The following is a 53,191-nucleotide window of genomic DNA, read 5'->3' as shown; positions in this document are numbered from 1 at the left end:
CAACAGGGAATTGGGACTATGTTACTGACTTCTGACTAATACCCGTCTAAAATTCCTTTACCCTTTCCACTTAGACTCAGCCCTCGAGTTATGCGGCCCCCATTTCCCACCACAATAAAGATCCACCTCTCTATCCCAGGTTTTATTCCATCATATTTAAGGCTTGGATGTAATTTTTGGAACAATTGACTGCTTTATTTAGTTGGTGGGGAGAGGAGTAGGAGAGAGAAGCAAATTACAGTCAATGACAGGACCAGGGATTCTGAGCATACCTGCATGTATGCATACTAGACACTGATGTTCCAGCCAGTGAAAGGAGATATAACTTCTAAAAAACAGTATCAACTTTATTATGCTTGGAAGTAATGAGAAGAGAGGCAAGAAGCAGGCAATTGTAAGAGAAAGCGGGTGGGACGTAGTGGCTTGCACATTTAATCCCAGCACTTTGGGAGGTCGAGGTGGGAGGATCGCTTAAACCCAGGAGTTTGAGACCAGCCTGGGCAACATAGTAAGTCTCCATCTCTTCAAAAAAAAAAAAAAAGAAAAAAGGAGCTGGGGGAGGTGGGCGTAGTGGTGTGTGCCTGTAGTCCCAGCTACTCTGGGGGCTGAAGCGGCAGAATTACTTGAGCCCAGGAGATCCAGCCTGCAGTGAGCTGTGATCATGCCCCTGCACTGCAGCCTGGGTGACAGAGTGAGAACCTCTCTCAAAAAATACACACCCACAAAAAGAGAGGGAAAGTATAGTGTATGGCAGAACAGGAAGGAGAACTTGGGTTCACTAAGCACCTACTCTGTGTTAGGCGTACAGGAGTGCCATCTCATTTAATTCTCATGAGAAGATTATGAGACAGATCTACAGTCCCAAAGCAACACCCACCAGTGCCTCTCCCCCACGGAGCGGTTCATCTAACTCACCAACCAAAAAAAGTTTGGATCTGGATTTCTGGCTCTTTTGAGAAATAAGAGATCAGGTAACAATAGGCTGGCACTGGGTGGTCGCTGCTCCACTAGATCCTCCACCTGCTCTTTAGTGCACCAGCGCCTCCCTCCTTTCTCCATGACCACAACCTCTGCCTCCCTCCTGTATGTTTCCTGCCAAGCTCCTGTGCACATCTGAGTTTTTGACTCCCAAGGTGTGTATTATTCTCCCCTTCTATTGACGAGGACGGTAACTGAAACTCAGAGCAGTTAAGTACTTTTCCCACGGTGGCCTAACTGAAAGTAAAGGATCTAGATAGAATTGGAATTTTGGTCCATTTCATTTATATAGAATGTATTGCCCTTGGAGAGAATATATTGTAAGAAAGAGCCCGTATCTAAGAGTGCGCAGGCCAAGCGCGGTGGCTCACGCCTGTTGGGAGGGCAAGGCAGGCGGATCACAAGGTCAAGAGATGAGACCAGCCTGACCAACATGGTGAAACCCCGTCTCTACCAAAAGTACAAAAATTAGCCCGGCGTGGTGGCACATGCTTGTAATCCCAGCTACTCGGGAGGCTGAGGCAGGAGAATTGCTTGAACCTGGGAGGCCAGGGTTGCAGTGAGCCGAGATCGCGTCACCGCACTCCAGCCTGGCGTGAGAGCGAGACTCCGTCTCAAAAAATAAAATAAAATAAAAAATACGTATAGAGAGAGGGAGAGAGACAGGCAGACAGCAGACCTGGATTCAAGTTCCAGCTGCAGAGCTTGCTGAGCGTGTCTAACCTTGGGTACGTCACTCCACGTTGCTGCTCTGGCCCTCAGACAGCTCATCTGTAAAATGGGGATGACCAGGCCTACTTCACCAGCTTGTTTTGAGGACCACAGGAGATGTTTGGGAAGCCAACCGGGGAGCTCTACAACTCTCAGAGATTGCTGGTGTTAGGCCAACAGCAAGAGGAGGGCTGGCAAATTTGTGCTACCCTGAAGGAAAGTCCGGGAAGGACTGATTTGAACCAGATCGCAAGCAAGGCCTTGAGCAAATGGGTCAACAAAGGAGAGGACGGGCTGAGCCTTGTTGTGCCTGACGGAAGAGCAAGACGGCCACAATTCAAACGCACGTGAGGGAAATCAGATGACTGGACTTGTAGATACTAACGGTTCTGAAGCGGGTAGGTTAGCTTTCCAACCGCCTGGATGACGGTCTCAGCCTCCTCCCGACCCCTTCCTGCGCGTCCGCTCTTCCCCTGCGCCCGCCCGCGCCCCTCCGCCCGCGCCCCGGCCCCGCCCCAGGCCTCGCCTCCGCTTCGCCGCCGCCGCCGGCCGCCGGCCGCAGCCAGGAGCAGCAGCCGCGCCTGCAGACCGGCCTCGCGGAGCCCGCGCGCCGAGCCCCACGTGAGTCCGGCGGGTCGCCGCCCTGGGCACCCTCGCGAAGGAAGGGCCGGGGTGGGGACACCGACGAGCGCTTTTCATCTCGTCCCAGTTACTTTGAAACCGAAAGCGCCTGCTGGCGTCCGGCCGGTCCCCGACCGGCGGGGAGGGCGCGAGGCGGCGGCTGGGCCGGGGGAGGCGGAGGGGCCCGGGCTTGCGGGAGACCGGCGGGGCAGGTGACCGCCGACGGCCCGGGGACAGCGGGAGCGGTGCGGAGCGGGTTTCTTAGCCGGGGAGAGGTGTGGCGAGGGCGGAGACTGGGGGTCCCGAGCTGGGGAGCTGATCCAGAGGGCGGCTGTGGACCGGAGGGGCCAGGTTCCGTCGGGGTGCACTGGCGGGGAGGACCTTCAGGCACGTCCCGCACACCCGCACTGCAGACCAGGCCCTGGCCCCCTTCCGCACCCGAAGGCACCCTCTCCACCTTTGCAGGGCTTTCCAATCAAAGCAACTCCAGAATGAAACTTCAGGATTGCAAGGAATGGAAGCCTCTACCAGCTGTTCGTTTGCGCGTCTTCCTTTAGAAAGCAGCTACCCCCCCTCCCCCAGAAGGCGAGCTCTAAGGAACCTTGACGCAAACCAAAGCTCCGAGAGGTGGAAGGAGTTGCCCGGAGGCACCCAGAGAATTCGCAGATTCTGAGTTCTCCGTACCAGATGGTCTCCACTTTGTTCCTGTTCTGCAGGGTCTTGGTGGTTCTGAGAATTTTCGGGGCCACGCTCTTGCTGCGGGTCCCACTGGGCCACTCTGGCTGGCCGACTTTCTCTGCTCATTCGGCCTCCTTCTGCTAAGTTTCCATATTTGGGTATTTCAGATTTACTTTCATGAGAACTCAGTTATCTCGCTGTGGCAGGCAGAGCTGCCTCAGGCGAGCATTGAGGTTGGTGAAACCAGGCGAGGCTCCCTGCCAGGGCTGCCCCTGCAGCCCCCACCCTCCATAGCCTTGGGCTCTGACCCACCTCCTGTGAGGATAGGCATCTGGTAACCAGTTTAATTCTGTAAATATTTATTGGGCAGGTGCTGTGTGAGAACTGGGCTGGGGCCAGTGGAATATGGTTATTTCCTCCAGAGATACTTGCATTTTAAAAGGGCTCTGGAAGACCTGAGATGCAAAGAAATTAGTTGAACCATTTCTGGAAATAGAACAGTTTTGGGTGTGTGCGAGATAATTTTAGGCAGCAAAAGGCTGGGCTAGGACCTCTCAAATCCCAGTGCAGCTGCTCTGCCTTATGTACTCACAAAGCTGAAAACAGGGGTGTTAATGTAATTGATGGTTTGGGTGGAAACACTTCCATCCCTAACTCTAATTTGAACTAGAAAGACAGAAATTGCTGCAGGAACGATGGATGTAAGATGGAAGTGGAAAACGCCTAGCTTCTGTAAAGGTTTTTGATTTTGTTACAGTTACTGTTTTTGTTGTAACTCTATGGAATGGATCACCTCTCAGATCCCTGGCTCCTGGACAGAGGCAGGAGAAAGTGTCTGAGCCAGCATCTGGAACAGGGGAAGTGATGGAGAAGGCGACTTCTCCCACGGCCTCTGGGCTGAGAGGCCTGTTGTGATGGGCAGGGTAGGATGGTGGTATTTCCCTCTGTCAGCAGCAAGCCCGCTGGACTTGGGTAGTAGGGCGATGGAAAAAGTGTGGAAAAGAGCTGCCGTCCACTGAACGTCCTGACGATAGGGACTGGGATGTTTCAGTGGGGATGATTTGCACAGTCGGGGAGCTAGATGCCTCAGAGTCAGTCTTGTTAGGCTTGCAGTGGGAAAGGCACCTCAGTACTTAGACAAACCTCCTCTGATTAGCTCAGCTTTACTGGGGAGGACCTTGAAGGAAAAATAATTATTTGTTTGTAAAGCTCGTTCCTTTGCAAAGCATTTTCTCTTTGTTCTTGTCGTTTTGTTCTCATTTTGTCCTCCATGACGCCCTCATGAGTTAGAGCAGGCTTATTCTCTACATCTCTCAGATTGTGAGGGTGAAGCACTGAGGGGGTAAATAGCTCCCTGAGCTCCACTGCTGGACCAGGATCAGAGCATTGAGGTGTCTTGTTCCCCTGCTCCAGGCCCCTCACCCTGGCTTCTCAGAGAGCCATATCTGCCCACCTCTTCCTCCGTCTGAGGGGTCAGCAAGGGGACCCAGATTCTGATAATGCCTCTGTGGTCTGTCCCCAGCAACATGGAGCAAGTTCTGCTGGAGACTCTGGCCTAACCACCACAAGAACAGACATCCACTCTGTTAGCTCTGCCTAGCCAGGCAAACTCCGGGCAAGACCCGTGTCTGTTTTCATGTGTGTCTTGGAACCTAGCATAGAGTAGGCCTAAACAGATGTTTGCTGAATCGAATTGAATTCATTCAGGGTACGTCTCCCTTGGGGTCTGAGCTGCCAGGAACAAGTGCTGGGTAGGCTTGGCAGAGAGAGGTTGAGCTCCCAGCAGGACTTGCTTAAATCCAGAAATTAGAATAACACTGTACAGCTTACGAGAAGCCCATCTCATCTGATTAACTTCTCACTACCTCCTCAGGAGAAGGGAGAGGCACATGCTATTCCTTCCACTTTACCTGGTTGCAAGCTGAGGCTCAGAAGTGATTTAAAAGACCTCACAGCATGTAGGGATGGGGCAGGACCTAATCCCAAGTCTTCTTTCTCCAATTCCTGTGCTTTTCCCATAGTATCTTAATTAAAGGAAGCCAGGATTCTGGGCAGGAGGAGGATGAGAGAACCAGTGAGACAGTCATCAAAAGCTGCCTGACACCTTTGTCACTGATCAGGGGTCAGTGTCTGACTCAGTCTCTGAAGAGCTTTTTTCTGCCCAGGTTGTGGCTTTTTCTGGGATTCTGGATAGGAGTTCTAGCTCCAGCAGAGGTGTAGCAAGTGAGTATCTGTGTGTGTTGGGGCAGAGGTGAACACGCTGCAGGGCAGAGGGAGTCCTCAGAGCTGGCAGGCCTCTGCTGCTGCTGCCGCTGCCGCCGCTGCTGCTGCCGCTGCTGCCACCACCCAGGAGTGGGCCGGCATGAATTTGTTGCCTTGCCCAGAGGAAAGCTTTATTTGAAGGATCACTCAGCAGCCTTGACCCATATGGCCTCCAGCAAGTCCTATCTTGTGAGAAAGTGGCATGGAGGACCAGGCAGGAGATAAAAGTGAAAGTACTCATTAGTCCTGACAGAGGAACTCAGTCTGTTTACAGTGACAGTGGTGAGCACATTTTGCATATTTGTACCTGGAGGCAGGTGGTGGTGCATGCTTGGATCGTGCTGTAGCAAAAGCAGTATACATGCAAATGGTCTGTACACTGTGCAGTATCCGTGTGATGTGCAGGTCTTAGAAACCCAGTATTAAGTGACAGAGCCCAGTGAGTGCCCTCCCAGGATATCTGTGTGGAGCAAAGGCTGCCATCTCACTTACTTTCAGCAGAGCCCCACGTCTCATTTCTTGACACCACAGGCTCCATCAACTTCCCTCCTTACCAATTCAGAACATTCCTGAATTTTTTTCCATGGCTTTTTTTTTTTTTCTCTCAAGGAGAAAGTGCTCTCCTCCAGAACAAGGCGAGAGCACCTTTTCCACCTACACTCCCAAGTCAGCTCTCTCCTCCTCCCTCTGAGGCAGGTTCCCTCCCTGCCTCCCTCCCACAGACTTCTTCCCTCCTCCACAAGCTGAGTTTTCTGTTAGTAAGAAGACTCCATGTTTCCCCAGTCCCTCTTCTCTTTCTTTCACTGACAAGCTTCTGTAAAGAGTGGACAGCTCTTGCACTCGCTCCTCACTCGGCACCGTGCACCTGCTGCGCTGCTCTGATTGTCCTGTGTAGGTTTCCAGGACCTGGTACTCCTCAGTCACCAGCCCATACCAGCCCATGCTGCAGCTATTACTTATCTCCTTGGAGGTTGCTACACCGTCCCCACCAGCATTCCCTTCCTTGACCTCCAGCTTCTTATCCTCCTCTGTCCTGCAAGTGCAGGTATGGGGCCAAGGCTGGGTCCTCAGGTTGGATTTCAATTCTCTGTGCTTCTCTCCTTGAGCCCTTGGCCATTCCCAAGACTTAAACCAACACTTTTAAGGAAAGGCTGATCAAATTTCCATCCCTCACCCAGTTATCTTCTTGGCCACTATGATTTGCAATATTCAAAATCTTCGCCATGATGTTTCAGAAGCACCTTAGACATTTGTCCGAGGCCGCCTCTTTCTCTGTGTTCTCTCTGTTGCAGAAATTGCTGCTGTTCCTCAGTCACCTTTATCCTGTCCCCCTCAGCCAGTCCTGATCTGTCTATTCCCAGTTCAGGGCCACAGGGACTCTTTCCTGGGCAACCTTAATTAAGCATTGACTCATTTTCCTGCCCCAGGTCCATCTGTATTCAATTTTCCTTTTCATGCTGCTGCAGAGGGGCCTCTTTAATACATAGCCTAGTCAAAACCTTCTACTTTCAATGATGGTGTAGTAGAAACAGTGTGGACTTCAGAATCTGGTGGGCCTGGGTTCATATCTGGGTTTGTGATTTGCTGGTTGTAGTTATATAATCTGAGCAAGTTGCCCAACTTCCATAGTGTGTGTATTCCCACTGGTAAATAGAAATAGTAATGTGTGCCACTTGGGGTTGCTGGAAAGATTAAATGAGTCAATATATACACAGAGCCTGGAGTCTGGCAGATATTCAGTAAAACTGGTTTTCTCCTTCCATGTGGTTAATAGCCATAGAGCATTGTGGGGTTTCTGGGGAGCTGGAAACTGCATGCCTAGCCTAAAGGCATTCAAATTTAAATTAAAAACCAGCAGAAGAATTGCTGTGTGTCAGAGCAGGCCATCTTTTTTTTTTTTGAGATGGAGTTTCACTCTTGTTGCCCAGGCTGTAGTGCAGTGGCACAGTCTCAGCTCACTGCAACCTCTGCCTCGCGGGTTCAAGTAGTTCTCCTGCCTCAGCCTCCCAAGTAGCTGGGATTACAGGCATCCGCCACCACGGCCGGCTAATTTTTTGTATTTTTAGTAGAGATGGGGTTTCACCATGTTGGGCAGGCTGGTCTCAAACTCCTGACCTCAGGTGATCCGCCTGCCTTGGCCTCCCAAAGTGCTGGGATTACAGGTGTGAGCCACTGCACCTGGGCGAGTAGACCATCATTGAAACTAGCCTATTGCTGCCACTTTGCCATCTCTGGACCAGGTAGACCTCAGGGGCCAGGGTAGGGAAGCTGGGCTGGGACAGGGTATGGTGGGATAAGCTGGGATGAGTTCTTGGCAGGCAGAGGGGGCAGGCAGCCTCAGAGGCTGGGGCCCCATGGACCAGGTTTCAAGGGCAGGAGTCTAGTTTTCAGGACTTGTGGGCAGAGCAGGCGGCAGCTTTGGAGGAAGAATAGTGCTTGGCAGAGAGCCAACACAGGAAAAAATAAAACAGATTTGGGAAACAAAAATACAAGCTCTGGCTTGATCGCCAGGAGCAGACCAGTTACTTTAGCCGGATCCAATGTGAAGGCACAGCAGGATAAGGTTGACCTGATGCAAAGCCACCACCCAGAGCCCTTTCTGTTCTCCTGTACTAAGGCGGATGGCTTAGAACAGCCAGGCTGTGTTCTAAGGCTTCTGTTAGGGAGACCCTTGACCCTGGAGGATGGAGGGAGGTGGGTGGGGCTAAGCTAAGCAGCAGCCATGAAGGTGCCTCTTCTGTCTTCATGATTTTAGGATTTCTGAGGTAGAGGCTGGGTTGATATCTATGATGCAACCTAGGAAAACTTACCATGCCTCCCTGGGTTAAAGGCAGAATAATTTAATATAAAGCAAAGGCTTACATGCTCAGCAGATGCAGAATGAAAGAAGTGATTAAAACATTGGGTGGAGTTATTCCAGGAATAACCCACTAGGGAGTGAGGGGGTAGATAGGAGAAATGGAGGGGGAGTATTGGACTTGAGCAAAGATGTTTTAAAAAGATGAAGAACATTTTAGTCACCCTTAATGAATGGGAAGTAGATTATTTGGGAGCAGACTGATTTCCTTATGTTAAGGTGTTTTATTTCAAAAGTCAGTACTTTGGGATGTTGCCTCAAATTATCTGTATCATTCCCACAGATCTCCCTTAGAGATATTTATTGCCATGTATTAGCTGCGGACAGCCAGAGGCTAACTTCTTTCCCCACCTCTTTGATACTAACAGTTCCCATAGGGCCTATGTATGACTAAGTGGTTCACTTTCACTTCACTTACACTGGATCTTCCTAACAAGTGGACCTCTCTAGCCCTCATCTCTTCTACCTCGTAACAGAAGTGCTAGATTTTCTCATCAATTCTGTTCAAGCCTTGTTAAATAGCTCTAGGCCCTTCTTTTTTTTGTTTTGTTTTGTTTTGTTTTATTTTTGAGACGGAGTCTTGCTCTGTTGCCCAGGCTGGAGGGCAGTGGCGCCAGCTCGGCTCACTGCAACCTCCGCCTCCCGGGTTCAAGCAATTCTCCTGCCTCAGCTTCTGGAGTAGCTAGGATTACAGGCGCCTGCCACCATGCCTGGCTATGTTTTGTATTTTTAGTAGAAACGGGATTTCACCATGCTGGCCAGGCTGGTCTCGAACTCCCAACCTCAGGCGATCCACTCCCCCCCGATCCCCACTCGGCCTACCAAAGTGCTGGGATTACAGGCGTGAGCCACCGTGCCCAGTCTTGTTTTGTTTTTCGAGATAGGGCCTTGCTCTGTCGTTCAGGCTGGAGTGCAGTGGTGCAATCTCGGGTCACTGCAACCTCCGCCTCCTGGGTTCAAGCGAGTCTGTCACCTCAGCCCCCCGAGTAGCTGAGATTACAGGCACCCACCAGCAGGCCTGGCTAATTTTTGTATTTTTAGTAGAGATGGGGTTTCACCACGTTAGCCAGGCTGGTCTCAACTCCTGGCTTCAAGTGATCTGCCCGTCTTGGCCTCCCAAAGTGCTAGGATTACAGGTATAAGCCACCGTACCCGGCCTAAGGAAAGGTGTAGGCCTTTCTACACCTGACTTGCCTATGCCTACCTTTTCTTACATCATTTCTCCTGCCTAGAATGCCTCCTGTTCAAAACCATTAATCCATACCCCTGCCACTCTTTTCAAAACAAATTCAAAATTCATCTCTTGTTAGGCTTCTTTGTTGGGGGTCCCCAAGACCATTCCCAGGTTCAGTGATTTGCTAGGAGAACTTACAGGATTCAGCGTCCAGCAGATGGTCATACTCACAGCTATGATTCATTTCAGCAAAAGAATACAAAGCAAAATGAGCAAAGGGAAAAGGCTTATGGGGCAAAGTCCAGGGGAGACCAGGTGCAAGCTTCAAAGAGTCTTGGAAAAGACTCTGCAAAGGACTGCCGAGGGGGAATCACACAGGATGTGCTGAATTTCTCCAGCAGTGCATTGTGACAGCAGGTGTGAAGCACTGTCTACCAGGGAAGCCCATTAGAGACTCAGTGCCCAAGGTTTTTACTAAGGGCTGGTCATGTAGATACCTTCATCTAGCACATGTCAAAATTCCAGCCTCCAGAAGAAAAACAGGTGTTCCACATAAAACACATTGGCTGGGCGCGGTGGCTCATGCCTGTAATCCCAGCACTTTGGGAGACCGAGGCGGGCTGATCACAAGGTCAGGAGATTGAGACCATCCTGGCTAACACGGTGAAACTACGTCTTTACTAAAAATACAAAAAATTAGCCGGGCTTGGTGGCACGCACCTGTAGTCCCAGCTACTTGGGAGGCTGAGGCAGGAGAATCACTTGAACCCAGGAGGTGGAGGTTGCAGAGAGCCGAGATCGCACTACTGCACTCCAGCCTGGGGGACAGAGTGAGACCCCGTCTCAAAACAAAACAAACAAACAAAACAAAACACATTGTTTACCTAGATGGTTTAAGCACAGTGAGCCGCTCTTAGCAGTTCAGGTGGTGGGAGCCTTACTGAAATCCATGTTCCAGACACCAGCCAGGGGCCATCCTTGCGAGCAGAACTTTCTAGAGATAGCAGTATTAGGCTTGCTGTGTTAACTTGTTTCTGCATAGCTTTCCTTCATAATCTCATCTTTCCTGTCCTCCCAGTGCCTAACTATAGTTATGTTGTAGAGAAAATTGCCCTAGACAAAGAACCAGAAGCCCTGGGTTTCAGCCCAGCATGGCCTCCTACTGCTGTGTGGCCCTTTGAACCCCTCAAACTCCATTTTCCTCATTGGGAAAAGAGGAATTGTAATTCTTGCTTGTAGGTCTCAATGGTGACTAAAGACCAAAGGAAATGATATAGTTGGTCATTCCATCCATCCCCCATGATTGAGCACCTCCTTTATCTAAGGCAGTGAGTGAGCTGTGGCGAGTAAGACGTGAGTGTGACATGGTGGCTTTGACAGCAGACAGGCCTGAATCCCTACCCAGAGTTACCAGCTGTGGTACCTCGAACACATTGTGTCATCCCCTCAGCTTTGGGTTCCTGATCTGTAAAATATGAAGATGAATAATACAATGAGGGTCTGCAAACGTGGGCTGCTGTGTGAATTAAGTGGGACAACCTATGTACAGCTCCTGCGGTATCTAGAACATTATGGCACCCCAAGTGGCAACTGTTAATTGACAGATATTTAAGTGCTTGCTCTGCGTCTGCACCTTGAAAAATATAAGACACAATTCCAGCACTGCTTTCTTCGTGCTGGGGAAGACTATTATTGAACAGATAATTAATTACATAAACAATTATTTACATTCCCGGCAAGTGCTGTTAAGGAGAAGTACAGGTGGTTAAAGGGCATGTCCTAAGTGGGGGGGACCCTAACTTGATGGAGGAGGCACACAGAGGCATGGCTGCATATGTGAGGCTTCATCTGGGCTTGTATGTGTTTAGCTCAGCAAGAGGTGGGGAGAGAGGAAAAGATGTTTCCGGAAGAGACAACAGCTTGAGGAAAGGGAGACCCAGCCTTAGGGCGAAGGCTGTAAGGTGGGAAGGTTCTCTGTTCAAATGAGGAGTGGCAAAAAGACCAGGAATCCAGGAGAGGTGGAGGACAGGTGGGGAGATTGGCCTAATTCAGAGGTCACCTCTGCCGCCACCCTGGCAGGGAAGGGGCAGAGCAGGGGCCCCATGCAGGGAGATTTGCAGGTGTGGTGGCAGGAAGTAGAGGTGGTCTGGTCTGATGATCTCTGTTTTTTTTTTGCTGTGCAGTAAGGAAGTAGAGTTTCCTGGTGAGACTGGAGGGAGTGGTCAAGGTTTGTGGAGGAGAGAAAGGTTTAAAATCAACATTGAACAGAGTGAGCTGAGAAGGAACAGCTGGCTTTGTGCTATGTTATTGTGTTGGCATGATGAAGTCTCTGGAAAAGGACTCTGGCAAATGGGATTTTAGATCTCTAGCACCTTGTACAATGCCTGGCACCTAAATGAGGGCCCCATAAATGTTGATTGCATTGAATTATTGGCTGGCTACCTATATACATTTTTCTCAGCATTTCCCCTTTCTCAGGTGCCTGCTACCCTTGGGCTAAAGCTTCCCACTTGGCACCTCACCCAGAGGCTAGCTCACATTAGTGTGTCAGAGGGAGCGCTGCTCAGGCTTTACTCTTCCGGTCCTAGTTGGCTACACTGTCCCCTCACCCCTTACAGTGACTCCCCAACTCCTACCCCAGGTCAGCCATCATGAGCCAGCCTTGCACTCTCCAGCTGGGACTGGTAGAATTTCAGGACTTACAAACAGGTGAAATGAAAAGGTTTAGGCAGTGAGAAGCGTGCTTAGCAGGAGAGAGGCTGCTCTGCTTTCTGGAGAATAGCTGTTACAGTCGTTCTGTAAGTATTTACTAAGCACCTGTCATGTGCACTGTTTTGTTTGTCTGTTTTTGTTCTGTTTTGAGACGGAGTCTTGCTCTGTCATCCAGGCTGGAGTGCAGTGGTGTGATCTTGGCTCACCGTAACTTCCACCTGCCTGGTTCAAGTGATTCTTATGCCTCAGCCTCCTGAGTAGCTGAGATTACAGGCATATGCCACCATGCCCAGCTAATTTTTGTCTTTTTGGTAGAGACAGGTTTCACCATGTCGGCCAGGCTGGTGTCAAACTCCAGACCTCAACTGATCCGCTCGCCTCGGCCTTCCAAAGTGCCGGGATTAAAGGCGTGAGCCACTGCACCTGGCCACGTGCACTGTTTTATGTGTTGGGACCTCAGTACCCAAAGAAACAATCTTTGCTGTGATGGAGCTTATATTCTATTCTGATAGGGGAAGACAGAGAGCAAAGACATGAACAAGTAATATGTTAGGCAGTAATAAGTGCATTGGAGAAAAATGCAGTAGAAGATGGGTCTGCTAGGGATGTTGCATTTTCCATGTAGGGTGGTCAGCAAAGGCCTCCCTTGTGAGATAACATTTGAGCAGGTTCCTAAGGTGAAGGAACAAGCCCTTCAGATATCAGGGTGAAGAGTATTCCAGGCAGGGGAAAAGCAAGCAGAAGCCTCTTCTGCTGTTCAAGAAGACGCAAGGCAGTGTTGCCAGAGTGAGTAGACAAGGGGGGAAGGCACTAGGAAGTAAGGACACAGAGAATGGAGAGGCAGAGAAACGGAGGGCCCTGACCTCTAAGGACACTGGCTTCTACCCCAAGTGCAATGGGTCCATTGGAGCAGAGGAGCAGCAGAGACAGCTTCTGTTTTTAAAAGCATCACTCTGGCTGCTGGGTTGTGAATGGGCTGTAAAGGAGCAAGGCAGAGCAAGAGACCAGCTAGGAGACTGATGCAATAACCACTGGGGAGATGATGGCAGCTTAGGCCAGAGTGATTATGCTGACAGTGGCGAGGAGGAGACGGGGGATATGTTGGGAAGGAAGATCCCATGGGCTTTGGTGTTGTGAGATGGAGAGTAAGAGAGGAGCCAAGGATCACTCCAAAGTTTTTGGTCCAAGTGACGCTGTGATTGGTGGTACCATTTCACTGAGATGGAGGAAGGCTATGGGAGGAGCAGGTTGGGGGGGGATTTGATGTGTTAAGTTTGTGATGCCTATTAAATGTGGAGGCATAGACTAAACAGTGGAGTGTGTCTGGGGCTCAGGGGAGAGGTCCAGATTGCGGATAGAAATCAGGGCATTGTCAGTCATAGCTGGTAAGGCCAGGAGCTGGGACGTGCTCACCCAGAGAATGAGTGCAGATAGAAGAGAGCAGGTCCAGCACCAGCCCGAAGCTCCAAGAGATGAGAGAAGGTGACCTGGAAGCTGCCATGATGATCTGACTGGTGCTCCTCACACTGTCATGAGCTGTAGAATCTAGCCTGGGAATTTGCTAGAAAATCAGATTCTAGTTGCTACTGAGAGATCATGATACTGAAGTGTATTAATCAGGGAAGGCTAAACTATTATAACAAATGGGTCCCCCTTCCTCTGGGGTAAGGTGTCCAAGCTAGCATTTTCATCATGTTCTAGAACAGATTCTTAGCAGAGCATCTGGGGCCCTGACTGCTCAGAGAGCTGCTGCTATAGTTTTGTGCATATGCATACGCATATCCCTACCTTGACTGAAAACTTCTTGGGGACAGGAGCTGTCTGGTAACCCACTCTCCTCCACTCCCATAATACAATAGGGCGCAGCTTTTGCATGTGACCGGCACTGAATAAAGCTGGCTAGGAGGGCAGGGTGGAAATGCATGGTGATTAAGTGCTTATTTATGTGCCAGGAATTGTGTGATAATAATTTACGTGGATTAATTCATTTAATCTTAACTCCAAGCCTTTGTAGCAGGTACTATTATTGTCTTTTTTTTTGAGACAAGAGTCTCACTCTGTTGTCCAGGCTGGAGTGCAGTGGTGCAGTCTTGGCTCCCTGCAGCCTCCACCTCCTGGGTTCAAGCGATTCTCCTGCCTCAGCCTCCCAGGTAGCCGGGATTACAGATGTATGCCACCATGCCCAGGTAATTTTTATATTTTTAGTAGAGACAGGGTTTCACCATGTTGCCCAGGCTGGTCTCGAACTCCTGAGCTCAGACAATCCGCCTGCCTTGGCCTCCCATATTGTCCCATATTCTAGATGAGGAAGGGGTGACACAGGTAAGTGAATGGCAGAAGGGTTTGAACCCCAGCAGTCTGGCCGCAGAGCTGGTCTCTAACCAGTAAGCAGTACTGCCTGCCATCAAGCCCTCCTGTTTGGTGTTGGCTGCAATGGGGTACGTTTTCTCCCAGCTGTGACAGAGTGAAGAGCACTGGCTTTGGAGTCAGAAAGTCTATATTCAAATCCCTGTGCCCACGCACTAGCTGTGTGATTTGGGGAAAGTTGTTTAACAACTTGAGGCCTCGGACTGTTCATTGGGAATATGATGATGATAGCAGTATTGCCACAGGGTTAGTGTGGAACTGTGTATGATATTATATGTAAAAGTGCAGGCTGGAAATTACTAGTACATGTCAGGTTTTAGTTTTATTGTTATCATCATTATCTTGAGAAACCAAACTGTGGATCTCCTAGGACTAACCAGAAGAGCTGCCAGAGGCCTGCGGATTGCAGCAAATCCAACAGGCCCTGCTTCAACCAGAACAGGTATTCTGTATACTCTTTTATTTATTGATGTTTCTGCATGAAACTCGGTTTCACAGTGAAACTCTTGGGTAGCTGATCCCTTAAGTCCTTCCAGAGCTGACAGGCTCAGTTGTGGGGTGGGGGAATCCACTCCCCCAGTTCTACCTACTTCTCTTGGATCTCCTCTCTGGGCTCCCTACCTGCTCTCCCTCTTCTGTTGCCCTGATCAGGCCCTTGAGTCCCAGCAGCCTGAGGGCTGCATTTTTTGAACCAGACTCTAGGATGCCTGCCTGTATGTGGGCAGGGCACCTGGGGTGTGCCTGGGGTGTGTCTGGGGTAGCCCCCCACAGGAAGCGTCTCTCGTCTGCTTCCTCCGTGGACTGGGCCAGAGCTGGCCTTGCTGTCAGGCGGGAGGGAATTGCCCTGTGTGCCTCTCACAACATGTACCCCAGCCACAGTCCTCCCAGCTCTGGGTAGTAGGCAGCTGGCAGTATGTCACACATCTGAGGTCAGCTTTGGAAATATAAACTTACACAAAGTCAGCTGTGGATGAGCATTTGTGGGAAGGTGGGGCACTGCTAGAATGATGTTGACCTTTGGTAGCTAAAAGTCACCAAAAGGTCATGCCACGGTTTCTAAATACTCATTGGCATTTCTGTTCTGTAGCCCGTCTAAGGTGGTCTCAGGTTTCTCCCCTTTCTTCAGAGTACCCTGAGGCCATGGAGGGTGGGGCTGGGCAAAGCCTGGGCTCAGTCCTCATTTGAAAATGTTTCTGAATTCCAAGCTAAATCTAAACAGTTGTCTGTTGGCTGTGCATCCAAGCTCGAGGGGCCCCTGGAGCCTCATTCACTTTACGAGTGTTTGTGCTCTTTGTACTTGTTTTTGTTTTTGTTTTTTGAGATGGAGTCTTGCTCTGTCACCCAGGCTGGAGTGCAGTGGCACAATCTCGGCTCACTGCAACTTCCGCCTCTCGGGTTCAAGTGATTCTCCTGCCTCAGCCTCCCGAGTAGCTGGGATTACAGGTGTGCACCACCACGCCCAGCTTTTTGTATTTTTAGTAGAGATGGGGTTTCGCCATATTGGCCAGGCTGCTCTCGAACTCCTGACCTCAGGTGATCCACCCACCTCGGCCTCCCAAAGTGCAGGGATTATAGGTGTGAGCTGTTGGGAAAAAGCTGAGTGTTGGGAGGGAAACTGAGGCAGGGCTTGCATAATGTCTTCGGGAATATGTCTAGACTTTCTGGCTCCTTGCTTCTAGCCCTCCTAGGCTCCTATTCCCATTATCTCAAGTAGCAGAACATGTTCCATATAAATGCTAAACCATCACAGCTGTAAATCATGTGCTTAATGCAACGTGTCCTTTTGACCTCCACATTCTCACCACCTGTTTCTCTGTTGGATTACCAATAAATAGCGTGGGCTCCCAGAGCTGGCGGTCTTCGCAGCCTCCACAATCGCGATGGCCCTCTGGTGTCCCACCTTTATCTCTCAAACTGTCTTTTTCTCAGTCCTTTGACTCTGCTGGACTTTGTCACCCCCACAACCTGGTGCTGGGTCTGATCACCCCAACAGTGAGCCACCGCGCCTGGCCTCTTTGTACCTTCTTTGTAAGCAAGGAGGATGGTCAGGAAGGGGGAAGTGGGAGAGAAGTGTGAGTCTGAGATGACAGCCCCATAGCTCCATGCAGTGGGCACACCCACCCCCATTTGGGAATGTAGTTGAGGTGGCAGTAGGTAGCCTTTCCAATGAGGAGAAGCCTTTCCAATGAGGAGAAGCCTTTCCAATGAGGAGAAGTTCTTGAGCTGAGTCAAGAACAAAGGGCAGAAGGCTGACCTAGCCTTGGGGAACCCTGCAGGAGTGGAATGCTGACAAGGAGCCACCAAGAGGTGTGGTTCAGAGCTGGGAGGAGAACCAACAAACACAGAACCCTAGGGCCAAGGGATCAGGGGGTTTCAAGAAGGAAGTGCCAAATGTCACATAAAGGGCAGGAGGGCAGTGATTTAGGAGAGACTAGTCAGCAAATGTGATGATGTGATTACAGTTTAGATCATCAAACTAACATAATGTGCTTTCCCAGGCTATATATGGCCTCATATACCACATCCCCAGATGATTTGGGCCTGCCGACTTATTCCAGGTAGAGTACAGATAAGCTTGGGAGGGCCAGGGAGGCTTCAGAGAGGCACTGATGGGATCTGATAAAGGACACAGGTCTGTGGGTGCCACCTGGAAGGTGTGTTTCCATCGGGCATTGCTCTGGAGCTGGGAATGGGAAGGAGAGAGGGGAGAAAGAGGTTGATGGGGCATTGCCGGGCTGAGGATGGAGAATGGGCCAGAGCTCCAGGGGGTGGGGAATTTGGGCCCATGTGCTGCATTTTTGTTTCCTCATCAGTGTCTGCCTATGGTAGGTTCCCAGCAAAGAAATGATTTACAAAAAGTGACTGAATCAATAAATGTTTAGCGCGAGATAGTCCAGTGTAACCATGAATTCAAAATTGGGTGAAATGAGAAGGCAAATAGCATGTCAGGCAGTCAGGTTATCTCAGAGTGGGGGACATTGATGGAGAGACTCAGGGTCAAGTGCTTATTAATAATAGCCCTTATGACACCTCTGTGTACTACCACTATAAGTTCTTCATGCATAGAGGGGTCAGCAAACTTCTTCTGTAAAGAACCAGGTAGTAACTGTGTATTTGAGGCCTTGTGGGCCATATGGTCTGTGGGGCAACTGCTCAGCTCCTCTGTGGTAGCACATAAACAACCATAGACAATATGTAAATGAATGAACATGGCTGTGTTCTAATAAAACTTTATTTACAAAACATGTGATGGGCCAACCCCTGATGTATATAGTATTGACGTATTTAATCTTCAGAAGTTCTATGTGGTAACTACTGTTATTATCACCATTTTATTTTGTTTTTTGATATATTTTTCTTTTTTTTTGAATTGTGATAAGTCCTACTTTTTTATTTTTATGGGTGTGTATTAGGTGTATATTGGCTACATGAGATATTTTGATATGGGCATACAATGCATAATAATCACATCAGGGTAAATGGGGTATCCATTATCTCAAGCATCTATCATTTCTTTGTGTTACAGCCATCCCAATTCTTTTAGTTATTTTTAAATGTACAATAAATCATTGTTGACTATAGTCACCCTGTTATCAAATACTGGATTGTATTCTATACGATTATTCTGACTATATTTTTGTACTCATTAATCATCCCCACTTCCTCTCCCCAACACTTCCCCCACCCCACAACTACCCTTCCCAGCCTCTAGTAACCATCCTTCTACTCTCTGTCTCCATAAGTTCAATTGTTTTAATTTTTAGCTCCCACAAACAAGAACATGTGAAGCTTGTCTTTCTGTGCCTGGCTTATTTCACTTAACATAATGTCCTCTAGTTCCATCTATGTTGTTGCAAGTGATAGGATCTTGTTCTTTTCTATGACTGAATATTGTGTATAGGTACCACATGTTCTGTATCCATTCATCTGTTGATAGATGCTTAGGTTGCTTCCAAATCTTGGTTCTTCAGTGTTGCAGTAAACATGAGAGGGCAGATGTGTCTTCAATATTCTGATTTCCTTTCTTTTGAATATATACCTAGCAGTGGGATTGCTGGATCATATGTAGTTCTGTGTTTAGTTTTCTGAGGAACCTCCATACCGTTCTTCATAGTGGCTGTACTAATTTACATTCCTACCAACAGTGTACGAGGGTTCCCTTTACTCCATGTCCTGTCCAGCATTTCATTATCATCGTTTTACAGATGAGGAAACGGAGAAACATAGAGACTAAGTAATTTGCCTGAGGTCACGTGGCGATGAAGGGGTATGGGCAGGATTTGAATCCAGGCAAGACTACTCCAGAGTTCATGCTGGTAATTGTCATGCCATGCTGACTCTTGGAACCTTGGAGGGGCAGGGAGGAACCCCAGCTCTTCATCCCCTGAGGGCCTCCACCACTACCTGGCAGTAGGACCTCACTAGGCCTCCATTTCCTCATTTTAAAAAAAGGGGAATAATGATAATATATATATCATATCATATATCACCCTGTCTCCTACGCTGGAGTGCAGTGGTGCCATCATAGCTCACTGTAGCCTTGACCTCCTGGGCTCAAGCAGTCCTCCCACCTCAGCCTCCGGAATGGCTGGGATTACAGGTTTGAGCCACCACACCTGGCTGAGGGGTTAAAATGAGCTAATGCATATAATTAGCTGTCTCTGTGCTTGGACATAGCCTCAGTACTTGTAATCCTAACCCATATCTGACTCCAGCCTTAGGCTCCATTCACTTCTTTTAATACCCTTCTCTTGCCCTCTGCCTCAATCGGAACTCTCCTAGATTGTCTTCACGGCCCTTTCTCACTGTGGCCTCACAGTGACTCGGAGTTTCCACACTGATTATTGAGTCATCTGAGTTATTGGGTACTCTGGCCTGGGGACTAATGGGAGCTCAAGGAACTGTCCCTAGGTAGCAGTGGGGACTGTTATAGAGCTGGAGCCAAGGATGGGGGCTTCCTAGTGGAGAACAAGGCTTCCTAGTGGAGAAAGCTGCTGTGTGGGAAGATCAGTAGAGCTTTCTTTGTTATTTTTTTCCTCTTGGTCTGGTTTCTGAGAGCAAATCTAAAGGTCTCCTGGATACCTTAAAAGTACCACCTGGAGTCAGGTAGACGCTACATGGTTCCGAGGAGAAGAGTTCCACTAAAGGCATCTCTGTAAGTGGGACTGACTTGAGGCAGCAGCAGCTTTCGTCAGGCCAGCATGGGTGTGCAGCCTGGAGGGCTGGGGGAAGAGGGATGCCCTTCAGCCTTTGCACTCCCATCTACTCACTGACAGTGCTTGCTGTACCACCAGGAGAATGGGGAACCAGAGGTTTCCTGACAACTTGGAGAGAAGTCACAGTTCTCTTTAAAGTAATTAAAATTATACTCACATCATTGTTTGTCCTGTTCCCAAGACAACTTTATTCTGTGAAGGCATAAGGAAAAGCAAAGAAAACATACCCTTATCTCTGCCTCTAAGACATCAAAGCCAGTCATCCTGGGGCAAGAACAGTGCGTCGGTGGACTGTGGTCACATGTTGTCTGGTTGTCGTGGTGTCACCTGGTCTCTGCATGAGCTCCCAGCCACATTAGGTGTAATGGAAAATGGCCTTATTGGTTCTCCCTTTCTCCAAGGCCTTCGTCTTTGACCTGCCTGGTTAAAGGGGTTTCTTCTTCAGTTTTTGAGGGAAGGCCTCTTTAGGCCATCACAGACAGAAGCTTTGGAAAAACTGTGAGACCATTTCAGTTCTCCTTTGTGCCAGGAGGATAGCCTAACAGATAAAGTGCTTTCTCCTCCTTCGTTTTCCTTTCCTTTTTTAAGTTAGGGTCTTTCTCTGTCGCCCAGGGTGGAGTGCAGTGGCGTGAACAATGAACACGGCTCACTGCAGCCTCGACCTCCCAGGCCCAAGCGATCCTCCTGCCACAGCCCCCCAAGTCGCTGGGACTACAGGCGTGCACCACCACACCCTGCTAATTTTATTTATTTATTTATTTAGAGACATAATTTTGCTCTTGTTGCCCAGTCTGGAGTGCAATGGTACAATCTCGGCTCACCGCAGCCTCCTGGGTTCAAACGATTCTCCTGCCTTAGCCTCCCAAGTAGCTGGGATTACAGGCATGCGCCACCATGCCCAGCTAATTTGTATTCTTAGTAGAGACAGGATTTCTCCATGTTGGTCAGGCTGGTCTCGAACTCCCGACCTCAGGTGATCTACCCACCTCGGCCTCCCAGAGTGCTGGGATTACAAGCATGAGCCACTGCACCTGGCCAACTAATTTTTCTATTTTTTGTAGAGATGGAGTTTTGCCATGTTGCCCAGGCTGGTCTCATACTCCTGAGCTCAAGCAATCTTCCTGCCTCGGCCTCTCAAAGTGTTGGGATTACAGGCCTGAGCCACTGTGCCAGCCCTGCGCTCCCCCCCCTCCTTTTTTTTTTGCTTCCTGGTAGTAACTGTTCTTCCTGGAAGAGCAGAATCACAGGATTCAACGCCAGCCATGACCTTGAGAGAGAACTGCCTATCCTAGCAGGAGAGCATCTGGAACCCACCGAGGGCATGGATTCCAGAGACCCGTTGGGTCACTGCATCTTGGGATTGAACATTTTAACTTTTCTTTATCACCAGCCACAGTCTCTCCTCTTTAAGCCCAGGACCCATTGGTGGGCCATGGGTGGGTTTGGGGAATAACATATTTGTATCCTTCCCATGCTGCTCAAGTGGGTATTAGGCAGTTGACCAACACTGCCAGCGAGACCTGAGCAGAGCTGAGAAATGGACAGTTTGCCTTCTGGCAGCCTGTCCACAGAGAGAGGGGCCATCTGGTGTCATTAGAGCCATGGAGGAGCACCAGTCACTGTTGAGATGCTGCCCAGCACCCAGGGATCGGGGAGAGATCCCCTGGCTTGCCCCTCTTCCCACTCTTCCCATCCCAGTGCCTCTCATTGGCTGAACCTAACCAGAAGCCAGGGAGCCTGGAAAACAGTTTGCGGCATCAAATTTCACCCTACCTCATGCTGCAGAGCTAAGCAGAGCAAGAGTAGGGAGTGGATCTGGGCAAACAGGCAAATGACTGGCATGTTCCCTTAATTCCACTTCAGCTACAGTTAATTGCTAACCATTCTAGAACTTTTGTGATAGCAGGAAATTCTTTAATCTCCTTCATCTAGAAAATGCCTCCTCTTTCTTCAAGACCAGCTGAGATGATTTCTTCTCTGTGAAATCAGCACAGACACCTCAGAAATTGTTAGCTACCCCTCACCTAGGCTGTACCAGTTCTTTGTCGAAATCTCTGTTTGTGGTACTTGCCAGTGGGATATTGTAATTGATCATTTTTGTGCCTTATTTCTTCTGTCCTTGGAGGGACTCAAGGGCAGATGCAACGTCACAGCCTCTGCATTCTCAGGACCTAACCCAGGATCAGTGCAGGGATGTGCAGATGAGTGGGCTGTGGGGTGTCCTGCTCACGGTTTCATGGATGGTGAGTGGCAGAGCAGAGACAGAGGTCTCTGGTCCTGTGCCCTTTTCACTCTGGGATTTTATCTGTAGTAATCAGTAATTCCCCAAGAATCAGAACTTGAAAACCCTGAAGACAAATTTTGTGGACTTATGTCTTATGCACTATAACATAATATATTAAAAAATTCCCCAATTTTTCAAATCTTCATTAATCCAAACTGGATGTTGGCAGGGGTATGGAGGTGGTATGGATAGACAGACCAGGATCTACCTTTCTTTGTTAAACCTTAAACTCTGCAAAATACGTATCTTTTTTGTTATAACTGAAGGCTAAGCTCACGTTACTTCAGAATGTGAGAATATTTATCATATGTTCTCCAGAAATGAATCCGTAGAGATACGTAAGTAAAGAATGTAAATGGTGGCATCCACAGCTTTCCTTTGGAATTCCTAAAAAATTCTCATGGAAAAGATGCATCAATTTATGAAACAAGAAGATGGCATTTCAAAGAAACTCAGCAAGAGTTCTTAGGGAATAGATGGGATGTGACTTTCTTTTGTCTCTTTTGGCTTGAGTTAACAACTCTTCAGTAGGAGTACCACACTGTACATCCCATTGATGGCAAGAATAAGAATGCCATTGACTGCAGAAAGGTGATATATAAGCTCTATTTTTAGCAGTTTTGATATGTTTTTTTTTTCCTGACTTGCAAGAACTGAGCTTCTTTGTTGTTCCTGTTACGTAAGCTGTTATACACAGAGGGGAAAGATTTTAATAAAATGGAGTGCTTACTCATTTCCACTAAATAGCTGCCTGGGAATGACAGAATACCAGCTGAAAGTATCTAATTAATTAGATAAATATATTTGTTAGGTAAAGAAGCACAGCCTTTCTAGTTCTGCTGTTGGGCTCTCTCATGTCAGTGAACAAAGTGGGTCCAGGCTTGAGGAAGCTTCAGAAGGAGACGGATCCTGCCCTGGGAGGCATCACAGCTCTGTTTATATACCAGAACCTCACCCAGAAAGACACCTCAAGTCCACATCTCATGGCCGAACATAAATGCTTATTTTTCTACAATGTGTTATGAGATTAAAAACCCAATTTCATAAAAACAAATAGTGGACAAGACAATAACTGATTAGAGAGTGAACAAGGTCAGTGAATGACTTAGGCCTGTTGAATAGGTCTGGGAAATACACACATGGATGGGGAGAGGAAGGACAGGGCATTCAGTCCTCTGCTGGCTGTTCAGCAGGAGCAAGGAGACTGTGAGAGTCACATGTGCTGTGTCTGCCAGGACAAAGCCAACAAGACATGGGCCCGCACAGCCATCTAATAGAGCAGTGGTTTCCAAAGTGTGCTTCAAGGGCCCCTGGGGTGCTGGAGCAGCTCTTACTAGGAGGTCACTTAATGGACTCTTACTTCAGGTGAGTTCAGGTAAGAGCCAATTGTGTGCATCTCTTTCCCAGTTCCAGTTCAGTGACCTTTTTCATTGTTACCTTGAAATTAGCCATAGTGGAAGTGTTTAACCACAGAAATCGGCAAATGCTACAAACTGGAGCTTTCCCCCAGTTGAGCAGATTATTAAATGTTTACTAGCACAGCACTGCTTGGGGCTCCCTGACACACTTTCAGGGGATCTGCATGGTCAAAACTATTTTCATAATAGTACTGACATCATTTGCCATTTGTACTCTCCTTTTACAAATGCACAGAGATGTTTTCCTGAAGCTAAATGATATATGATATGCAACAGACTGAATGTAGGAGCAGACATGAGAATCCAGCTATCTTCTATTAAGCAAGACATTAAAGAGATGTGCAAACATGTAAAATGGTGGCACTCTTCTCACTAATTCTTTTGTTTTGGAAAATGGTTATTTTTCATAAAAATATTTGTATTAACATATAATTGGCTTATTGAAGTAAATACTTTTAAAATTCCTCAATTTGACTCTCAAGTATGGTAAATATGAATAGATATAATTTGCGTAAACAAAAACTCTTAGGGGTCCTCCATTAAAAAAAGACAAGATTTTCTTTTAGAGCAGTTTTAGGTTCACAGCAAAATTGAATGGAAGTCTGTTTATCCATTCTTTCTTTCATGGATTGTGCCCTTGGTGTTGTACCTAAAAAGTCATTGTCAAACTCAAGATCATCTAGATTTTATCCTGTGTTATCTAGTAGGAATTTTATAGTTTTGCATTTTACATTCATGTCTATGATCCATTCTGAGTTAATTTTTGTGAAGGGTGTCAGGTCTGTGTCTAGCTTCATTTTCTGATGTAGATGTCCAGTTGTCCCAGCACCATTTGTTGAAAAGATTATCTTTGCATCATTGTTTTGCCTTTGCCCTTTTGCCAAGGGTCAGTTGACTATATTTATGTGGATCTATTTCTGGGCTCTTTATTCTCTATATTCTGTATAATCAAGTATAATAAGTTTTGAAGTTGGGTAGTGTCCGTCCTATGGATCTTTGGCTCCTCAAGTTTTAAGAGTGTTATCTTAGACCAGGTGCTGTGGCTCATACCTATAGTAATCCCATTGCTTTGGGAGGCTGAGCTGAAAGGATTGCTTGTGGCCAGGAGTTCAAGACCAGCCTGGGCAACATAGTGAGACTCTGTCTCTAAAAAAAAAAAAAAAAAATTAGCCAGGCGTGGTGGCACGCACCTGTACTCCTAACTACTGGGGAGGTTTAGGTGGAAGGATCACTTGAGCCCAGGAGTTGGAGGTTACAGTGAGCCATGGTTACACCACTGCACTCCAGCCTGGGCTACAGAGTGAGACCCTGTCTCTGAAAAAAAAGAAAAAACAAGAGTGTTATCTTAGTCTGTTTGTGTTGCCATCACAAAATACCTCAGACTGGATAATTTATAAAGAACAAAAATGTATTTTTCACAGTTCTGAAGGCTGAGAAGTCCACAATCAAGACACCAGCAGATTCCGTGTCTGGTGAGGGCTCACTTTCTGCTCCCAAGATGGCAGCTTATTGCTGCATCCTCCAGAGATGAACACTGTCCTTACATGGGGAAAGTTGGAAGGGCAAAATAACCTAGCTAGTTCCTTTGAGTCCATTTTAAGGTCACTGGTCCCATCCGTGGATACAAAGCCCTCATGACTTAATCACCTCCTAAAGGTCCCGCCTCTTAATACTATCACACTGGACCTTAGGTTTCAATATACGAATTTTGGGGGGGACACATACATTCAAATCATAGGGGGTCCAGAGACCGAAAAGTTGGAGAACTACTGTTGTAGCAAAAGATGGACATACACACAGATGAGTGCCATAGATTCTTGTGTTAGGGAGAGTGCAGAGTGTAGTGGAGGGAACCTGAACTGAGTTTTGTACATCCTACTGCCTTATTCTGGGGACTGAATGAGCCTGTTGCTTTAGGATACATCTCTGAGAGTCCAAATTTAGACACTGTGTGACAGACTTGGGCCTGGCCTCAGAAGAGAATCTCAGAAGGACATAGAATATGACATCAGGGCACAGGATGTGAAGTGCCAACCTCCACAGGAATGAGGGAACACAAGGCAGAGCAGAGCAGTTTGAAAGTGGTTCTTCCAGTTCTCTGAGAGAAAGGTGGGGCTTGGTTATTAGGGCTGTGCATGTAAATAAAATGTTTTGCCTCTTCATCTTCAGAATTAAAACTTTTGTTAAATCCCAAGAGTCAACCATGTTACAGGAGGGAACATTTGTATCTTATACTGCTTACCTACCACCCTTGAAGTTTTGCAGGAAACACTAGGGAAAAGGTTTGGAGCTTTGGTCTCAAACCCCAGGCTTTTTTTTTCTTTCTTTCTTTCTTTTTTTGAGACAGGGTCTCTCGCCCTGTCACCCAGGCTGGAGTGCAGTGGCATAATCATGACTCGCTGTGGCCTCCACCTCCCAGGCTCAAGTGATCCCCCCTGCCTCAGCCTCCCAGGTAGCTTGTGCAAAGGCCCTGTGGCATAGAGTGTGGTGTATTAGAAGAACTAAAACAAAAACAAAAACCCTGTGTGGCTGGAGTACAGAAAGCCAGGAAAGAGAGGTCCAGGATGGTGCTGGACTGGGGAGGATACAGTCTTGAGCCTGCTTAGCATTGTGGACTTTCTCTCAGAACCTGGGAAGCCACTAAAAGATGAAGGGAGATAACCTTACATTGTACTTGACATTTTGAAAGTCTCATCCTGGCTATAGTATGGAGAGTGGATTGGAGAAGAAAGCAATTAATGAACTCATATTTAGTTCAGGTGAGAAATGATGTGGCTTGGTACTTGTCTTAGCTTGGGCTGCTATAAGAAAGCACCATAGACTAGGTAGCTTATAAACAACAGGTTTCTGACAGTTCTGGAAGCTGAAAGCCCAATATCAGCGTGCCAGTGTGGTTGGGTTCTGATGAGGCCCCTCTTCCGGGCTGCAGACTTAACTGCTGTATCATCACATGGCAGCAAGAGGGCCAGGGACCTCTCTGGCCTCTTTAGAGAGGAGGTCTCGCCATGTTGCCTGGGCTAGACTCGAACTCCTAGGTTCAAGCCATCTTCCCACCTCAGCCTCCTGAGTAGCTGGGACTACAGGTGTGCACCACCATTCCCTGCTCTCTCTGTCTCTGGCCTCTTCTTTTTTTTTTTTTTTTTTTTTTTTTTTGAGACGGAGTCTTGCTCTGACACTGGAGTGCAGTGGCGCCATCTCAGCTCACTGCAATCTCTGCCTCCTGGGTTCACGCCATTCTCCTGCCTCAGCCTCCCAAGTAGCTGGGACTACAGGCACCCGCCACCACGCCTGGCTAATTTTTTGTATTTTTAGTAGAGACGGGGTTTCACCGCGTTAGCCAGGATGGTCTCTATCTCCTGACCTCATGATCCGCCCGCCTCAGCCTCCTAAAGTGCTGGGATTACAGGCGTGAGCCACCGCGCCCGGCCTTCTCTGGCCTCTTCTTATAAGGGCACTAATCCCATTCATGAGGGCTCCACTCTCATGACTTCATTACCTGCCAAATGCCCACCTCCTAATACCATCACATTGGGGGTTAGAATTTCCACATATAAATTTTGGGAGGAATACAAACATTCGATCTACCGCAATGGCAGTGATAGATAATGTGAGTAATATATTTGTGTGCAAGGAGTCATTGCCAAACTCAAGATCATCTAGATTTTATCCTATGTTATCTAGTAGGAGTTTTATAGCTTTGCATTTTATGTTTATGTCTGTGATCCATTCTGAGTTAATTTTTGTGAAGGGTGTCAGGTCTGTGTCTAGCTTCATTTTCTGATGTGGATGTCCAGTTGTCCCAGCACCATTTGTTGAAAAGACTTATCTTTGCATAATTGTTTTGCCTTTTCTCCTTTGTCAAAGGTCAGTTGACTGTATTTATGTGGGTCTATTTCTGGGTTGTCTATTCTGTTCCCTGGATCTATTTGTCTGTTCTTTTGTTAGTACTACACTGTCTTGATGACTGTAGCTTTATAGTAAGTTTTGAAGTTGAGTAGTGTCAGTCCTCCAGCTTTGTTCTTCTCCTTCAATATTGTGTTGCTGTGCTGGGTCTTTGGCTCCACAGGTTTTAAGAGTGTTATCTTAGGCCAGGTGCGGTGGCTTACCCAGCACTTTGGGAGGCTGAGCCACAAAGATCACTTGCGTCCAGGAGTTCAAGACCAGGCTGGGCAGCATAGTGAGACCCTGTCTGTATTAGTCCGTTTTCATGCTGCTGATAAAGATATACCCAAGACTGGGCAATTTATAAAAAAGAGAGGTTTAATGGACTTACAGTTCCCTGTGGCTGCAGACGCCTCACAATCATGGCAGAAGGCAAGGAGGAGCAAGTCACGTCTTACATGGATGGCAGTAGGCAAAATGAGAGAGAGAGCTTGTGCAGGGAAACTCCACCTTATAAAGCCGTCAGATCTCATGAGACTTATTCACATGAGAACAGCATGGGAAAGACCATGATTATGTTACCTCCCACTAGGTCCCTCCCACAATGTGTGGGAATTCAAGAGGAGACTTGGGTGGGGACACAGCCAAACCATGTCACTGTCTCTAAAAAAAAAAAAAAAAAAAAAGTTGGTGTTTTTTTTTTTAATTGGCCCGATGTGGTGGTGTGTGCCTGTAGTCCCAGCTACTGGGGAGGGATCAGTTGAGCCCAGGAATTGGAGACTACAGTGAGCCATGATCACACCACTGGCCTCCAGCCTGGGCTACAGAGTGAGACCTTGTCTCTGAAAAAAAGAAAAAAAGTATTAGTCTGTTTGTGCTGACATAACAAAATACCTCAGACTGGGTAGTTTATAAAGAACAGAAATTTATTTCTCATAGTTCTGGAGGCTGGGAAGTCCAAGTTCAAGACACCAGCATGTTCAATGTCTGGTAAACGCTTGCTCTGTGCTTCCAAGATGGTGAGAAATATATTTGTCTGCTTCTAAAAATTTTAACAAAACCTGTGTTTCCATTCTCTCATTGAGTGGAAGAAAAATTCCTACCAGTTTACTTATAATGTCATTAACACACCTGGCTATATTTTGTCCAAGCATATGGCCAAACTGACAGGGTAATTTAGCACCCTGTAAAAGATTGATGGACAAAGAACTGAATCTCGTAGAATCTTGCTAGAAGTCATCTGGTCCAGCCTCTAACCTGAGCACCCCAAAGACATTGCACCTTTGCCGGAGCCCCCTAGTGGCAGGAGGTTGTCACTGTTGTTTCAGAGTCACAACAGAATGACCATGTGAATGATGTACACTAATTATGAGACAAATAACCAAAGCATCTGATGGCTGTAGTTGTTTCAGTGTTTGCACACTTAATTTTCCCTCTCCTCCCCTGACCTCTGCAGAATGGCTTATTCAGAAGAGCATAAAGGTATGCCCTGTGGTTTCATCCGCCAGAATTCCGGCAACTCCATTTCCTTGGACTTTGAGCCCAATATAGAGTACCAGTTTGTGGAGCGGTTGGAAGAGCGCTACAAATGTGCCTTCTGCCACTCGGTGCTTCACAACCCCCACCAGACAGGATGTGGGCACCGCTTCTGCCAGCACTGCATCCTGTCCCTGAGGTGAGTGGGCAGGGCCTGCAATTCTGGCCATGGCAGTCCCAGCATTCAGGTGGCAACTGTGGCCACTCAACTGTTTTCATGGGTTTTGGAGTTGTTTTACTTGGCCACAGAACCATGACTGTAAGGAAGGACTCTCCCAGATCCCCTCTGTGAGGGCCTGAAGAATAATCATTTTTTGGTCACTAATTTACAGATATTTACCTTTTCTTAAAATTCAGACTGTACCTGCTTTGCATGGGACAGCAGACCTAGACACACAGTCCATCATGGGAGCTGGCTGTGGAGAAGGGCTTGAATCTCACAATGTCTGTGTTGTAGTCACCCCAATCTTCCCTTGCCTTGAGGCAGAGGTGCTGTGGCACCTAGAAGGGACCTTGCTGCCATGGATGCTGTCCACTCCTGGGCAGCTGTAAGACCTGGGTCATGCTGTGTTGAGGGAGGATACCAAGAGAGATGTGGAAGCAGGTACACTTTGGGGGGGTTATATAGGAAGCAAGGCAGTCATTTTACCCTGCCAAACTTTGAAAGGGGGTTATTACAGCGCATCCTCATTCCCTCATGTGTTTGTGCCTTCAGCACCTGTGTGTTCTTTGCTGTCATGCTGAAGAGCTACAGTGTGGAACAGGACCCCATGTCTGCCCTCTAGAATGTCCCAGTCTAGAGGAGACAAATGTGGCACAGCGTGATAAACAAAGAACAGGGGGCATTTAGCTCTGTCCAGGGACTCACTGACTGCATCCCAGAGGATGCATGAAGTTTTTCAGGCAAACTGAAAGAACAGGAAGGTGCCGAAGGAGGGGTACAGGAGGCACCTTCTGGGTGGAGGGAACAGCATGTGCAGACAGGGACCAGCCTGCCCAGGGCTAGAGCATGGCTGGAGCCCTGGGGCTGGTCTTGGAAATGCTGTTGAGGTAAACAACTAACTCTGGCTCCATTTTAATTTTTTTCTCCAGAGAATTAAACACAGTGCCAATCTGCCCTGTAGATAAAGAGGTCATCAAATCTCAGGAGGTAAGAAAGTCACTGCTTTTGTCTAGCAGCTCTCAGGGTGATGGAGAAGAAGTCAGTGAATTGGACATTGAGATAGGAGCAGGAGAGTGGTCGAGGGAGACCTTCCTTGGAGTCCATATTCTTCTGCTGTGGGGTCACATCAGACCCTACTCGTAGCCCTGTTTGAGAGGCTTGTTTGGGTCTTTATTGACCACACCCCTCCTCCACCCCAAGTCTCCTCTCCTGCTTCTTCCTCATTCCCTTCCTACACTGGCTCCAGCTAATATATTTCATTATGGTTTTGATTTGCATTTTCCTGTTGGCTAATGAAGTTGAGCATTTTTTCATGTGCTTATTGGCTATTTCTACATCTTCTTTGTTAAAAATGCCTATTTATTTCCTTTGCTCATTTTAAAAAATTGAGTTATTTACCTTTTATTGTTGAATTATAAGAGTTATTTATAGCCTGTAATCCTAGCAGTTTGGGAGGCTGAGGCAGGCAGATCACATGAGGCCAGGAGTTTGAGACCAGCTTGACCAACATGGCGAAACCCTGTCTCTACTAAAAATACAGAAATTAGCTAGGTGTGGTGGTGCATGTCTGTAATCCCAGCTACTTGGGAGGCTGAGGCACAAGAATCGCTTGAACCTGGGAGGTGGGGGTTGCAGTGAGCTGAGATCATGCCACTGCACTCCAGCCTGGGTGACAGAGCAAGACTCTGTCTCAAAAAAAAAAAAGTTCTTTATATATTCTGGATATAAATCTCTTAGCAGACATTTGGCTGCTAAGATTTGCAAATATTTTTCTTCCATTCTGTGGGTTGTCTTTTCCCTTTCTTGACTGTGTGTTTGAGGCACAAAAAATTTTCATTTTGATGAAATCTAATTCATCTATTTTTTTTTCTTTTTTTGGTTGCTTGTTCTTTTTTGGTGTTGTATCTAAGAAACCATTGTCTGTTCCGTTGTCATGAAGACTTTCTCCCTTAAAACTCCTCTTTAAGTTCAGTTTTCTTCCTTTAAGATTCTGTTGCAGGATGTTCAAGCAGAAGCTTTCCTTGAGCCTCTAGTCTGCTGTACACGCATCTTCTCTATACTCCTTATGAGGTGTTTTGCAAATACCTACAACAGGGCCGTGCTGCATTTAGTGTCTGTCTGACCTACTATCCAGGGGTTGGCATACTACAGTCTTGGGACAAATCCAGCCTGCTACCTGTTTTTGTATGGCCTGTAAGCTAAGAAATTCTTTTTATGTAATGGTGGGTGCATAGAAACCCTCATATTTTTGCAACTTTTTGTGAGTCTTAAACTACTTCAAAATAAAAATTCATTTTAAATAATCCAAAGAGGAAAGTTTTGTGACATGTGAAATTCAAATTTCAGTGTTCATAAATAGTGTTTTATTGGAATGTAGCTGTGCCCATTCATTTAAGTATTGTGTATGGAAGAGTTGAAATGTGGCAACAGAGATGATCGTGATGTGGACTATCTGACCCCTTACAGAAAATGTTTGCCGACTCCTAGTTTGCGCTAAAATAGCAAGCCAGCACAGCCTCAGTGATACTGTCTGATAAGTAATACATTTACCCTGGGACAGGAAGCTGAAAGCATCACCCTTGGCCAAGCTTGACCTCCTGACCTTTAAGAATGTGGGGTCAGGTTCACCATGAGATTCACCTAGCTGCAGCCTGGTGCACAGGGCATTGTTACCTGGCTTGTATGTTTAATGGTTTGTCAAAAGCATGTATCTGAGACAGCCTTTTCTTTCAGTGTGGTGTAAGTGTGATATTTCCATTCCAGCTGATGTCTGGAAGTTTCCACCTGCTTTCTGAGATACACTCGAAGACCAAATTAGTAAAAGCTTAATTCACATTGCTGTAAAACTTTGAAGTGTGTGAGACCTATTATGTTTATCTTTTAGGTTTTTAAAGACAATTGCTGCAAAAGAGAAGTCCTCAACTTATATGTATATTGCAGCAATGCTCCTGGATGTAATGCCAAGGTTATTCTGGGCCGGTACCAGGTTGGTATTACTCATGAACGATATCTGCTTTTGCCATTTTTCCAGGGATGTGTGTTGAACCCCTTTATGTGACAGTTACTGAGCTAAGCATGGTACAGGGATTCAGTGAATTGCCCTCAAGGACTCCCAGTCTAGCAATACAGGTGGCTACAGTGCTGTAGCCCACCTACGGCTGAGGTGTGAGTGAAGAGGTTCGTCCTGTATGGAGCGCATGGAGGACATCTTGTATCCACTAGACCTTAATTGTGTGGTAGGGATCGTTGAGCCAAAAGAGAGGGCGTGGGACATGCTGGACAAAACAAACTCAAGAACATGCCATTTTGGGGGAACTGTGTGGGACCCAGGGCATGACTACAGAAAGACACAATTGTGAGGTCCTTCCCCAAAAGCATTTGCTCTCTCACTTGGTGCTGTCGTAGGTGTTTCCCAGCAACTGTGGGACCTGGCCTCGTGGGGTTTATGATCTAACACAGATCACTCAGACCAGGACAGAGACAGGCTGTGGGTTAAAGGTGAAGCATTGATAGGAGAGACAAACCAACAAGGTGTAGGGGAAATGTAAGTGAAGGGGAATTGATGCCTTTCAAATGAAGTGACCCCAGCTGCTCTTCCCTCCAGCTAGGGAAGGTGGTTAAAGGGGAAGCTGGAAGTGTGGCGCTGCCTGGCAGGCCCAGGTCAAGTTTGATCACACTGCAAGTGAACATGACTCAGGCTTCTCTAACTTCCAAGGAATTGCTGAGAGGCTGCTGAAATTTCTCCCGCACACCCACACATTTTGGAACACATATTTCAGATGATTCAGTCTTTTCTCTATCACACCTCCAAATCCCTCAGGGACTGAGCTTATAAATGTGTAAATGATTTCCTTGTTAATCCAGGAATTTATTTGGAGGTTCATAGAACTTTTGTTATGTTTTCATGTGTCTTTTGCCCCTTGTTTTGAATAGTCGAGTCCTAGAGCAAGGCCTTTTTTCCAACTTTGTTGTCACTAAGCCTAAAAAGTAAGTGAGGCTCAAATGGACCATTGAACAGCTTTAGTGACCAAAACTGGCTTATGGAGAGCAGGGCCTGGTTTCTCTCCACCTGTTTCTTTTATATTTCCCCTCATTCCTTGTTTCCCACCCACCCCCTTCTATGGTAAGGTGTAGAATCTTACAGGTAGCAGAGTTTTGATGAATATTGACTGTTTGGGTGAGAGTTGAGGAGTAATATCAACCAATTTTGGAGAAGAGATGGATTCCAACTGTGATCACCATATGATTCTTACTACCAGAGGTGAAGGAGAATAGCTGCATTTGTTTATCTCACTGTCAAAAAACTGTTTGCTTTTTCTTCTGAGAAGGGATCAGCAAACTCTGTTAAGAGTCAAACAATAATCATCATCATCATCATCATAATCATAAAGAGCCAGATAGTAACTATTTTAGGCTTTGCAGGCCATACAGTCTCTGTCACAATTACTCAGCTCTCCCATTTTAGAGGCAAAGCAGCTATAGACAATATGTGAAGGAATAGGTGTGGCTCCTCTCCAATAAAACTTTAATTATAAAAACAAGTAGCAGGCCAGATTTGGCCTGTGAGTCTTCGCTTGCCAATTTTGTCTTAAAGGACCCTCGGGGGGACAAGTTCTCTAACATTTTGTTAACTTGCCAGCATCACAATAACTGCAGTCATTCAAAGGTTTTCACTGAGATATGCCTGCTTTTAAACCTCTAGAATGTTGGCCAGGCGTGGTGGCTCATGCCTGTAATACCAGCACTTTGGGAGGCCGAGGTGGGCAGATTACCAGAGATCAGGAGTTTGAGACCAGCCTGGCCAACGTGGCAAAACCCTGTCTTTACTAATAATACAAAAATTAGCCCGGCATGGTAGCTGGTGTCTGTAATCCCAGCTACTTGGGAGGCTGAGGCAGGAGAATCGCTTGAAACCTGGGAGGCGGAGGTTGCAGTAAGCCAAGATTGCGCCACTGCACTTCAGTCTGGGTGACGGTGCGAGACTCTGTCTAAAAAAAAAAAAAAAACCTAGAATGTCCAGCCTGGCCAACATGGTGAAACCCTGTCTCTACTAAAAATACAAAAATTAGCTGGGTGTGGTGCACACCTGTAATCCCAGCTAATCTGGAGGCTGAGGCACAAGAAGCTCTTCAACCCAGGAGGTGGAGGTTGCAGTGAATGGAGATTGCACCACTTCACTCCAGCTTGGGTGACAGAGAGAGACCCTGACTCAAAAATAAAATTTTAAAAAATAAAAATAAAATAGAATGTGAAGAACCCTGGAATGAACACTGTCCATGTAATCATTCTCTAATATTAAATAATATTAAATAGTATATATAATGTTATATATTATATTACATATAATATATTAAATACTATAATATATATTGTTTATAATAAATACATTATTTACATGTAAATAATTAAATGTTTATTTTTAATAATAAATAACAGAATATTTAAAATAACTTTTAAAATAAAATTAGAGAATGTTTAAAATAAAATTTAAATAACTTATTATTTGTGTTACCTAGGCTGGAGTGCAGTGGCACAATCATAGCTCACTGCAGCCTCAAACTTCTGGACTCAACTGATCCTCCCACCTCAGCCTCCTGTGTAGTTGGGACCATAGGTGTATACCGCAACACTTGGCTAATTAAAAAAAAAAAAATTTGTGGAGACAAGGTATTGGGGTCTCACTGTGTTGCCCAGGCTGGACTTGAGTCCTGGCCTTAAGTGATCCTCCCATCTCAGCCTCCCAAAGTTCTGGGATTACGAGCATGAGCCACCACACGTGGCCAATAAAGTATTATTAATGGTTAAAAATATTTCCTGATTTTACCAGTCTGACCATTCCTAGCTTCTCTTGGGCTTGCATACCTATATTTCCTCCACCTCCTTTTCTTTATCATTTCTGGAATAGCTTACTGTCCCTTCTTTTCATCTTCTTAATCCTTTCCCTTTCTTCCTTGAGTTAGGATATGCCCTTCTCTCCTTTTTTCCTTTTCCTGTGTCCTTTTACCATCTGCTATGCAGAGACCCATACTTGATGCTGGAGGTTGGGATGAAGAGTCCACAAAAGAAATAAAAATGTCCTTGAAGAACTGGTAAATTAAGGAAAATATCCAAGAACTAACCTGAGAATATGAACACATTATTAGATCATCTAAAACAAACTTGGTGTACTTCCCTCTTCACCTATCTTCCCCTGTCCTCTGAATTTCCCCCAACCAAGACTGGCTTTCCCATCTCTGGTACAAGCAGCCCTCCCCATGCCCTCTCCTCAGCAGAGGCAGTGGGCAGCATCCCCTGAGAGCCTACCCTCTGCCTTGCCCTGTGCAAGCCTTTCTGCCCAGCTGCCCACCCTGTTCTCTCTCCCTCCCTAGGCCTTCCAGCTGACTTCTTTCCTACCACCCTGGTCAGCAGGTCCCACTGGCCTGTTGTTATCTGTTGCAGGATCACCTTCAGCAGTGCTTATTTCAAGCTGTGCAGTGTTCTAATGAGAAGTGCCGGGAACCAGTCCTACGGAAAGACCTGAAAGAGCATTTGAGTGCATACTGTCAGTTTCGAGAGGAAAAATGCCTTTATTGCAAAAAGGATGTGGTAGTCATCAATCTACAGGTGAAAAACAACACATACAACAGTCATCTTTATGGAGCTAAATTATGCCTGAGTGGTCACAGTGAATCAGGTGGAATGCTAGAAGAACATTCCTGCATTTATTTTTGTACAGAATTAGGTCTAAAGAATTTGCTCTTTGGAGAGAAGTTCTGTGAAAAGCTTAAAACCTTCTTGTTGGTAGCACTCCATTTATTATTGGCAAAAATATTATTTGAACACATGCTGTGTATGTGTAATGAATGCTGGGTGCTGAGTCACAAGGAGGTGACAATAATGTCTACTCTCTGAATTCTGCAGTGTAGCTGGGGAGGCAGGATGCCGGCATAAAAAGAAAGCATGGGTACCTTTTACATGTCCCGAAGGAGCTATGCTGGCAGTTCCCCAATCTACCTTCTTTGAATCCTGTGTTCTATGACTTTCTTTTAGAATAATTGGAAAATTTAATATTTTAATTAAGTTCATTTACACCTAGAAAGTGGACATCTTTAATCCTTTTTTGGAATTAGGCAATAACTTCCTGTAGAGAGTAAGCCACGTGACATATATAATCCCCAAAGAGACACAGGTGTAATCACTGTTAGGCCATGAAAGACAACCCTTTGTTTTATTGCACTTTCTCTATTTCAGAATCATGAGGAAAACTTGTGTCCTGAATACCCAGTATTTTGTCCCAACAATTGTGCGAAGATTATTCTAAAAACTGAGGTAACTGCAAATAATCCTCTCTGTAGATTTTATGGAAGATAACGTTTTAGTAATCATTGTGGTCTGTGTTTGATACAGTCCCAAAGATAAGGGCCCAGGGCTTAAATTACATGCATGACCATGACGTATCTGTCTTCCCTTCTCTTTTTCCTGCGAACTCTCTTCAACTTTCTTCATAGCTCTTTCTTGCCAGGTCTCTCTCCTTCTCCTGGTCCTTGCCTTCTTCCCAAGCCACTCTTGGCTCCCTGATTGCTGCAGTTGGAGAATAAGTGATGAATTTCTATAGCTTGTGACTATCCATTTCGTAGGTGGATGAACACCTGGCTGTATGTCCTGAAGCTGAGCAAGACTGTCCTTTTAAGCACTATGGCTGTGCTGTAACGGTATGGAATGACTTTTTGTTTCTGCCTATACATTCTACTGTATAATTCACTTGGCAAGTTCAGTTTACTCTCTGTTCCATCGAGGATGGAGAAAGACATACAGTTCTGAGAAATTTAAGGCTAATTATTTTAGAGTTCTCCAGAGAAACAGAACCAATGGGATATATACATATATAGAGAGATTTATTTTAAGAAGTTGGCTCTTGCAGTTGTGGGGGCTAGCAAGTCCAAAATCTGCAGGGCAGCTCGGCAATCTGGAAACTCTGGCTGGAGTTTCTATGCTGCAGTCTTGAGGAGAAGCATTTTTTCTTCAGGAAACCTTAGTGTTTGCTCTGAAGGCCTTCAAATGATTGGATGAGGCCCACCACACTATGGAGGGTAATCTGCTTACTTCAAGTCTACCAATTGTTTTCATCACATCTGCAAAATAACTTCACAGCAACATAAAGACTTGTTTTGAGCAAACAATTGGGCACCATAGCCTAGCCAGGTTGACACATAAAATTAACCATCACAATAATTATTTGTTTTTTTTTTTGAGACGGAGTCTTGCTCTGTCACCCAGGCTGGAGTGCAGTGGCATGATCTCGGCTCACTGCAACCTCTGCATCCCGGGTTCAAGCAATTCTCCTGCCTCGGCCTCCCGAGTAGCTGGGATTTCAGGCACCCGCCATCATGCCTGGCTAATTTTTGTATTTTTAGTAGAGACAGGGTTTCACCATGTTGGCCAGGCTGTTCTTGAACTTCAGACCTCAGGCGATCCGCCTGCCTCGGCCTCCCAAAGTGCTGGGATTACAGCACCGTGCCTGGCCCACAGTAATTATTTCTAATTTTGATTCCATTGCCTCCACCTGGTTTGGATTCCATTGCCTCCACCTGGTTTGGGAGCCTTCTGGGGTTACTCCTCTCATGATTACAAATCCTGGTTTTATGGTGATATACCCTTGTATATCACCAAGTATACTGAAACAAAATGGACTTAAAATCGTGTTTTAATATGTATGTTATTACCTTTTAAATACTTTAAAATAATAATGAATTACACAAAATAAAAATAAAATTTGATTTCTACTTCAGTCTTTTTAATAGATTCCAGATGGAGCAAAGTTTTAGGCATTAAAATATGTCATGCTCTGTATTATTCTGTATTTTCTGTAAATCTAAAATTATTCCAAAATAAGAAGTTTACTTCAGAAATCATGAAAATACTAGAAGGAAAAATGAGTGAATTTTTTTATTCTTAAAGAGGCTGGTGCGATGGCTTATGCCTGTAATCCCAGCATTTTGGGAGGCTGAGGTGGGTGGATCATTTGAAGTCAGGAGTTCGAGAGCAGCCTGGCCAACATGGTGAAACCCCGCCTCTACTAAAAATACAAAAGTTAGCTGGGTGTGGTGGTGCACGCCTGTAATCCCAGCTACTCGGGAGGCTGAGGTATGAGAATCCCTTGAACCCGGGAGGCCGAGGTTGCAGTGAGCCGAGGTCGCACCACTGCACTGCAGCCTGGGCAATAGAGTGAGACTGTCTCAAAATAAACAAACGAAAAAACCCCCCAAACAACAACAAAAGCCCTTTCTTAAATGACTAACACAAAACCAGAAGCCATAATTTTGATAAACTTATAAATATTTAAAACTTCTGTATGATTTTTAAAAATACCATAAAGTCAAATAGCAAACAGTGAACTGGAGGGAAAAGTTTGCAACATATGATCAGACAAAAAAAAAGGGGGGGCTATTTTCCTTAATATACAAAGAAACCTTACATGTTAATAACCTACTCAACTTAATGGAAAAATAGGCAAAGAAATATAGTAGATGGGCATTTCCAGAAAAAAATTCATTTGGCTGATAGATGTAAGAAAAGATGCTCAGTTTCACTCCTAAATAAATATACATTATAACAAGAAATATAATTTTACCTAATATCATCAAATTGACAGATTAAAACATCTTATGATATCTCACTTTTTTTAGGGCAATTTGGTTATCTCTATGAAAATAAAAAATGAAACCACACATTGACCCTGCATTTCTGCTAGGATTTATGTTACAGATATCCTTTCTTAAGTTATACAGTGATTTCACATACACAAACACACACAAAGATGTTTATTCTACTGTTGTTTGTATAGCAAAAAAACCCCACAACCCAAAGCTAAAAACAACCTGTAAGTCTATCATTAAAACACCAACTATATAATTATGTATTCATATTTTAGAATACTATGTAGCTGATAAAAATGGGATATATGTAAAAAATTAAATATAGTATGTTCTCGTTTGTGTTAAAAATATGTGTATATCCTTACTGACTCTGGTAAAACTAGGAAAGTGGGTGTGGAGATAGACAGAAGAGGCCTTTTACTTTTTATTCTTCATCTTATGTTGTTTGACATAAGCACATATTTCTTTTATTTTAAAAACCATTTGAAAAAATGTATATTCTGAGAAGGATTTAAAAAATAATCAGTGAAGAGTCTATAAATTTGTCACATATCAAACCAGAGGTTGTCTTGGCTGCAAAAAGAATAGGGTTTACCTTTCTTGTGCATGAGCACAATTGTCCAGCTTGGGCAACATGTTGAAACCCTGTCTCTACCAAAAAATACAAAAATCAGCCAGGTGTGGTGGCGCACCCTGTAGTCCCAGCTCCTTGGGAGGCTGAGGTGGGAGAATCCCTTGAGCCAGGGAGGCAGAGATTGCAGTGAGCCAAGGTCATGCCATTGTACTCCAGCCTGGGCAACAGAGTGAGACCCTGTCTCAAAAAAAAAAAAAAAAGCAGAATTGCTTTCTAGCTCTAAAAATGATCTTTACAGTCAGGCCCAAATCTCCAGTTGGTTTGTATTCTAGAACTTGCCTCAGCACCAGAGCTTGGGATGGCTGGGGGAGTTATTCTCCGGAACCTTATTTAGGACAGCCTGTCACCGAAGAAGCCAACCCTAACCCGAATGAATATTGATGATAAATATTTAGTTAAACTGCATGGATCACCTTGAACACCTAACAAACATTTGCTTTTACTGTAATATAGGCAGTCTACAAAAAAAAATATTTTAATGATTAGGGAAAAAGCAACCATTTCTTCTTGCAAATGTAGTCTATGGTTTTGAGGGCAACAAATTTGTATGGGCTGAAATTAAAATCAGGTGGCATTCCTCCTGCCCATGGCAGCCAGTCCATGATTGGAGGCACATGGAAATGTGCTTGACAGGAGGAAGAACTAGCGTTGACTTAAAACTGATTTGAAGAGGCCAGGCACTGTGGCTCATGCCTGTAATCCCAGCACTTTGGGAGGCCAAGGCGGGTAGATCATGAGGTCAGGAGTTCAAGACCAGCCTGAGCAATATGGTGAAACCCCTGTCTCTACTAAAAATACAAAAATTAGCCAGGCATGGTGGCACGTGCCTGTAATCCCAGCTACTTAGGAGGCTGAGGCAGGAGAATCACTTGAACCCAGGAGGCGGAGGTTGCAGTGAGCCAAGATTGTGCCACCATACTCCAGCCTGGGTGACAGAGCGAGACTCCATCTCAAAAAACAAACAAACAAACAAACAAAACTGATTTGAAGATAACCCACAAAGGAGATAGGTTTTATATGGGAATAGTTGAGAGATGATAATAACTACGCTTAACCCATAGTCATATACTCCCAGGGCAAGGAAGAAAATCAGCACTGAGAATTTTGATATTGGCCTGATTCTCTGTCTCATGGATATTGTAAAATCCTAAAGCTGGGGCCAGGTATGGTGGCTCAAACCTGTAATCCCAGCACTTTGGGAGGCCAAGGCAGGCAGATCACTTGAGGTCAGGAGTTCGAGACCAGCCTGGCCAACATGGTGAAACTCCGTCTACTAAAAATACAAAAATTAGCTGAGTGTGGTGGCGCACACCTGTAATCCCAGCTACTCGGGAGGTTGGGGCACAAGAATCGCTTGAACCCGAGAGGCAGAGGCTGCAGTGAGCCAAGATCACACCACTGCACTCCAGCCTGAGCAACAGAGCAGGCTGTCTCAAAAAAAAAAAAAAAAACTAAAGCTGGAAAAGGGACCCACTGGAGTCATTTTTCCTGCAACCCACCTAGAGACTGGTGCGTGTTTAAACTATTAAAGTAAGCAAAGTTGTTAAGATTCTATTTTAGCAGAATATCCTACCACCTCTTTCATTTTTGGAGCCTCTCAGCAACCTGACTTATTTTTCTCTTCATATTGAAGGATAAACGGAGGAACCTGCAGGAACATGAGCATTCAGCCTTACGGGAGCACATGCGTTTGGTTTTAGAAAAGAATGTCCAATTAGAAGAACAGGTAAATCTTCAAAGATTCAAATAAAAAGTGAGGCAACAGAATTGCTGGGATTTACCTGCTGTATGCTGGTATTTTTCTATTCTCCTCTGTTTCAGTATAAGTCAATTAGAGGTAGATGTTTTTCTATTAAGTGGCCAAACAGGCTCATAGGATTATAGAACATTAGAATTGGAAGGTGCCCTTAGGATCCTTGGGTCCATCCTCCTCATTCAACAGATAAAATAACTGAACTCTGAGAAATTTTTATATGTTTTAATCGTAAGTAGCATAATTCAATCTCAAAATCCATGTCCTCTGATTCTAAGTCCAGTACTCCTCATGGTATACCATAACTGCCTCTCAATAGCCTGTCTACACACCTTTTGGTTAATATCTGACACTTAGCAATTTGATGTTTCAGTTAAATTAATATTACTGTGAAACAACAGTTGACTATCTATTCTAAGCACTATGGGTTTTATAAATTTTGTGATAAGTCTAAACTGCCTTTGCAGAAGCTTTGCAACCCAATAAATGCATACATACACACTTATTTCACTGAGTTGTGATTATCAAGGGAAATTATATGCAAATGCCTGCCATAGTGCCTGTGGCATTCCTATTAACCTCAATAAATGCTGATTCTATTGAGCAATTTTTAGGAAAGTTAATTATTTTGTTTGGACATCTCAGAAAATCAGACTTTTCAAGCCCAGGTAGGGAAGAAAACCATCCATTTTCAGAAAAGGAGCTGATGTTTACTACTGCAGATGATTTTTTGATGTCTGATTTTCTATTAAAGTAGGTGTGTGAGTTCCAGGGTCAGATCCTGGAGAAAATTAGGAAGACTGATTAAACAGTAACTTTGGTAGAAGGCATGCTCCCTAGTAACCGTTCCCAAGTTTTTTCTGTATCAGTTGCCTCATTCATCCATCTTTTCATTCAAGAAACACCTACTGTATGTCAGGTACAATGTTTGCTGCTAGGGACACTGAGCCAAGGAAGATGTAGCCTCTACCCTTGAAGAACTAACATAAATGTAAACAGGTAAGTTGTCATGCCTTGTAGGACATGCTGTAACTCAGTCTGGGGTACAGAGACTGCAGCAGTTTATTCTAGGGGAGTTGGGGAAGACTTTCAAGGTAAGACATCCAAGCTGCCTCTTGAAGTAGAAAAGATTCATCAGTTAAAATGTTGTGGAAGAAGGACATCCAAAAGGGAGAGCTTGCACCCAAGCAGGGAGGCATAAGAAATCCTGATGAGTCAAGGAAATGGGGTTTTAGGATGAATGGACTTTTGAGTGTGAGATAGAGAAAGGCTAGAGACTGGTGTGTTGGATCCAGATTGCAGTGGCCTTCCGTGTAGCCTAAGAAGTTTTGAACACTGCATTCAATTATTTTTTTATTCATTTATACTCTGCCTTGTTTCAGAAAGGTTTTAAGGGCCAGAAGTTTGAACTAATGTTTTTTTCAATAATAGGGAGCTAGTGGAGGTTTCTTAATTGGAAAACACTTGGTCAGCTAATTGTTTGTTTGTTTGTTTGTTTGTTTGTTGAGATAGGGTCTGGCCCTGTCACCCAGGCTGGAGTACACTGGTATGATCTGGACTGTCTGTAATCTCTGCCTCCTAGGCTCAAGAGATCCTCCTACCTCAGCCTCTTGAGTAGCTGGGACTATAGGTGTGCACCACCACACTCGGCTAATTTTTGTATTTTTTTTTGTAGAGACAGGGTTTTGCCATGTTGTCCAGGCTGGTCTCATGAGCTCAAGCCATCTGCCTGCCTCAGCCGCCCAAAGCGGTTTGTTTGTTTTTCTTTTTTTAAAGCAAGACAGTTGGTAATAGCATGGCAATTGATAAGAGTGAAGGCTCTGGAGCCAGAATGCTTGGATTTGCAGCCAGGCTGCACACTAGCCATATGAGTTTGGACAAACTACTTCATTTCTGTCATCCCCAGTTTCCTCATTTGTAAATGGGGTTGTGGTGATGGTAAAAAGGGATAATATAGTTAAGCTAGTAGTACAATGCCTAACACATAATAAGTACTTCAATAGTAGGTGGAAGCAAGATGCTGGAGGTGGTGGTGGTGATGGTGAAGGCTCAACCAAGTCCATGTCAGTGGACTGGAAAGAGAGAGAGTATCAAGAGACCTTCTGAGGTTGTAAATGACATGCAGTAAGCTGAGTAGGGAGGGGACATGGTAATGATATTAACCAAGATGGGCACTACAAAACTGCAGCATGTTAGAGGTGAGGGTGCAGAGAGAGACAAGGAGTTTGCTTTTGGTCAGGCAGGTAGGTGGAAGTCAGCTCTAGGGGTCTAAATAAAGGATTCCAGGGCCAGAGATCAAATGATTGTCTCAGCCATTTGTGCATTCATTCATAAAATATGTATCAAATGCCCTCTCTGTGCCAGGCACTGTCCTAGGCTCTAAGGATAAAGAAATAAATGAGATGTAGTCTCAAGATACAATTTAGTGGAGAAGAAGACCAAAACAACTACAAAAAGCAAGTTATAAGCATGATAATGATGATTTATACACTAGAATATGGACAGGGTATCATGGAACTTGAGAGGTGGTCTCGGTGGGTGGTGCAAGTAAGGAAATATTTCCAAGAGGATGTACCCATGAGTGGAGGCTTAAAAAGTGGTAGTTTTTAGATAAAGAGAGAGGTGTCTGAGAGGGCAGAGCCTGACAAAATAGGAGTTGTGTGGTCTTGCTGGGCAGGATGCATGTGGAATGTGAATGGGTTTGAGGCTGAAAGTGTAGCCAGGGGCAGGTCACGTAGGGCCCAGTGTCACCTGTAAAAGCAAGCCACTAGAAATGTTTATGCAGGGAAGGCTCAAGACCAGATTTTTCTCTTAATATTATTCTGGTCACAGTAAGGAGTACAAATTGAAGGAGAACAAGACTAAAGCCAGGGAGAGCATTCATGCTGTTCATTCATTTAACAAATATTTATTAAGCACCTACTGGTACCAGGCACCAGTCCAGTTGCTGGGGTCATAGTGGACTGTGAGGTTCATGGCAGTTCCAGCTCCCATGGAACTTATGTTCTGGTGTGTGCTGGGGGTAGAATGGGTAGAGCAGGACCAGTTAGAAAGCTGCTGTTGCAGCCCAAGGGAGAAATAATGAAGACTGAAACTAGTGCTGAAATGAGAAATGGATTTAAGTCTTTTTGTTTCTATTGTCATGTTAAAAGTTAAAATTGGCAACTGTTGCAGATTGAATGGATGTGGGAATAAGAGAAGAGCTGTCTAGGATCAGCTTTAGGTATCTGTTTCCTTCAAGTAGATTATAAAATCTGTCAATATGCTACCCACGCATTTTGCCTATCACTTGCTGGCTTGTATGCTGGATGGGTTACTTAAACTCTCTACCTCTGTTTCCTCATCTAAAAAATGAGTCTAATATTCGTGCAACTCATAGGGTTCTTTGAGGCATACAAGAGCTAATGAATATAAGGGTATGATAGACAGTCAGCAAGTTTTTGTCATTATTACTTTTGATACTGTGCATGTAACATTTAATGTGGTATGGTGATCAGTACTCTTTGGTGGTAGTTTTATTTTGTTTTAAGAGACAAGGTGTCACTATGTTGCCCAGGCTAGACTCAATCTCCTGGACTCAAGTGATCCTCCCCATCAGCTTCCCAGGTACCTGAGATTACAGGTGCCTGGCTTCTGTGGTTGCTTAATAAGTCCATGTTGAATGAATGAAGAGAACCAGTTCAGTAAATTCAGTCAGGTGATGTCTGTCATTAGGTGAACCATCATAGTAGGTTAGGTATAGAAAAGGCTGATGAGAAATTCTGTAGATGTGGCTTTTTGGAACCACCTGTAAATATCTTCCTATAATTATGTAGGAATCTACCTGTAAATATTTTCCTAGAAATAAATATGTAGATTTTTTCCTAGAAATACTTTCTTAGCTGCAAGTGCATGCATATTTTAACTATATGCATGCAGTTATATTCAGTGACTTTATTTTTCCTCACATTCCTGTTATTAGATTTCTGACTTACACAAGAGCCTAGAACAGAAAGAAAGTAAAATCCAGCAGCTAGCAGAAACTATAAAGAAACTTGAAAAGGAGTTCAAGCAGTTTGCACAGTTGTTTGGCAAAAATGGAAGCTTCCTCCCAAACATCCAGGTAAGAAATGGCCTTTGCGTTGAAAGCCAAGATTTGGCTTTCAATTGCAGTGAGAGTTTTTCTTTTAACTTCTTAAATAGAAATAATTTAAAATATACAGAAAAGCTGTAAGAATAAGATGGTGCAAAGAACACTTGTATAACCTCCACCCTGATTCACTCATGGTCAACATTTTGTCCCGTTTGCTTCATCATTCATGCTCCCCTCCACTGCTCCTCCCCCGACGTGTATGTGTGTGTGTGCGTGTGCATGTGCGTGCACGTGCTCTCTCTAAACCATTTGCGAGTACGCTGCGTATATTATGGCCCTTTACCTCTACATATTAATACTTCAGTATGTATTTCCTAAGAATAAAGATCTTCTTTTACACAACCCCATTACGTTTAGCAATATCAGTAACTTTAACATTGATACAATGCTTCTATATAATTTATAGCAATTAGGGTTTTAATTAATGTTGGGCCATATTAATCACTTGATTGCAGATTCATTGAGAGCATCTGTAGTTCTGCATTTTGTGGTCAACAAGTGAAACTATTAATTTCCTTGGGAAGAAAATGCTTTAAACATCACTAAAATATAGCAAAAATAATACTTTGTAAATTATGAACATTAAATGACCATAAATGAATTCTGATGAATAATGTCTTTATCATGATTATAAAATTTATAGTGAAAAAGATTTCAAGACATGTGGTGTAGGCAATATTTGAAATTTAAGTTATCCCAGAAAATCTAGGCCCTATAATTTCCATACTTGGCCAGCACATTATACATTAAACACACACACACACACACACACACCCTTCATATACATACAATGTATATGTATGTGAAATATATATAAAGTATATATGCACATGTGTATATACATTAATATGCACAGATGCTCCTTGACTTACAATGGAGTTATGTCCTGATAAACCCATTAAGTTGAAAATATCGTAAGTCAAAAATGTGTTTGATACACCTAACCTATTAAACATCATAGCTTAGCCTAGCATACCTTAAACATGCTCAGAACACTTACATTAGCCTACAGTTGGGCAGTCATCTAACACAAAGCCTATTTTGTAATAAAGTATTGAATTCCTCATGTAATTTATCAAATACTGAAAGTGAAAAACAAAATGGGTACTTTGAGTAGCCATACCTTATATTGTACACACATAGGAAAAGGGAGGAGTAGTTTTATTTAGTCTCTTCCACCTGAGAGAGCAGTCAAAAGTTTAGGCCGTACTCAGGGCCTTCTGCACCACCTGTAGAGCTCAGGCCAGAACAGGTGGGCCTATTCCATTTCATTCTCCACCTTCTAGCAGAGCAGGAGTGAATCAGGAGATTGACTTCTAAGAAGAGAAAGAAGTGATAGGGCAAGAGGAGAAACAACATGAAAATAAATATATAAAGATAGGTTGGAGAACCAAGCAGAGGGAAACGGAGGGAGGATAAAAATTAGATAAAGAAAAGTTCAAACGTTTAGAACAGGAGCTGTGGTAGGAGAGGAGGAGGAGGAAGATAATTAGGTGGCTCATCTCTGTGATCTTCATTGAATTTTATTTTCTGGGCTTGTATTTTTCATTCTGTTAATTGATTAAATGTGATATGTTTGAATTGAAAAAAATTTTAATCTCAATGAATTGCTAAAATATTAACTAATTTTTAAAACATGATTATCCATTTTGTAATGAAAGGTTTTTGCCAGTCACATTGACAAGTCAGCTTGGCTAGAAGCTCAAGTGCATCAATTATTACAAATGGTTAACCAGCAACAAAATAAATTTGACCTGAGACCTTTGATGGAAGCAGTTGATACAGTGAAACAGAAAATTACCCTGCTAGAAAACAATGATCAAAGATTAGGTATGTCTGATATTTTATTTCTCTTTTGGTGACTCATTTGTCTGCATGTGTTCATGAAACAACCAAACACCTGGCCAAATAGAGAGTCACATCTGTCCAGGATAAACAATGGCTGAATCTGCTATTTGTGAAAGAGAATGGTAAGATTCTGGCCACTCAGGCAAAAATGAGGGAGGGCCACAAGGGGGGTTGAGGGACTGGGCTAGGAAATTCCAAGACTGGAAACAGGCCAGCAAATTCCAAGAAAGGGATTGATGACTTTAAAGAAGAATGAAAAATAATGAGAAGACTCAGGAAGAGATGTGGTGGGATCATTGTTTTAGGTATGGAAAAATATTAAAGGGTTTGGCTATTTAAAAGCATTCTAGTTAGAAAAGTTTGGGGCTCAGCATGCTGATTCACGCTAGTTGAATGCTCAGTGTGTCTTCTCTACACTTCAGTGAGTTTAAGAGTACACATCTAGGTTTCCTTGGAGGCATTGTGCCAAGCCATGATATTCCCTGAGTTAATATTATTACAACAAATGAATTCGGCTCATCTTTAGGATGGCAGGATTTTGTTGATTCTCTTTCAGGTAACAAAATTCCACTTTGGGAAAATTTTAAAGATAACTTTTAGGCCTATGGAATCTTTTTTTTTTTTTTCTTATTTGCAGCTGTTTTAGAAGAGGAAACTAACAAACATGATACCCACATTAATATTCATAAAGCACAGCTGAGTAAAAATGAAGAGCGATTTAAACTGCTGGAGGGTACTTGCTATAATGGAAAGCTCATTTGGAAGGTGACAGATTACAAGATGAAGAAGAGAGAGGCGGTGGATGGGCACACAGTGTCCATCTTCAGCCAGTCCTTCTACACCAGCCGCTGTGGCTACCGGCTCTGTGCTAGAGCATACCTGAATGGGGATGGGTCAGGGAGGGGGACACACCTGTCCCTATACTTTGTGGTCATGCGAGGAGAGTTTGACTCACTGTTGCAGTGGCCATTCAGGCAGAGGGTGACCCTGATGCTTCTGGACCAGAGTGGCAAAAAGAACATTATGGAGACCTTCAAACCTGACCCCAATAGCAGCAGCTTTAAAAGACCTGATGGGGAGATGAACATTGCATCTGGCTGTCCCCGCTTTGTGGCTCATTCTGTTTTGGAGAATGCCAAGAATGCCTACATTAAAGATGACACTCTGTTCTTGAAAGTGGCCGTGGACTTAACTGACCTGGAGGATCTCTAGTCACTGTTATGGGGTGATAAGAGGACTTCTTGGGGCCAGAACTGTGGAGGAGAGCACATTTGATTATCATATTGACCTGGATTTAGACTCAAAGCACATTTGTATTTGCCTTTTTCCTTAACGTTTGAAGTCAGTTTAAAACTTCTGAAGTGCTGTCTTTTTACATTTTACTCTGTCCCAGTTTGAAACTTAAAACTCTTAGAATATTCTCTTATTATTTATATTTTTATATTTCTTGAAAGATGGTAAGTTTCTTGAAGTTTCCGGGGCGTTTCTCTTTTACTGGTGCTTAGCGCAGTGTCTCGGGCACTCTAAATATTGAGTGTTATGGAGGACACGGAGGTAGCAGAATCCCAGTTGAAAATGTTTTGATATTTTATTGTTTGGCCTATTGATTCTAGACCTGGCCTTAAGTCTGCAAAAGCCATCTTTATAAGGTAGGCTGTTCCAGTTAAGTAGTGGGTGATGTAGTTACAAAGATAATATGCTCAGTTTGGACCTTTTTTTCAGTTAAATGCTAAATATGTGAAAATTACTATACCTCTAAGTATTTTCATGAAATTCACCAGCAGTCTGCAAGCACAGTTTTGTAAGGCTGCATAAGAACTGGTGAATGGGGTAAGCATTTTCATTCTTCCTGCTGAAGTAAAGCAGAAAGTACTGCATAGTATATGAGATATAGCCAGCTAGCTAAAGTTCAGATTTCATTAGGTTCAACCCTATGAAAAAAACTATTTTCATAGGTCAAAAATGGTAAAAAATTAGCAGTTTCATAAGATTCAACCAAATAAATATATATATATACACACACACATACATATACACCTATATATGTGTGTATACAAACAGTTCGAATGTATTTTGGTAATAGTAATAAATCAATGTGAGGATGGATAGAATTTAGTATATGATAGAGAAAATGTCATAAATGGATAAAAGGAATTTACAACTTGAGGAGAAAACCTTTACAATTTCCTATGGGTGTCAGAAGTACTCTCAGCGAAAACTGATGGCTAAAACAGTATCTACTATTCTCTGATAACTTTTTTTTTGAGGCAGAGTTTCATTGTCACCCAGGCTGGAGTGCAGTGGCGTGATCTCAGCTCACTGCAACCTCTGCCTCCCGAGTTCAAGTGATTCTCCTGCCTCAACCTCCTGAGTAGCTGGGATTACAGGCGCCCGTCACCACACCCAGGTAATTTTTGTATTTTTAGTAGAGACGGAGTTTTGCCATGTTGGCCAAGCTGGTCTCAAACTCCTGACCTCAAGTGATCTGCCTGCCTCAGCCTCCCAAAGTGCTGAGATTACAGGCATGACCCACCGTGTCAAGCCTCTGACAACTATTGAATTTGTAAGCTGCTATGCAAATGGGCATTTATATAAACTTGTAATGTTTCTTGTCAGAATTCTGAGTACTTTGTGAAGAACAGAAATGATCATGTTCTTATGCATCTATCTGTATGGGTCTGAAGGTATATATACAAACTGAGATGAGTCCTTATGACTCTTGATAAGCCTGAGTTTAACAACAACAAAAATGCCAAGTTGTCCTGAGCCCTTCTGCATTGTTATGCCACTTCCCTACTGCTTATATGCACGCTGGCTCCCCTGGGCACGCAAGGATGAGTATGGGCCATGGGCCCCTGTAGAGCTGCTTACCTGGTGATGACCATGCACCTTACAGTTTCTGAACAGTTAACCCTATAGAAGCATGCTTTATATGAGTGTCTTCTGGGAAGAGGAACCTTCTTACTCTCTTCTGTGGGATTTTCAAAATGCTAAAGACTCACACTGCAGCAATCATCCCAGATGATTAAATTCAAAGAAATAGGTTCACAACAGGAATATACTGAAGAACTAGAGTGTCGCTGCTGGTGAACTGTGGCACGGTTGCTCAACACATCACCTTGGACAAATTCAGGAAGCATTTCTTTAGCCCACAAGTCCAGACCCAGGTGCTCTGTATGTTTGTTTTTAATATTCATCATATCCAAGTTCACTCTGTCTTCCTGAGCAGTGGAAGATCATATTGCTGTAACTTCTTTTAAGTAGTTGATGTGGAAAACATTTTAAAGTGAATTTGTCAAAATGCTGGTTTTGTGTTTTATCCAACTTTTGTGCATATATATAAAGTATGTCATGGCATGGTTTGCTTAGGAGTTCAGAGTTCCTTCATCATCGAAATAGTGATTAAGTGATCCCAGAACAAGGAATACTAGAGTAAAAAGCACCTCTTTTTCACAAAACGAGTTGTGATTTTTGTTTTAAACAAGGTGGATCCATGTAAACTATTTTTCCTTTTTTTATGAACAGGACCGTAATTTTTCTTCTGTATCAATAAGATTTAAATTTTTATTTCCATTTTGGGTTAATTTTGGTTCCTGATGAAAAGATAACAATACACTAAGCATAAAGGGGAAGTTAATAAGTTACAGAAGGATTACAGTGGGGGTGTGTGTGTTAATAATGCTTATTAACAAGTCTGAAATCTGACTCCTGATTTCCACATTTGGTATTTTCAGAGAAAACAAGAGATAGTCACAGCCAGGATCAATTCACAGTGCCAGTCCTGACTACAATAGGACAGTGAAGTACAAACCCTTTGTGTGGTCCCTGGATAATCAGTCCACACTACTGACTACCTCTTTTCTCTTAGAAAGCAGTTGGAGACATACGTCTCAATCTTATATAAGAATTCTGAGCTGGAGATAAAGGTTTGATGGAGGCACAGTAGGGGTCCCAGGTGGTGAAATCACACAGGAATAACATATTCTATGGGAAGAGGAAGAAGAGCCTGTAAAGCATTTGGAGAAGGAATGATCAGAGGTAAGAGAAACACCAAGGAAGGTGGGAAGAGAAAAGAATGTCAACAGGGCCAAATGCCAGCCTGGGAACAGCAGCCACTCCCAGAGCACTCCCACAGCCCTTCTGAACACACTCTCACCCCCATGCTGCTCTCTCCTCAAGTCTGTATCTCTGACCCTGGCCTTTGCCATAAGCTGATCTGAGTACCTGCTGAACATCTAAATTCAGGAATCCCATAGGGACTTTAAGAACCACTTCACCATACGGAACTGGAAATCTTCCTACCTTCCCCACTACTGCCAACCTATTACTCCTCAATTTTTTCTACCTAAATGACATCATTGTCCGAGCCAAAAGTTTGGACACTATTTTAGATTCCTCCCTCATCTTCCCTATCCAGTAACCCACCCTGCACTGCCAATTTGATCTCCAAATAATTTCTTTAAAAGTATTCCTACTACTTACCCCTCCTCAGTACTACTGTCCTGTTTCAGGCCTACATTATTTTTTAACTTACAACTATTCTTCCTATTTTTAGTTGTGCCTCTTTGAAATCCAACCTCTACAGTGTCACCTGATGATCCGTCTCAAATGAAAATCTGAATATGACTCCCACCCCACCCACACTGTGGCTTCATAGCCCATAGGAAAAAGCCCAGCCTCATGGAGTGCCATACAAGGCCCTTCATGCCACTTGTACCCTTCCGGCCTCACCTCCTGACATTTCTACTTTGCATTTAGCAACACCACCCCAAGCTATGTGATATTTGTCTGAGCTTGTGCTATATGTCTATCTGGAATACTCTTTTTTTTGAGATAGGGTCTTACTCTGTCACCCAGGCTGCAGTCCAGTGGCGCAATTACAGCTCACTGCAGCCTTGACCTCCCTGGGTTCAGGTGATCCTTCCACCTCTGCCTCCCAAGTAGATGGGACTACAGGCATGCAACACCATGCCTGGCTAATTTTTTTGTATTTTCTGTAGAGATGGAGTTTCACCGTGTTGCCCAGGCTGGTCTTAAACTTCCAGGCTCGTGACCTGCCCACCTCAGCCTCCCAAAGAGCTATGATTACAGGCGTGAGCCACCACGCCTGGCCTGAATACTCTTCTCTATCCTTACCTTCTTTGCCTGGATAATTCTTGCCCTTCAAGATTCTGCTTTGGCCTCACCTCTGGGATGCCTTCCTAAACTATCCTTTAATCTGTAACCCTACTCCCACACTTCACCCTTAGTAACTGCCCATCAGGTTCATTTTGCCCACTGCCCAAATACAGCCAATTTATCAAGACAAAGGAATTGTAACAGAGAAAGAGTTTAATTCACACAGCTGGTTGTACAGGAGACTGCAGTTTTATTATTGCTCAAATCAGTCTCCCTGAAAATTTGGAGACTGGGGTTTTTAAGGATAATCTCATGGATGGGGGGCAGGTAGTGGGGAGTGCTGACTGGTCCCCCAGGAAATGGGGAGTCAAAGCTGTCCTCTTGTGCTGAGTCAGTTCCTGAGTGGAAGCCACAAGACCATCAGTCTGGGTGGGAGCAGCTGATCCATCCAGGGAGGGGTCTGAAAATACCTTGAGCACCAATCGTAGGTTTTATAATAGTGATGTTATCCCTAGGAGCAATTGGGGAGGATTAGAATCTTGTGGCCTCTAGCTGCATGACTCCTAAACTATAATTTCTAATGTTGTGGCTCATTTGTTAGTCCTACAAAGTCTGGTCCCCAGGCAGGAAGGGGGTTTGTTCTGAGATAGGACTGTTGTCATCTTTGTTTCAAAGTAAAACTAAGTTCCTCCCAAAGTTAGTTCCGCCTACACTCAGGAATGCACAAGAACAGCTTGGGGGTTAGAAGTGAGATGGAGTTGGCTAGGTCAGATCTCTTTCACTGTCATAATTGGCTGTCATAATTTCTGCAAAGGCGGTTTCACCTTCACTATGTCAAGAATCCTTGCTCTGTGCTGTATACTTCCTTTCCCATACCTCAATTGCTCGACTTTTCTTTTTCCAGAAAACAAATGTTGACTACATATTTGTCAGATTGTGGGAGTTACAAATAGAACAGATATTGTCCCTGTCCTCCTCAGACTTCTAATCTGTAGGTCAATCAGAAGTGGTACAGAAAACTCATCAGTGTGTAAATCTTCCCAGCCTCCAGGCTGACAAAGACTTTGCCTCTCCACTTCTCTCCCCAGTGTCCAAAGAAAGTGTACCACTCAGACCTGTTCTGGATGTTTGTGATGCAAAATAAGAGAACAGGCAGAAAAGCATTTGAAAGGTGAGCTCTAAGGGAAAGGTTTATGGAGAGTAGCTAAACAG

At 44.8% G+C, this 53,191-nt stretch overlaps 1 protein-coding gene across 4 annotated transcripts; it reads left to right on the top strand.

Moving 5' to 3' along the window:
• The first annotated feature begins 1,156 nt into the window (after positions 1-1,156).
• On the top strand, positions 1,157-50,319 carry TRAF5 (TNF receptor associated factor 5). Of its 4 annotated transcripts, none has more exons than XM_003814195.4 (11): positions 2,199-2,310; positions 28,617-28,835; positions 29,789-29,846; positions 31,744-31,845; positions 35,298-35,462; positions 36,090-36,167; positions 36,476-36,550; positions 40,762-40,854; positions 44,843-44,983; positions 46,675-46,843; positions 47,499-50,319. In XM_003814195.4, exons 2-11 carry the CDS (start codon positions 28,618-28,620, stop codon positions 48,071-48,073), a joined length of 1,674 nt encoding a protein of 557 aa, XP_003814243.3. In that variant the 5' UTR covers positions 2,199-2,310; position 28,617; the 3' UTR covers positions 48,074-50,319. The 4 variants fall into 4 exon arrangements, with proteins under 4 accessions (XP_054964399.1, XP_003814243.3, XP_063453384.1 ...); XM_063597314.1 differs by lacking the exon at positions 2,199-2,310 and adding an exon at positions 2,507-3,000; XM_055108419.1 differs by lacking the exon at positions 2,199-2,310 and adding an exon at positions 19,224-19,515.
• Positions 50,320-53,191: the final 2,872 nt, after the last annotated feature.

Source organism: Pan paniscus, chromosome 1 (genome assembly GCF_029289425.2).
Source record: "Pan paniscus chromosome 1, NHGRI_mPanPan1-v2.0_pri, whole genome shotgun sequence".
NCBI lineage: Eukaryota > Metazoa > Chordata > Mammalia > Primates > Hominidae > Pan > Pan paniscus.
This window is presented reverse-complemented; position numbering and strand designations above follow the sequence as displayed.

Excerpts from the sequence above, each read along its gene's own strand:
- TRAF5 (XM_055108419.1), top strand. The coding sequence starts at position 19,478 with ATGGTTCCGAGGAGAAGAGTTCCACTAAAGGCATCTCT. Across the intron at positions 28,836-29,788 it reads CACTGCATCCTGTCCCTGAG|AGAATTAAACACAGTGCCAA; the intron begins GTGAGTGGGCAG and ends TTTTTTCTCCAG. Across the intron at positions 36,168-36,475 it reads AGATTATTCTAAAAACTGAG|GTGGATGAACACCTGGCTGT; the intron begins GTAACTGCAAAT and ends TCCATTTCGTAG.